Source organism: Eupeodes corollae, chromosome 3 (assembly GCF_945859685.1).
Source record: "Eupeodes corollae chromosome 3, idEupCoro1.1, whole genome shotgun sequence".
NCBI lineage: Eukaryota > Metazoa > Arthropoda > Insecta > Diptera > Syrphidae > Eupeodes > Eupeodes corollae.
The window spans coordinates 31,433,610-31,505,698 of record NC_079149.1 but is presented as its reverse complement, the minus strand read 5'-3'; the positions used below and the strand labels follow the sequence as shown (position 1 = coordinate 31,505,698).

General features: G+C 33.5%; 2 protein-coding genes across 2 annotated transcripts; both read left to right on the top strand.

Moving 5' to 3' along the window:
* The first annotated feature begins 24,212 nt into the window (after positions 1-24,212).
* LOC129952114 (uncharacterized) lies at positions 24,213-30,776 on the top strand. Its single transcript, XM_056064556.1, has 2 exons — positions 24,213-24,453; positions 29,291-30,776. Exon 2 carries the CDS (start codon positions 29,368-29,370, stop codon positions 30,346-30,348), a length of 981 nt encoding a protein of 326 aa, XP_055920531.1. The 5' UTR covers positions 24,213-24,453; positions 29,291-29,367; the 3' UTR covers positions 30,349-30,776.
* On the top strand, positions 25,181-29,317 carry LOC129950401 (uncharacterized). The gene is made up of 3 exons (XM_056062343.1): positions 25,181-26,996; positions 27,065-29,118; positions 29,291-29,317. The coding sequence occupies exons 1-3, from the start codon at positions 25,181-25,183 to the stop codon at positions 29,315-29,317; spliced, it is 3,897 nt and encodes a 1,298-aa protein (XP_055918318.1).
* Positions 30,777-72,089: the final 41,313 nt, after the last annotated feature.

Sequence of the window (72,089 nt, the reverse complement as noted above, 5' to 3'; positions counted from 1 at the left end):
AGTATTGAACGTTTATCATTTAAATTGATCCATGATAACATTATCATTGATTTTTTAACGTCACTTGAACATGGTCGTTAAGGTTCTTGAACTCTAGAAGAACTGACAGTTGCAATTCTCCCTTTGAACAGTTGAACCGTAGGTCTCGCGGTTTTAGGAATGCTTACAAGTACACCCTGAAGCCTAACTTCAATTGTACTGTCAGGCATAGATATCCGTTCCTAAGACGTACAACGCGAATGTGGAATGCAAGACTTTGTCTTTCCCAGTTATTGGAATATTCAGAAATTCAAACCCAATGTGCACCCACACCCCCTCTCAAACACTCACTTTCCAAATACTCACACTGTGTGCTCTTACTATAAAAAAAAGAAGGTGGGCTGCGACCCACACTGATAACTTCCCATCCCGTCTGTCGATTTGTCTTGATTAAAACTTTGTCTATATGTACTAGTATCAATTATTATCAAATTTGCGTACTATTTTTTGTAGATTTTATTTTTTATGAAAAAACGGACTATTGGATTTTTATATAAAAATAACTGAATATCGAAAACAATATTTTCTGTAAAATAAAATAAATTTGAAGCCAACATTTTTCATTTTTGAAAAGATATTTGAGTCGAAAATCAATTTTTACCAACTTTTGTTAAATTTTTTTTAAGGTTTTTAATTCTTTGTACAAAAACTTTCAATTCGATTTTTCGCAAAATTTGTCTTAATGTTGAAAACAATATTTCTTAGAAGTAAAAATTAGTTTTAAGCTATTATCCGAAATTTTTGAAAAGATATTTGAGTCGAAAATCAATTTTTACCAACTTTGAGTAATGTTTTTTTGATTTTTATTTTTTATAAAAAAACTGTCAAATCGATTTTTCTCAAAATTTTATCAGTTGTCAAAAACATTATTCTTCGTTGTACAAAATTGTTTTAGAGATGAAATCATATTTAGTCGTAAAATTTTGGAGGTGAACATTTTTTTTTCAGTTTTTTTGATTTATAAAAAAACCGTAAAATGGATTTAAAAAAAAAAAAAAACTGACATCTTTCTAAATCTTTTTTCTCGACTCTAGGGACCTTGAAACGTCGAGAAATGTCAAAATTTTCAATTTGACAAATCGGACCTATTACAATTACTTCCTATGGGAAGTTAAAAAGTTCATAAATTATTAACAAAATAGTACTTTTATAAAAAAATAACGGCGGTTAATCTATTTGCAAAGATTATATCAATTTTCCATCCAATGCGTTGCCATTCTTCCTTTAACGACTAAAGGGGTTATGAATACCCTTATAATGATTAAATACCGTACGAGCAATTAGGAAAGGGGATAGGAAAAGAAAGGATAAACCGATGCCCATTGGTTCGGAATGTCAGCACATTGAAATGAGTGGGAAATAATGAGACTGGTAAGGCATTCGACATTCGTGTAGCGCAGCTTAAAAAAGAATCTCTATTCTTAACAAAACGTCAGAAATTGGGATCGTGGGTAAACTTATGGACATTCTTAGCACTACGAGTATTACGATTGAATTGTAATTGAAAAAATGCAACTGGCTTTTTCACAAGAGCATTTTAATAAAACATGATAGACATTAGACCTTCCGGCGGTGTTTAAGAGAAGCACAAATCTCGGTAAGGGACCGATCTCTTAACAGTTTTAGAGCTCTATTTTCAATTCTAACCAGAAAACTCAGGTACATAATTGGGGCACCAGCCCAAAAATGAGAATTTTTTTCGAGTTTTGGACGAGTAAAAGCTTTTCTAAATTATAGTTGGATTGGATTAAGGCTCGGTGATTGTGGTGCGTGTGGAAGTGGTTCTTGATTCGTATTTTTGAGATCAATGTTGTTCTACAATTCGAATGGTCATAAAATATGTAGTGTCAGTGTCATCTCACTCATCCAAAATTGCATTTGGACTTACAACATAGCTTCTCCGACACCATGTTGTGCACTTATCGCCAGGTTTTTTTTTGTAGTTCTGTGTTTGATAAGGTCATAAGTCTAAAGAACATGAAATCCAACCCTTAAAGCAACGACAACGTTATCTAAGAAAGAAACTGTTTGACTAGTCTTTGTATTCGATTACGTACTTGAATTGCTTTTTTGGTTCAATTTCAAAATCATAGGCTTACGTCTTCTAATTTTATTTTTGTAACTAAGTTAGCAATCTCTTTACCGTCATGGGATGAACTTTTTTCAAATTATTGTTCCATTTCAGCTGCAAATTGTGTTGATGAATTTCTTTAGATCTGTTTTGAATTTTCAGACAATCTGATTGCATTTACAAATATCGAAGATTCGATGATGAACTGTATGCTTGGCTCACCCTTAAAACGATGCTCAAAATAGTGCCTCGGTATAACCATTTTTTTTCTAAAAAAATTAAACTACAAAAATCGCTTAAACCGCTAAAATATCTCAACAGAAAACAATAATTTCAACTTCAATTTTCAAAGTCCCTTAAATAACCACTAGGCTTGAAAAAAGCATTAACCCTTTAAATCTCTCTTTGCTTAAAGGTTTCGAAAGTTTTGGTTAACTTTGACTAAACTATCTTAATTTACATCATGCGTTGTATTCTATTGTTATTACAACATCGTTATGTTATTACAAAACAGAAACAATATACAAAAAGCATAGCCTACGGTAAAATTTAAATTATAATTATATGTACGTCCATTGTCTACTGTAAGCGTTCTATTGATTAATGGTTATTTATCCCAATGCGGTTGAAAAAGGATAAGGGATCAGCAAAATAAAATGCGTACACAATTGTTACTTTTTGTTACTACTAATTAAGGTAATTTAAAGCCGCAACAAAACACTGAATTGCTAAAGATGCATAGTCCACAATTTATTGAATCCTTTATTTTCAATAAATTATCCTTTACCAATAGCTCCATGGGTGTAATTTAATTATCATGTTTTGTTTTCATAAAAATAAATCCAGAAATTTACTATAAATATTTCCATTTCCATGAAATTAAATTTTCTAAATTCAAATTCACAAAATGGTTCTGACAGTAAGCAAATTGATGTATAGGTAATTCGTAATTGCATTTTGTAAATTAAGCATGCGATATTATATTTATGCTTACATACATACTTATAACTTAATCATTGGACCGATTAGAGAAATATAATACATTTTTCATAGATGGATAATTCATCCAGGTGAGTAAATTTCCGAATATAACATTGAAAATACTGTTTCAATAAACCTAAACTAGACAACAAATAAAATGGATGGAAAATTTACTCGCATGAATATATCAATTTAATGAATGGGTGAAAATATACCTAGTCGTATATTCGAAATCAAAATTAATAAAATTGCTAAATAAGAGGAAAATATATGTTTAATAGTTTGTATAGTTCCATGGAAAACGATAAAGAAACATAAATTGTGCTGTAACAAAACTTCAACCATTTACCAAAATTTAAATGATTAAGTGAATATTTTAAATTTAAAGGTATTTATATCGCAAAATCATGATATATGTTCTTTTTTGTATTTAAAAGTTAAAAGGCGCTAAGAAGTTAAATTTCTGTTTAAAAAACAACACAACAAAAGCTATCAGCTGATTTTTTATTAGTTTATATGACATTTTAACAATAACTTGTACTAAATTGGTTTTCAAACTCAGTAATTAAAGGTTGCTCTTAAATTTCCAAAACTGATTTTAGTCTTCTTGACGAACTTTCCACAAGATTCTGACAGTGAATTTACTGGATGAAACACCATGCCTTTTTAACAGCAATCGTTAAGTCGTCAAAGTTACGAATTTTTGTTAATTTCCCAGAAGAAGATATTTCAATGGGTACGATTCGTCGAATTGAAAATTTTGACATTTCTCGACGTTTCAAGGTCCCCAGAGTCGAAATAAAATATTTTTAGAAAGATGTCTGTACGTTAGTACGTTCGCGAAGTTTTTTCGCCGTCCATACTTCAAGAACCAGTAGAGATATCGGCTTCAAATAAATTTTGTTATACAGATAGAAATACAGAAAGATGCAGAAAGGGCTCTCAAGAAAATTGAGCGGGTGGTTTTGTTTACCATAACAGTTTAAAAAAAAGATGAACATTTTAGATAACCCTAAATATCTAACGAACCAAAATCGCTAGAGACTTGAATTAGATTGTTACTATATAAATTGTAACGTGCTACCAAACAAGTAGATTTTTGGAAAAAAAATCTAATTAACAGTTATTTTTATAGATCAAAAAAACTAAAAAAAAAATTGTCACCTCCAAAATTTTACGAATACAAAATTATTTTATCTCCAAAGCAATTTTGTGCAACGAAAAATAATGTTTTAAAAAATAAAAACATACAAAAAACATTAATCTTACTTGCTTATTTAAGGTGGCGCTACAGTCCTGTGTGAACTAGGGCCTCACCCAACAAACCTCTCTATCTAGCTCAGTCCCTAGCTTGATGTCTCCAGTTTCGCGCTCCAAGTTGGGTGAGGTCACTTTCCACTTGTGCGCGCCACATGATCCGTTGGAATCTTACAGCCCGTACAGCTCGTCGTTCCATCTTCTCATCCACTCCCCTTCGATGCACCGTATAGTAGGACGGGGATAATGAGGGACCCTCGAGAGAGGGCTTTGCTATCAATTGCTTTCTTAGTCCAAATAAACAGTGGTTAGCATGACTAATTCTTCGTTTGATCTCAGCACTGCTGTGCTGAGTTTGTAGCGGAGCCATGGTACACGAACAACCTCAAAGTTACGTGTGTCGATGGTGACGTTATGACGGAGTTGTGAATCCTTTCTTGATGACAGCATGTACTTTGCTTTGCCCTCATTAACCGTTATATGATGATAAGGATGATAAGGGTCTTATATAGCAACACTTTGGTCCCTCGAGAGAGGGCTTTACCACTCAATTGCTTTCTTAGTCCAAAGAAACAGCGGTTAGCAAGAGCTATTCTGCGTTTGATCTCAGCGCTGGTGTTGTTTTCTGCGTTTACAGCGGAGCCTAGGTAGACGAAGTCCTTGACTACCTCAAAGTTACGTCTGTCGATTGTGACGTTTTGACCAAAACGTCGGTGTTGTATGTCCTTTCTAGACGACAGCATGTACTTTGTTTTGCCCTCATTAACCGTTAAACCCATTTTTGCCGCTTCTGCCTCAATACTCACAAAAGCCCCATTGACATCACGCTGAGTTCTTCCGATTATGTCAATGGCATCAGCATATGCCAGTAATTGGACAGACTTTTGAAAGATAGTGCCTCTAGTGTTGACATGTGAGCTCTGCACTATTCTTTCAAGCACGATGTTAAAAAAATCGCATGACAGCGCATCACCTTGTCTAAAGCCTTTTTTGACATCAAAAGGTTCTGTTAAGTTGTTTGCAACCTTAATGGAGCAGCGTGAATTCTCCATGGTCATCCTGCACAAACGGATGAGTTTGGCAGGGATGCCAAAACTAGACATGGCTCTATACAGCTCGTCCCTGTAGATGCTGTCATATGCGACCTTGAAATCGATGAAAAGATGGTGGGTGTCGATTTGGTGTTCTTGAGTTTTTTCCAGGATCTGCCGTAATGTGAATATTTGATCAACTGTCAGTCTGCAGAAGTGGTCCTTCCATATCCTCAGCATTGACTGCGGTTCGACTATGATGTTTCCACTTTCGTCTTTGCAGCCTTCGGTTCTAGGTTCTAGAAAGTCGGCGTTCCTCTTGCCTCGTCCTTTTATGCAGCGCCGCTTTGCGTGCCTCTTGTTTGGCTGCATTTGCCTGCCGACATTCCTCATCAAACCAGGGGTTCCTTGTTGGTGGCTGTTTGAAACCTAGCACATCAGAGGCGGCTTCTCTGATTGCATCTTGGCAATGTTGCCACTGGTTTTCGATACATTGTGTTGGCGGCAGAGAACTTCGAGACAGGTTACTTGTAACTCGGTCCGAAAAGGATTTGGCGATCTCTGTCGATTGTAGCTGTTTGACGTTGTACCTTCTCCCAGCACCTCCCTGTTTTACCTTGGGTCTGGAAATCCAAAGTGCTACCCTGGCTACAACGAGGTAGTGGTCCGAGTCGATGTTAGCTCCTGGAAAAGTGTCTAGCGTCGATCGCAATTATAGCTGACGGTAGATTGATCTGGAGAAGTCTAAGTTCCTTTGTGGATGTTGAGGTGTGGAAAACGCGAACTGGCTACCATGACTTTTCGCCCCGCAACAAAATCTTCTTCCCGATTATTCAACCAAAGATGTTTTCCCTTCCTAGCTTGGCATTAAAATCGCCCAGGATTATTTTAATATCGTAGCTAGGACACTGCTCATATGTTTTGTCTAAGAGCTCGAAGAACATATCTTTGGTGTTGTCGTCTTTCTCTTCTGTGGGGGCGTGCACGCATATCAGGCTAATGTTGCCGAATTTAGCCTTGATGCTTATGGTCATGAGGCGCTCATTGATGCACATATAACTCAAGACTTATTGCCTCAGTGGCTCCAATGACGAAGCCGCATCTAAATAAGCGCTGTCGGTTTTCGTGGTAGCAGTCACCATAGTAAATATCGCAGTTTATCATCCTCTTTTTGCCCGGCCCGTCCCATCATATTTACTAGATGGCGGTGATGTCTGCTTTATAGCAGTCTAGGGCCTCCCCTTATTCTTCGGCCGCACGTGGTTTGTTAAGGAACCTTACATTCCACGTGCATATCCGAAGTTCTTTGTCCTTAATTTGCGTAGGTTGTCAACAGTAAATCCGTCCGTATCAGAGGCTTGTTGGTGCTTCGCAACTATGAAAGCTTTTACGTGGCCATTAAGTCACCCCGACGGCACAACCAACAACCTGGAGGGCCAGATCCTAGGTATAACTCCAAGGATGGGGAGGCGGATAAACCGCTTCTTATAGGCCTGGGCTCCGAATAATTCGTAGAAGCCCTATGAGGTGTTCACTTAGTTGTTCAACCTTACTGGAACTGTAGACGCCACCATCTCGGGAATTCCTCCGCTGTCGTCTGGATAAGGTACTAGGCACCCAATGTTCACCACCAGGAGGTGAGAGTAGGAGTTGATAGACAGAGATTGGGTTCTAGAAAAACCTGTGGACGCTTGTGCCCTCTTGAATGCTCATGTCTACCATTTGAACATCAAAAAAAAACCTAAACAAAATAATTCAAAATTGGTTAAAAATTGTATTTCAACCCAAACATCTTTTCAGATTATGGCTTCCAACTAACTTGAGCTTATAAGAAATATTATTTTAAACATTTGGAAAAATTTGGAAAAAATTCGAATTGACAGTTTTTTTTAACAAAAAATAAAAACGTTAACAAAAAAATTAATAAAAGTTGGTAAAAATTAAATTTCGACTCAAATATTTTTTCAAAAATTAAAAATATTGGTTTCAAACTTATTTGATCTCGCATGAAATATTGTTTTCGATATTCATTACTTTTTTTCTAAAAATCTAGCAGTCCAATTCTTCATAAAAAATAAAATCTTCAAAAAATATTACGCAAATTTGGTAAAATTGATATTTGGTTCTTGATATCTCTCAAATTAATTTCATTCAACTAATTTTTAAAAATTCAAGAAATGCTACTTAAATTGGTACAAATTTGTTTTCGACTAAAAATCTTTTAAACAAAACTAGATTTTTAAACTAAACTTTTTCTTTATATGAAAATATTGTTTGTAATTTTAATTTTTTTAAGTATAATCCAACTAACAATTTTTTAACCCAATTCGAAAACCTACAAGTTTTTAAGCAAGACAAATCAACAGACGGAATTTGAAGTTATCAGTGTGGGTCGCATCCCAGCATCTTTTTTTGTACGTAATACCATTTTAGTTCGTGGATACAAAATTTAGTTCAAGTCGGTTACGTTTTTGGTTGGAGAGATATTAGGGATCAATTAAATTTTTTCAAGTTTCTTTTTATTTTTGCATAATACACTAAAATATCATCAAAAGAATTTAAAAAAAAATTAAATTTAAGTGGTTTTTTGTTGGACTTTAGATTTGCCAAAATATTATATCCTGTTAAGTAAGTTTTCAACCTTTTTGTAGATATCTCCGTCTAGCAAGGATTCTTTCAATCATCGAATTTCCATTTAAAAAAAAAATCAACGTAATTTTTAATATAAAATTATTGATGTGCGTATATTTGACCCAACTGTGTATAATTTTGTTATATCTTTTTAAAGGTACCCTAAAAATATAATTTATATCATTGCTGCTTAGTTAAAATATACACCAAAAACTTTTGTTTAATCCTTTGAAGTTTGTTCAAACAGCTACGAATGTCATACGATACCTTTGTACTAATTGTATACGAAAAATAAAACAATTTTTACCTTTCGTTTTTGAAAAGAATTTCATTAGTGATGGTTCAAAAAAAAGGTATAAACCCCTTTCGAGATATCTCTCTCAAACCATCCCAACATTTTTTGTATTGGTTTTAATTTTCTTCTTCTAACTAATGTTTATTCAACTTTGTCTTTATTTTTTTCTTGAATTTGTTTTCCTTGAATCATTAATTTAATATGAAGGATCAAGTTGAATCCTATGTGTATGCGAGTGTATACTTACATATATCCTTAATGAGACAGAATATACTTTCTCTTTAATGTTTTTTCATCTCTTAGTTAGTATATCTTACCTTACCTTGCCTTAACTTACCTATGTGATGAAAATACGGCTACATCTTGGAAAAAGAAAAAAAAAAAGGATTCAAGAGCTGTTTATTTTTTAATGTGCACTGGATGTGTCTGAATACGTATGATTATATAAAATATATACATTTATATAGAGTTTTATCATATCATTAAAAATTTATCCAGGCACCAATGCATCGCTGGCAAGTAAAAGGATGTTAAATGTAGATATGGTTGAGGGTGTTTTTTTTCCTTGCCATGACACATATCCTGGCTTGGTTTATTTAACTTTGTATTTATATCCAACAACATCCTATATATATTATAATATGTTCATTATGCATAAATTTACAGTACATTTGAGTACCAGTACCTATTCCTGCCTGGGGAGATATTGTACATCAGATGTATTAATTTCATTTAATTCTACTTTGGAATGCATTTATATTTATCCTGCAGATAAACTCTTCTTCTTTAAATCTGTCTTCCTTGAAATCCGTGATATATCAGAAATTAAAGAAAAACATTCAAAAGCCAAAAGAAACCAAGTCATGGAATAAGATTATTTCGAGAATTTTAATCTAGATAATAATATACATCATGATTACAAATTCGATCTGAAAAAAGGGAATAACAACTAAAACATGTATTAAAAAGGATGTATAGAAAGGTAGACTTATCCTTGGTAGTTACTTTATGGACGCATGGATACAGACGCACATAAATATATGGGTTTTAACAAACTACCCTTTGAATAATATATTTTTTGTAGAATAAGACATTTTTAATTGAAAAAAGTCAGTGGATGCCTCAGGAGGTCCTTTAAATAAGTAAAGCTATGTAGTTAAAATTATCAAACAAAAGAAGCAAACAAACGGAATTCTGTAAATTAAAACTAGAGATGATAACATTTTATTAATGTCCTTAGGAACTAGTATATTCGATACTGAAAATGTTATCATGTAAGGTGCTAAAAGAACAGGTGGTCGTATGTAAAAATACCTGGCTTTCAGATAAATGTTGGGCTAAGATCAACGAGAGGTGGCAATTTAAAGTTCATTTGATAGCTAATGCTGGAGCTGAGGAAGAAAACAAGCTTAAATCCTCATACCACATGAAGGTGAAAGAGGTTCAATGTAGCATAATACGTGAAAAGCGTAATTAGACTAACGCTTTAACACAAGAAGCCGCAAATATTTAGTTCCGACAGCAGAACCCCCGATAAGATTGCCAAAGAGCTGGCTATTGTTCAAGCTCAAAACAACACCGGGTGAAAGATATATATAGTTCGTTTGGAGTTCTAGGATGAAGACAAGCTTAGAAGGTGGAAGGAACAACAAAGCGGTGGATTTAGATTTCATTTCCACAGAATTTTTAAAATAGTGAAATAGTGAAAAAGAGACAGATTGCGAACCTCACCAAAAAAGTAAACCGTTTTGCCTTTAGTCGGCAAATTATTAGTGAAGATAGTTGTTAGAATGCGTAAAAGAACGCCTTGAAGCAACATTTGACGCTAAACAAGCAGGATTCCATACTGTATCCTCATGCATTGAGCACATCAAAACCTTCTGGATTGTCATTGATCAGTGATTCACTGATGGTCATCTATTTTAAGACGGCTTTTGACAGCGTTAACAGGCAACTTATCTCTCTTGCTTAGCGCACACTTCAAATACCATTTTTTCACGGTAAATAAGCACATCATCCTAGCATGCTTTCTTTATCGGAGTATAAATCTAGACGGAAATTTAACTTTTAACGAATTTGATGCTCTTCCGACTCCATCCAAAGAATTGTTGCCCATAATTTCAATGTACACAATTCTTCTTGGCTTCGCTTTCCTGGCCATTCAACACCCGAAGAAAGGTATGTTGAAGTCAATTAACTCAGCTTTTTGACGTCCCAACTCGAATTCCTGACGTTGCAGGTCAATCCGCAAATACCCTAGACTTGTTTCTTACTCTGACCCTAATAAATACACTGTGTGTTGCCGCCTCTAGGCACATCAGACCATTTTAACGTTTTTGCAAATTTCTCAACAAAAAAAAAACAGTTTAAGAAAAAATTCCTAAGAGAACATTTCGGCAACTGAGACGGTCTCAATGAATTCTTAAGGAACTTCAACTGGTCACTATGCTTCCTCGATTGTGACGTGGCTTCCAGCGCAGATTGGTAAGAAAATGTAGTTCCTCGTCAAATGAGAATTTTTATTCCGAATAGGTAAAATCTATCAAACCCAAGAAAAATTCGAGCTGTAAAGAGGATAGTAGGATCAAAGATGTACGTTTCCAACTCCAGTGAGAAAACCAGAATAAGTTTAAACAAGATAGAAAGAACTGCAACGATAATTTTCGACGAACCACATTTTTGCATGAAAATAAATTAAGGCAAAAAATACTACACCACGTCATCCTCGGTTCCAACTCTCGGTAAGTGTCATGAGTCCCCCTGTTCTTGAGAGCGTAAAATGATCTTATGGGATGAATCGTCTTTCGCGCACGTGCAGTCAGCAAGATACAAATAGTATCCCCCTATTGTTCTGAAGAGGTGTTCTTCAACGCTGGCAAAACTGCGTAAGCTTTTCCATTTGTCCTATTCTACTGGTCTTTTCCCGAGTGGATTGAAAACAAAATTTGTTCAGCCTGTCCCTCTCCAACTAACGTCTTATAGGACGCCCAAAGTCATGAAAATGGTGAATATTTATCCGCCTAAGAATATCGTGAAGAACGAAAGGTTCTTAATGACCAGCAGAATGGCTTTCGTAGCAATAGGTTCACTGGTGATCTTATGGTTTTTCTCACCAAACATTGGAACAAATCTTTACATCGTTTTGGAGGAAGTAAGATTATTGCACTTGATATTTCAAAGTCATTTGATAGAGTTTGGCACCAAGCTCTCTTATCGAAAATGCGTGCTTTTGGTATTGGCAAATGCTTTCTACGTTAGATAAGAAATAACCTTTCTAACTGTTCAGTACAAGTTTTATTGGATGTTTTCAAGTCTGAAACTCATAAAATAAATGCTGGTGTTCCCCAAGGCTCCGTTTGTTTTCCTACTCTCTTCCTCATATTCACAAATGATCTTATGTCTGCCACTTCTAAGCCATGGAACTGTTTAGCTGATGATAGGAATCTCAGCTTTTCATTAACTTCCCATAGGAAATTATTGTAATGGGTCCAAATGTCAAATTAAAAATGTTGACATTTCTCGACGTTTCAAGGTCCCTAGAGTCGAAATAAAAGATTTTTAGAAAGATGTCTGTGCGTGCGTGTGTACGTCCGTACGTTCGCGACGTTTTTTTCGTCCTCCATAGCTCAAGAACCAGAAGGGATATCAACTTAAAATAAATTTTTTTATGCAGAAATTAAGGCAGAAAGATGCCGAAAGGGCTCCCAAGAAAATTGCGTGGGTGGTTTTTTTACCATAGCAGTTTGAAAAAAAAAGTGAAAATTTTGTTAACCCTAAATATCTTACGAACCAAAAACGCTAGAGACTTGAAATAAATTTTTTATAATATATTTTAAAGTGATACCAAACAGGTAAATTTTTTTTTATAAACCAATAAAACTGAAAAAAAAATGTTTCACCTCCAAAATTTTACGACTGAAATATGACTTCATCTCTAAAACAATTTTGTGCTACGAAGAATAATGTTTTTGACATATGATAAAATTTTGAGAAAAATCTAAATGACAGTTTTTTTTATAAAAACTTTATATAAAAAAAAACATTACTCAAAGTTGGTAAAAATTGAATATCGATTCAAATATCTTTTCAAAAACATGAAATTTAGGCGTCAAGCTTATTTTATCTTATAAGAAATATTGTTTTCAACATTTTGAAAAATGTTGAGAAAAATCGAATTGACAGCTTTTTTTACAAAAAATAAAAACCTAAAAAATAGTGTATAAAAGTTGGTAAAAATTGATTTTCGACTCAAATATATTTTCAAAACTTAGAGATATTGGCTTAAATTTACTTTTAAAATCTTGTTGTCAACATTCATTAAAAAAAATCGAATTGACAGTTTTTTTACAACAAAAGTTGTTAAAAAATGATTTTCGACTCAAATATCTTTTAAAAACTTTGAGATAATAGCTTCTAACTAATTTGTTCTTATAAGAAATATTGTTTTCAATATTAGGACAAATTTTGAGAAAAATCGAATTAACAGTTTTTTTTACAAAAACTAAAAATTATAGGCAATAGAACTATAACCGAAACATTTACATCACTCGAACACCGCCGCAATGTTTCTTGCCTTTCGTTTTGTACAGATATTTTTACAATCAATATTCTGTCGAATTAGCCAGTTGCATTCCCCCCCCCCCCCTTCTTCAAACAATTCAGCCGTAATACTCGCACTTCTAGGAATGCTCATCAGTTAACCCTTGAGCTCAATTTCAGATGTACTGTCACATTCGTGCATAGATTTCTTCACTTAAATCCTTACCTATTTTTCCAACACTTGCACTGTGTTTAAACGTAAATATGTTAAGGGTATTAATAAAACCTTAAGTGCCTGTACAGTATAAAAACAAATAAAAGCTGCATACGTCCCTGAACGATTTCCTGAAAATTGGCAAAGGGAATATTCTCAAAAATCAGAATAATTGTAGTGAACATTTGTTTGGAACTCGTAACAAAACACTTCAAAGCAACACTTGACTCTAAACAGATAGGATTCCAGCATTAATCATATGAACACCTAGCGGATCCCAATCATATAGTTCTGAATATCGATCACCACTTAATTTTTTTTTTCATCCATTTTGAAAGGGCTTTAAAAAGGCTTTTGCAGCTTTAACAGGGAGTTTATATGGTTTACTTGGCAAAGAAAGGGTATCCTGGATAAGCTCAATTATATTATGAGGGTTCCATAGTTCTCCAAGTTGTCAAAAGAATTCAAAGTCCAAAGCAGAGCCAGACACAAAAATTCTGTTTTTATTGGTAATCAATGGTATGCATCGGGCAGCCTTCACAGTAAAAAGAAGATTAAGATGAGCTCTTCTGAAGTACCCAAAACAATTACACTACGAAAACGATGTATGCTTGCTATCTGTAAGGATAATTGATCTCCATCATATGAAAACAAGGGTATAGAGAATCACCCTTCGTGGGGCTGGAAATTAATACGCGAAAGACTTAAGTTTTCATAATTGGAACCTCCCAATAATTGCCTCTAAGCAACTAGTAGAAAGATTGGATAGTTTTCAGTTCCTTGGAAGAAAGGTCTCTACTGAAGGCGGAACCGAACAAAAAATCGCAAGCCCTTTAGGTAGATTAAAGCCTGCGTTTGGAATGTTGTACAATGTTTGGAGGTACAACTCTTTCAGCTTGAACATAAAGCTACGACTATTCCTCTCAAACGTCGAATCTTTATTATTTTACGATTCCCGTTAAAGTGAAAATTTTTGCCGTAGTCGAATATTCCATAAAGAAAGTGGATTGGGCTTCAAGAAGGTAATGACTACATAGAAGTAGGAGTGTAGGCACTTTAGATGGCAGAAGTTTCAAAAAACCTCAAAGAAGCCGAACAGTCGTTGTGGATATTGGAGAAGATCTGGAAAAATCTTAAACACATCGCCCGTAACTACACACGATGGCTTCCAAGACTAGTTAAGGCTCTATGACCACTCAATACTATTCTGTCTACACAGAATTCACTCTGAAAGTAAGTTTTCAAGATTTCCTAACTTTGTTTAAGTGCCAAGTGTGTTATTTCCATTTCGAGCCAAATGCCATAGTCTAAATAACCTATAATTTAAAAGGACTTTAAAAAGAAAGCCCCAAAAGTACACCCTGTATATAGGTTATAAAAATGAAATGTATCAACCTCACAATTGGCTGTCTTTGAAAAACTTTATTTTCCAACAAAAAAAAAACACTTCCTTCAAAAATATAATTCCTCTTTCTAATTTTATTACCACTCTTTGTATCATCTCTTCCCACTATAAAATTTTCAATTTTTCAAGAAACTACAAACAAACAAAAAAAAACAACAAAAAATTAGTTATACAATAAACTACACCCTATAGTATAATTTAATACCAAAGTTTAGAAGGGACAATTGTTTCGCCAAAGAATCTTAAGAAAAGTTGAAAAAAAGAACAACTTTAAGGTAGCTTATTTACAAACTGAACGAAAGACCTGCAAAAAAAAACCACTACCGGGTTTCATAGTAAAATGCTAAAACTTTTTAAATCAAAATAAAAAATGGACTTTTTGTGTATAAAAGTTTAAATTTCCCAGATAATAGAATCTTTTTAACTTAAACAGACACGACACAATATCATGGTGAAGTTTTTCTTATATCCTTTCGTCTCCTTTTCTTTTCTGACCAAAAAAATAATGAAAAATAAAATAAAACAAAACTGTGCTAACTGTGCACTGCATATAGTATAAGAAATTATGCGCGCATAACAAAAGTACAAAATTGTAATTTGATGCAGTCGCCCTTATAGCCCAGAGCCCAGGAGCCAAAAAGGACGAATGACAGCAGCAGCAGTAAAATTTATTGCAATGTCAAAGTTGATGGTGTATAAGACAAAAAAGTAAAATATTATTAAAATCGCTAAAGTACCAGAGAAGCATAACTTTCTTACATACCCTTAGTAACCCCCCAACAAAGACGAATTGTCCAAAAGGGAAGGATAGTATCCCTTTGAAAATATGAAACTTTCAAAGTATGAATTTCCTTTAAAATAACCCCTTTAAGGCATTTTATCCCATCCCATATTATAGAAGATAGAATATTGTTGGTTTAAAGTCTGTTGAAATGATGTTTTAACTATTAACACTCCATCAAAAAATGTGTCCTGCTTAAAAATGTGTCTCAGATAGAAACCTTGATTTGAAATATGTTAAATTATTCTGAACTTCAATTTGACTTTCACTCCTGACGAGAGACTGATTTTGACAAGGGTGCTTAAGGCTAAGAAAACAAGGCTATTTTTTTGGCTTTATCGAATTGGTCTTACGTTATTCTAAATACAACGAGAAGTATTTCGTCAAGGATTAAAAAATTGTTTGACTTATGTTTAGCTGATTAAGAAATTTGTATAGACGAGCAAGAAGATTAATGCCTTCGAATCAATTCAAAGTTAATTGTCTTATAAAAAATGGAGGAACTTTTGATTTAAAAAGGACACACAAAGTGTCCTACCTTTATCTTCACAATACACCTTCTCAGGAGGTCAGAAAAAAAAAACAAAAATTAATTAAAAACTTTAACAACATTCTAGGGACAAGTTGATTTTTATTTTCTCGAGAAATAATCATCATGAAGGTAAAGGGTTATCCATTTTGCGGTTTCAAAAGTATAGGGCTGGAATTCGACACCCGTCAAACTAAGTTGTTAAACCAATTTTGTTTGTAAGTTGAAAGTTTGACATTTAGATCGCTTAAATAACTAATTCTGCCACAGCCACATATCGTGCTTCAAGAGCAGACTACGCAAGCGATTGGTAAAGTTGTGAAGAAATTTTAAGACACAGAATTGGTTCCAGATAGATATTGTAGGGCCTGTTTCGCTCGTTATTTACTTACTTAAGGTGGCACTACAGACCTGTGTGAACTAGGGCCTCATCCAACAAACTTCTCCACCTAGCTCGATCTCTAGCTAGATATCTCCAGTTTCTCCAAGTTGTGTGAGGTCATTTTCCACTTGTGCGAGTTAACCGATTCGCGGTCTTCCTCTACTGCGCTGTCCTGTGAATGTAGATTCAAAAAACTCCGGGCCAGACTTAAAGTCATTAGACTTTTACCCTTCTGCTTAAGTCTACGTCACTGTACAGCCCATGCAGCTCGTCGTTCCATCTTCACCTAACCTCCCCTTAAATGTATACGGGACCGTAGATCACGCGAAGAACTTTCCACTCGAAACGACCCAAAATGCTTTCATTCGCTTTTGTCACAGTTCATGCTTCTGCACCGTATTGAAGGACGGGGATGATGAGGGTTATATATAGTGACGTTTTGGTCCCTCGATACGATAGAGGGCTTTGCTACTTAGTTGCTTTCTACGTCCAAAGAAACAGCATTTCTTCGTTTGATCTCAGCGCTGGTGTTGTTTATAGCGGAGCCTAGTAAAACGAAGTCCTTCACTACCTCAAAGTTACGTCTGTCAATGGTGACGTTTTGACCAAAATGTTGGTGTTATTAGTTCTTTCTTCGTCGCAGTGGACTAACAACAACATTGGCCACTCCGTAATTCTAAGGTACCTAGAATCAATTCCAAAGCACACAGACTACACCATCCCCCAACTACAATTCGACAGAAACTTTCAGATTTCTATACGTACCAGATCTTTTTGGGAGGATAGGACATTCTTGGAGTATGAGTCAATCCATTTCTACACAGATGGCTCAAAACCCAAAGAAGGGGTTGGTGGAGGTGTGTACTCTGAACGACTGAAATTAAGTCTCTCATTCCGCCTTCCCAATCATTGTAGCGTGTTCCAGGCGGAACTTTTAACGATTAAGGAAGTCTTGTCTTGGCTCAAAGAAAACGTGATATCAACAACTGATATCCGTATTTTCTCTGACAGCCAGGCCGCTATCAAATCTCTGGACTCTGTCTCTACAAACTCTATAACAGTCCATAACTGTCGATCATCTCTAATGGAGATGGCGCAACAGTTTAATATTCACCTTAGCTGGGTGCCGGGCCATAGAGACATTCCAGGTAACTGTAAGGCAGATGAACTCGCCAGGAACGGTACAGTACAGCCCATCCTACCACGTTTGGCAAGTACTGGCATACCAATCGCTACTTGTAAACTGTTGCTAATGCAAGACGCTGTGAGAAGGGCAGGCACCAGGTGGAACAACATCTCCACGTGTCAAGCCACAAAAAACATCTGGCCAACACTGGATTTAAAACGTTCAAGGTGCTTGCTCTCTCTAAGCAGATCGCATATAAGCTCGATAATAGGTGTCATAACCGGACGCTGTCTAATAGGAAAGCACGCCACGAGACTAGGCGTATTCTCAAATGACTTTTGCAGAAGCTGTATGGACGAGGAAGAGGAAGAAACGGTTCTTCATCTTCTCTGCACATGCCCTGCTCTAGCTCGAAAACGCAAGAATTACCTAGGAGAATTCTTCTTTGACGATCTAAATCATATCAGTATAATCGGCCTCTAAGAGACTCTAGCTGGTTCCATTGAGCTTAGGAGGAAGCCTCAAGATTCATGTGGTATCACAATGGCCCATTAAATTGGACTAAGTGTGTCCGTTTCCATCTTGGACAGCCACTATAACCTAACCTAATCTAACCTAGTTCTTTCTTGGTGACCACATGTACTTTGTTTTGCGCTCATTAACTGTTAAACACATTTTTACCGCCTTTGCCTCAATTCTCACAGAAGCCCCATTGACATTACGCTGAGTTCTTCTGAATATGTAAATGTCATCACCATTTACAATTTGACAGATTTTTGGAAAATGCTGCCTCTAGTATTGACGTTTGAACTCTTCACTATTCTTTCAAGTACGATGTTAAAAAATCACATGACAACTTTTTTTGTAATCGAAAGGTTAAAAAATAGATGTTAAAAAATCACATGACAGCTTTTTTTGTCATCGAAATTTTCTGATAAGTTGTTTCTAAGCTTTATTGAGCAGTGGCAATTCTCCATCCTGCACAAACGGACGAGTTTGGCAGGGATGCCAAAACCAAACATGACTCTATACAGTTCGTCCCTATAGATGCTGTCATATGCGGCCTTGAAAAGATGGTGCGTGTGGATTTGATGTTCTTAAGTTTTTCTCCAGGATCTGCCGTAATGTGAATATTTGATCAACTGTGGACTTTTCTGGTCTAAAACCACACTGATAAGGACCTATCAGGTTGTTCACGATAGGCTTTAAAAGTTCACATATTACAGCAGAAAAGATTTTGTGAGCGATGTTAAGTTGACTGATGCCTTTATAGTTGGTGCAGTTTAGAAGGTCTCCCTTTTTCAGGATCGGTCAAACAGTACTAAGGTTCCATTCATCGGGCATGCTTTCTTCCGACCATGTCTTACAGATAGGTAAGTGCATGCTCCCAACCAAATTATCTCCAGCTGCTTTGAAGAGCTCGGCATTCAACCCATCTGATCCAGGGGTTTTGTTGACTTCGGCTTAGATATGGCAATCCTATCTTCGTCTAAGTCGGGAAGACGGGATTGTAGGCTTTCCTCGTCTTTGTTAAATTAATCATCCTGCCTAACAGCGGAGATCGATTTGTCGTAGCCGTTATACATTTTGCAGTCCGTGGTCCTCCCATGTCCTCAGCATTGACTGCGGTTCCACTATGATGTTTCCACTTTCGTCTTTGCAGCCTCCGGTTCGAGGTTTATGTACTTAAGAATTTCGTTTCACCTGCTCATAAAACTTTCGAACTTCATTCCTTCTTTTGAACCTCTCAATATCTTCAACCGAACGCTTCTTATGCTCTTTTTTTTTCCTTCTGGGATGTAGGTGGTCCTCTCGTCTTCTAGTGACCAGCCTTCGTTATTCTATGCAGCGCTGCATTGCGTGCCTGTTGTATGGCTGCATTTAACTTTTCGCTCGTACGACTGAAAATATCACTGTTGTCAGTGAATGTGTTGCCGAATACCCGAATGTGCCGAGTCCTCGCATTTGGCTTATTTTGCCTGCTTTTGAAGAAAACGACTTGGAGAATATGTGGTTTTAAGACGGTACAAGCTGCCACACAACTCTAGCGAATATGGCTTTATGGCCAGAGACATTTCTTTGCAGCGTTATTTCTCCTCGTGGCGATATCAACTTTCCACAAGATGATTTTTAACTCATGAGAACCTAAAAACCAACATTCGTCAAGTTATGGCTGAGATACCTTCCAAAAAGTGTCAAAATGTGGTCGAAAATATCCTCAAAAGAATCGATGCTTGCAGCAATTGGCGTGGCGTGGTGGTCATCAAAATAATGCAGTGTTTCACACAGAATGTCAACATTCAAACTTTATAATAAAAATGAAATATTTTATTTACGTTTACTTTTGAAACAGCAAAATGGATAACCATGTATAAAAAGAAATTTAGAAGGTAATCAATTCAAGGACACAAAACCATTTTTTTGTGTTTTGTATTTACATCTTCTTTTTTAATTTGAATTTTTTTTTCTGTATGATTTTGCAATTCTTCTAAGAAAATTAACCTTTTTCTTCAATTTAAGGATAATTTTGTTAATCTAAGTGATTGAACACGTTGACATTATTGTTTGAAGAGGGCTTGAATATTCACGAAATTAAATCGAAACCAACAGGAATCAGAAGTCTAATTTATTTTTCCTTCTTCAACAGTTTTCAATAAAAGAAAAATTAATTCCATTTCTACAAAATTCGCATTGTTTCGAAGGTGTATTTATTTTGTGTTGGTTTACAATTGGGCGCCATTTAAATATCAGATCAATGTTTGAATTCAAATATATGTACATCAGAATGAAATTTTAATTCAAGGAAAAAATTATTATAATTATTTTTGGAACATATTTTCCAAATAAAATCGATAAACATAATAATCAACGAGGATATAATCAGGTTTCAATCCTTTTTTGTTAAATATGTTTTCGGTCAACGTGGGTGGTTTTTATTCCTTTTAAAATAAATTGCCATGTTTCCACTGGATTCAATTCAACGTTATTTCACTTTTGGTATTTAAAAGAATTGAACATATTTTTTTAGTGGGCGTTGCACTTTACCCTTTGATGTTTGTGACTGAAATTTATGAAACATCTCAATTCGATTTAAAATGATGTTTTTTAGAAGTGTACAGATCTCTGTTACCCAAACTTATTTATCCCAGTACTTTAGCTTTTAAAAAAGTTACGAATATAATTTTATATAATTTGAAGTAAAATATCTTACGTCTACTTAAGACTTACGTACGATGAAAAAAGTCACAGTACAACTAAATGAAGTTAATCAACTTAACTATAATTTTACCGAACAAAGGAAAATGTCACAAATAATGACCAAACCACGCACAATTGAGTTCTTTTAACCGTTAAAAATCCGTTTATCATTGATTTTAGTCTTTTTAAATTATAGCCATTGGTCATTGTTTCTACAGATTGAGACTGACTCTTAGTGTGTAACGCGTGGTTAAGTCGGTATGGTCAGGAATAGTCCCTCTTCCGGAATACCAAATGAGCTTTACTACATCCCCCAAAAACATCTTTCTGATTCTTCAAATATAGATAACCATGGCTAGGACTAAGGGATTTGCAGAAGAAAGTCTTAAACCATGACTGCATGATGGTGATTGTGGTTGACATTTTGAAATTTTAAGAGGAAACAACCATTCGGACATGTTCTGCCATTTTTATATGTACGTTGTGTCTCCCACACACACATCCGGTGAATTTTAAGTGCATTTCGACAGTTCGAGACTTCCAGTAGGTATGTATATAGGTAGCTGCTGACATACATGCTCTTGAAATACATTTGTATCTTTTTCTTTTTTATTTTTACAGACAATCGTTTTGACTTTTCGTAAATATCCCTTATAGCCTTGGTTGGTTGTGAGGGTTGAGGTTGAAGTAGAGACATACAAAAAAGGCGGGCGAAAAAGTTAAGAGTTCGTTGAAATAAGAGGAAGTAGAAAAATATCCAGAGATTCTTGTGATGGATGTGTTGAGTGCTTCCACATTTCCAAATACGGACTTATCAATGAGAGGGAGATTTAAAAAAAATTCAGAACTTTTTCAAAATACCAAAAAAAGAAAAATATATGTACATATGAGCAGAAAAGAGGAGATTATTTTCGAATCAGTTGTTGGTTCTTTTTAAGTCTGCATTTCTGCAATGCTTGAAACATTATATCTGATTCAAAATGTTGTTGTTTTTTGCTTTTGTCAGATTCACTTCGAAACATTTTTAAAGAGTTTTTTGAAAGGTTTTCTAATAGAGATGTAGAAAATAGACTTTTTCCTCTTCAATCGAAGATTAGGTTGTCGATTGGAGTTTTTTGAGAATCTAAAGGAGATTCTCTTTTTTTTGTACGAGGAGCTTAAAGAATGTCTGTTGATTTTTCTGATTGCTGATCTATATTAGAAGCAATTTGTTGAAAGTTTCTATTTTGCTTTTCTTTTAGTTTGTGTCCTTTGTTGGACTAGGGTCATATAATCGTAATCTACTATCATCATCATCATGAGAAAAAAATAGAAACCTTAGAACACTTATTTTTAGAGATTGGCTTCAAATGGTCACCTGCATTTGATTGGAGCTCTTTTTTTTAAACAATATGTGTTTTATATGATTTAAAGAAGCATTTTGAATGGAGTACATTTCTTTGGAATTGGTTCATGATATTTTTGACATATAGGTTCTTATTTATCAAAGATTATATTGTGAGGTTAAAATATATTAACACTGAAAACTCTATTAGAAGGTCGATATAAATTGAATCATATTATTTATTGACATAAATCAGCTTTTTGAGAGGCATGTTCCTATTAAAACCCTTCTCGTTAGGTATATGGCTCCACCTGGGTTGGATAGCGACATCTCTGCTCTGATGTCACGACTAGATGCCGCCTACAGTCTATGGAGACGTTACTTACTGGAGCACTTCCACAATTCCATTGTATTGATTGTATTGCAGACTAGGTAATGAAGTTGTCGTAATGGTCAGAACGGCTAAACGCTTTATTATGAAAACAAACTTGGTTCTTTAACCTCTGGCAAGAAATTATGGAAAAACCTGCGTGAAATCGGTATTGGCAAACAATCTAAAAAGACTGTTGGTGACGTCGATTTTGATGCACTCAACGAAAAGTTTAAGTCCATGCCCTTAAACGTTGCTTCACCCGTTCATTTCCTTACTGAGGAGGAACCAACTGCTATCAACAGCTCTCTGAGTTTTATAAGAATACAAGAGGAAGACATTGTGGATGCAATAATATCGATTAAATGGTACTTTAATGTACCAAATGGACCCTAAGTTCTTGAGACTACTGCTTCTATAGATACTGCGCTACAAAACATATTTTACAGCATATTGAATACTTTCGAGTTTCCTTTAGAATGGAAAAATTATAAGATTATTTCCATACGAAAAAACCAAACAGTTACTGCTTCATAATTTCAACCGATTGTCATTCTTCCGTTTCTTTTGAAGGTGTTTGAAAAAACTATTCTGGGATAGTCTGTCAGTCTAGTTTTCGACCTCAGCGCAGCCGCCTTACTTTTTGTAACTGATGAAATAAAAATGACAATAGACAGTGATCATGTTACACTGCTAACACTGTTAGATTATTCAAAGGCTTTTGATACTGGTAACTACTCAATCCTTTGTAGAAAGCTGCCAATAAACTTTGGGTTTTCTTAAGAGTCATGTAAGCTTGTTCTTTCGTATCTCAGCCGAAGGCAACAATGCGTGGTGGCCAATTGATACTCGTCCACATTTCTCAATGTTTTGAGTGAAGTGCCACAGGGATCTATCCTTGGACCAATCCTCTTCTCACTTTACATAAATGAGTTACTACAAGTTGCTAAATATTGTTTAATTCATCTTTATGCTGATGATGTGCAGCTCCTGATAAGTTGACCTTTTGGGGCTAAAAATGATGCCGTAGCTTTAATGAACGTGGATCTGCTCCGCATTTCACAGTGGTCAAAAAAGAACAATCTCCGCCTTAACCTTGTCAAACCAATATCCCACCCCGTCTTTCTCAAAAACTTTGATCTATTGGGCTTAAACCTGTTGAAACTTGACGACGAAACCATTAAATATGTTAGCATTGCTAGAAACCTAGGAGTAGTATTCATCGCACTCTCACTTGGGACCACCTTAATAGTGCCATTGGTAAAGTCTATGGAAGTCTCCGCCTTCTTGAAGTCACTCGAAATTTCATCACGATCAAAACTAAACTGCTACTTGCTAAGGCCCTTACACTACCAATTGTGCTGTATGAGTCTGAAATCTTTTGTAAACAAGACTGTGTGACAAGCCGCAAATTGAATGATGCTTATAACAATATTGTCCGCTATATTTATAATCTACGTCGTTATCATCACATATCCATTTTTGCGGTACGGATTACTGGTTGTAGCTTAGACAGCTTTATAAACTTCCGCTCTCTGAGTTACCTGCATGAAATCATCCAAATACAACACAGCCTGATTAGCTGAATTTCCCTCATTCAACAAGGTCCTTTGATTTAATATTACCCCGATACAATTTTTTAAATACTGAGCCTCAATTTTGTATTCATATTGTACGCCTTTGGAACTCTCTGCCCATCGCTATGAGAAGAATAAGAAGCATAAGTAGATTTAAATTTTTCGTTTTTAAACTATTTGGCATATAAGTATATAATTTTTATTCAAATTCTGAAATTAATGTAAAGGCTTGCAACACTTTAAAAGACTCATGTCCTACCTTGTAAGCGATTTTTGAAATAAATAAAATACAAATACAAATACAATTCCTCTCCCCTTAAACTTATCAAACTTCTTCTAACTTTAAGGTTCAATACTAAGAAATAAAAATAATGCCACCAACACCGATAATTTTCCATTGCTGCTTTTAAAAACTTGCAAATGATACATTTTTATAATAAGTCATTGTTTTGTAATGAAAAACATAAGTCTACACTAATGCCCAACAATGTCCCATTTCACCCTAACTTTACATTCAGCAATTAAAATTCTAAATTTACTCTCGCTCTCAACAAACATTGTAAAATAACGTAACTTTTTTGTATCATTATTCTTGCATTCCTTTTGTTATTTATATTCTTACATGCTAAGTCTAACTTTTAAACAGAAAATTCTTTCTCTTACATTTTGGACACCACAGAGTACACACCTAACTTGGACATTGGTAACAAAACATAAATTGTACAATACATTACATTTAATTACTTATAATATTGAATATTATAAACATTTACATATACCTAAATTTACTAAACTTCTTTTTTTGGCAAAGACTTGTTTCTACAAAATTAAACATTACAATACAGTCCACAAACAAACAAACAAAAAAAAACTATTAATCCAAAACATAATGGTCCTTAAGCTCGCCGGATTAAAATTGATCAGTGTGTGAAAGTTTAATTAATTAAAACCTTGTGCATACAATTTTTCCAATATATATGTATGGTTTTTTATAAAAAAGTGCTCCTCGTAACGGGTCGATGCAATATGATGAACACATGATTTTTTTTTTTGCATGAAAACTTTAATTGCATGAACAATTATTTAATTTATACGGTTATATATGCTTTGTAAAATTTATTGGCTAAATTCTATTTGATATCGCAAATAAAATTCTTAGTCAGAATATAGAACTGTCAAAGACATTGATTTCTTCGAGAATTTTAAGAATTTATATGGCATTTTTTCCATAAACTCTTTGGCATTTTGGTGTTAAACTTATCATAAAAAATTAATTGAAAACTATAAAACTACAATTAGAACGTGTTGTATATTAGAAAGCATTGAATGGTACACATCTATATCTTGCAATAATTGCACAAATAAACAATTTAGTCGTCGGTATAGAAACAAAATCTTTTTTTTTAATTTAAATAAAATTTGTCTGCAAAATGAATATTGTCAAGCAAAAACGCGGTCGTGCAAAGGGTACAATCACTAGGGTTTCAACATTTTCGGAATCAGTCGTCGATTCCACCCCTATTGACATGCTAGAAATTCAATTAAAGAAACTTCAGGAAGCTTGGTCTGAATTCGTTTTGCAGCAAAATAATTTATACGAGTTCTACGACCAGGAAGGTTTCGTCGACCCTGAACCCGAATACGGGGAATATGAAACGAAATATTTCGAAGCGTTTTCTAAACTTTCTGGGTCTATAAGAAAACATCCAGATAAGGATCGTGATGAAGCATCAACAATAAATGCTTCGGTTTTGCAAAAATCAAACTCTCGTCAGTCGGTCGTGTTGCCAAAACTTGTAATTCCAGTTTTTACTGGAGACTATAAGGATTGGCCGGTTTTTAAAGATTTGTTCACGGGAACAATTGATTGCAATGTCTCCCTAACCGGTACGCAAAAATTTCAATATCTGAAATCATTTCTGGGTGGTGAAGCGGCTACTCTTTTGAAGCACATTTCGTTTACCGAAGAAAATTATCTCGAAGCTTGGGATAAGCTTGAAGCGCGTTACGACAAAAAACATTTAATCGTACAATCATTCATTAAAAGTTTCATGGCCTTGCCGTCGTCTAATAATTTGAATTTAGAAACTCTTCGCAAGCTTACAAATGGAGCTGATGAAATAGTTCGTGGTTTGAACGCGTTACAAATGAACTCTAGAGATCCTTGGTTGATCTATATTCTTGTTCAAAAATTAGACAGTGAAACAAAACAAGCGTGGGCAAAAAAGGTAGAATCTCGGGATGACTGTACCATCCAAGAATTTCTTCTGTTTCTACAAAATCAGTGCGTTTGTCTCGAATCGTGTAGTTCATTTTCTGGTCCTATTAAAACATTGAACAAAGTTTCTAACAATATTCGAACACATTTCGTCGAAGCAAAACCTAATTGCCCAAAGTGTAAGGAAGATCATATACTTCCATTTTGTAAGACATTTCTCGCTCTTGATACTACCGCACGTCGCGAATTCGTTAAACAAAACTCGATTTTTTTCAACTGTCTTAGAGTTGGACACGCATCTAACAAATGCAATTCTAAATTTCGGTGCAGGTCGTGCAATGCTAGACATCACACCCTAGTACATGAACCTAGAACTACGTCGACTAATAAAACAACTGAACAACCATCGACACAAAACCCTTCGAACTCCGCTGTTACTCATCATTCTCTCGAATCTACTCGTAATACTCATTCATCTCTCGAATCCAACGCTATTAAATCTACAATTCTCCCTACTGCCGTCGTTAAGGTTCAGGATAAATTTGGCTCGTTTCAAAACATTCGAATTCTACTCGATTCAGGATCCCAAATCTCGTTTATTACGGAGAAAGCTCTCCAACGTTTGGGTCTTCCTAGAAAACCATCTCGTATCCCTATTGTTGGAGTCGCATCAACTTCTGCGGGCAAACCCAATGGTCTCATTTCGTTAAAACTACACTCTCGTTTCAATTCAAATCACATAGATATAGATTGTCATGTAATAAAAAAACTTACGTCTATGCTTCCGCCACTTTCGTTGAATTTAAACACAACACAATTTCTTTCGTTGGATCTTGCAGATCCGAAATTTTATGAACCAGGAACGATTGATATGCTCATCGGAGCAGATAATATTTTCAACATTATTCTCGAAACACCAAGGGCAGAACCGGGTGCTCCTAACTCTTTGTTGACAATTTTTGGATGGGTAATTGCTGGAAGCTATGATCGCACACCATCCAGTGAAGCTTTCAGCTTGATTATGCCAAGTACTTTGATTTGGAACGCTTTTGGCGTCTAGAAGAGATTTTTTATGAACAACCTTTGTCTATTGAAGAACAAAGAGCTGAGGATGATTTTATTCAAACTCATAGTCGCCATACAGATGGTAGATACATGGTTAATTTACCATTCAAACCCAATTGCAAACCCACATCTGAAAGCTCATCTCGAATCGCACTCAACCGACTATATTCAATGGAAAAGAGATTCGTTCGTGATCCTGAACTTCAAAAACAATACTCTTCCTTCTTAAACGAATACATTTCATTGGGTCACATGGAAGAAATACCTGTTAAAGAGATAAACGATTCAGATTCTTACTATCTACCTCACCACGCCGTGTTCAAGGCTGATAGCAGTACAACAAAAGTGAGAGTTGTTTTTGATGGCTCCGCAAAGTCATCACCTGATTCGAGGTCCTTAAATGAATCCCTTTTCGTTGGCCCTGAAGTCCAATGCGACATATTTACAATATGTCTTCGTTCTCGTCGTCACGTATATACAATGTCTGGGGACATCGAAAAGATGTACAGACAAATCTGGATTTCACCAAAACATACAAATTATCAAAGGATTCTATGGCGAGAAAATCCTGAATCTCCGATTAAACACTATAGGCTTTTAACTGTAACCTACGGGACCTCGGCTGCTTCATTCTTAGCGAAACGCGCGCTTAAACAACTAGCTTTGGATTCTGCTGAAACACACCCTCGAGCTTCTTCAGTTATCCTTAATGACTTTTATGTCGATGATTTGGTAACAGGCGCTGATACAATTGAAGATTTAATCGCTCTTCAAAAAGAGCTTGTTGAGGTTTTGTCACTTGCCGGTTTTAACCTTCGTAAGTGGACAACTAATTGCTGGCCACTTCTCATATCCTTCCCCGAAGATCAACGGGAACTATCTCCTATCGATTTTGAAAATTCTCTGACTGTAAAGGTCCTCGGGCTGCGCTGGTGTCCATCTGGGGATTGTTTCTCGTACAAGGTAAATTTGGACCAGTCAACATCATGTACAAAACGTTCTATCCTATCCGAAGCATCGCGCATCTTTGATCCCCTTGGCTTTTTAGCTCCGGTCGTGGTAGCTGTAAAGATATTCTTTCAGGATTTGTGGAGAGCGGGTGTAGGATGGGATGACCAAATCCTACAGGAACTTTCGCATCGCTGGATCACTATACGAGAAGAGCTTCATTTATTGGAATCAATCCGTATTCCGAGACTAATGTGGACAAATAAAGTGAACTACGAGTTCCATGCATTTTGTGATGCTTCCTTGGATGCATATGCAGCTGTAATCTACTGCAGAAGTGAAAATCTAGATGGGACTGTCTCAATTTCATTAATCGCTGCTAAAACGAAAGTTGCTCCAATCAAAGTGCTCTCACTTCCTAGACTTGAGCTTTGTGGAACTCTTTTATTAACCCGCTTAGTTAAAAAAATCAAGATTTCGTTACAGATAAAACATATGCAATTATTTGCTTGGACAGACTCGTCCATTGTCCTACATTGGCTAGCCGCACCGCCCAAAAAATGGTCAGTTTTTGTTGGAAATAGAACATCAGAGATAGTTTCATCTATTCCGGTGAAATCCTGGAATCATGTTAGATCCGCCGACAATCCTGCTGATGTTCCATCAAGAGGAATTCCGCCATCTCAACTCGAGTCGACTGATATCTGGTGGAATGGTCCAGTTTGGCTTAAAATGAACCGCAGTGAATGGCCTAAAACTCAACATGATTTGCAGAACGTATCAAGTGATCAGCTGGAGGAAAGGAATTCTAATAAAGTCCAGGTATTCGTATCCCAAATAAATGAAAACAACATTCTGAGACAAATAATTAATAAATCGTCAGATTGGATAAAATCGTTACGTGTGGTTGCATACATTTTTCGTTATCTTAAAAATCGTCGCCTTGCTCCGGAACTACGTGATCTACATGCTCTTTCAACTTCAGAACTAAACATCGCTAAAACTTGCCTGATAAAAGCCTCTCAATATATTTTATTCGCCGCTGAAATCGAAAGTCTCAACAAAAATAAATACTTGCCTTCGCGATCTAAACTCTCATCAATTGCCCCTTTCCTTGATAGTGAAAATGTTCTTCGCGTAGGCGGTCGTATACAAAACTCTGAACTGTCGTTTAATGAAAAACACCCAATAATTCTCTGCAAATCGCACCCAATAACAAAACTTATAGTGGAATATACCCATAAACATTATTTACATGCAGGTGTATCATTAATGGTGTCTTTGCTAAAACAAAATTATTTCATTCTAGGCAGCCGAAATATTGTCAGAAAGGTAGTAAATGACTGCATTGAATGCTTCAAGCAAAGAAAATCTACTTCCGAACAAATGATGGGGAATCTACCAATCGAAAGGGTTCGTTTTTCAAGGCCATTTAGCAAAGTTGGCTGCGATTATGCTGGACCTATCACTCTTCGTTTGGCTCGTGGAAGGAACCCTAAATTTGTCAAGGGTTACATAGCTCTTTTTGTTTGCTTTGTGACAAAGGGAGTTCACATCGAGCTAGTGGGTGATTTGTCATCCAGTGCATTTATTTTGGCCCTAGACCGCTTTGTATCGCGCCGAGGAAAACCAACAGAAATATGGAGCGACAACGCCACAAATTTCCATGGTGCTAAACGGTTTCTCGGGGAAATGCATGAATTGTTAATGGACCAGCAGCGAAACAATATCATTGCAGATCATCTATCTAAAGACGCCATTGATTGGAAATTCATACCACCTTCTGCACCCCACTTTGGTGGGCTGTGGGAGGCAGGTGTGAAATCCGTGAAGAAGCACATCACACGTGTCATTGGTGAACATATACTTACCTACGAGGAGATGTATACTCTTCTCTCCAAAATCGAATGTTTACTCAACTCACGCCCAATGTGGCAAACCTCCGATTTTGAACCAATTGCACTTACTCCGTCACATTTCATGATTGGAGAACCATATTGTGCAATTCCTCAACCTGATTTAAATTTTTCAAAATTTTCGATAAGTTCTAATTGGCATCTTTTACAGACTCTCATGCAAGGTTTCTGGGAGCAGTGGCATAAGGAATATTTGACATCATTACAAAACAGACCCAAATGGCAAAAGGTTCAACGAGATCTACAGAAAAACGACATGGTGTTGCTCAAGGAACCGAATTTGCCACCTTCGAAATGGATACTTGGACGAGTCATAGAAGTTCACCCTGGTGCAGATGAAAGGATTCGTGTGGTTACCGTTCGTACCAAGAATGGTGATTATGTTCGACCCATCGTTAAGCTAGCGCCTTTGCCGTTTTCTGAAAGACCGGAGTCTTCCAGGGGGGGCTGAATGTTTTGTAATGAAAAACATAAGTCTACACTAATGCCCAACAATGTCCCATTTCACCCTAACTTTACATTCAGCAATTAAAATTCTAAATTTACTCTCGCTCTCAACAAACATTGTAAAATAACGTAACTTTTTTGTATCATTATTCTTGCATTCCTTTTGTTATTTATATTCTTACATGCTAAGTCTAACTTTTAAACAGAAAATTCTTTCTCTTACATTTTGGACACCACAGAGTACACACCTAACTTGGACATTGGTAACAAAACATAAATTGTACAATACATTACATTTAATTACTTATAATATTGAATATTAAAAACATTTACATATACCTAAATTTACTTAACTTCTTTTTTTGGCAAAGACTTGTTTCTACAAAATTAAACATTACAATACAGTCCACAAACAAACAAACAAAAAAAACTATTAATCCAAAACAGTCATATTTTCATTTAAATAAAAAAAATTCAAAAACTATAAAATTAAAGCTGTTTTTCTCTGTCGATTCAAAAAATTTAACAAATTAAGTAATATTTTTGGTATACATTCAATAAATACAATATTTGTTGTATCTGAATATCTTAAGGTCGGAAAATTTTCATTGGCCAATTTGTTGACAGATGTTTTCAAACAGGCTTTGATCACACAGGGAGTTTGAGATAAATCTTATATTAATACAAAATACTCCTTTGGAAGATTTGTTTTTAAACACCAGTATCTGATTGTGGTCCTTCAGAGGGTGTTTTCAGTTAAGTTTTTAACAAAATCGAAAAACAAAAACACAGGAAAAGACTTTTTAAAATGTTGATTCCTTGTTAATTAAGAAAAGCCTTACAAAAAAAATTAAAAAAAAATATTTAGTACTTGAATTTCCGTGGAAAAAATTCCCTGAAAAAAAGCTTTTTGTTGTTATAAAGAGGAATGGCAAATCTGCTTATAGAAGAAACACAGCTCTTGTAGCAAAAACAAAAAACTCTTTGGAAAAAAAACAACATTCAAAACCAATCAATGAATTCAATAACAAATTCAATGTGTCTGATTCTCAGCAACTGCCAAAATTTCCCAAAATTAAATTTGTTTTAAAGCTTCTCCCATAGATCCTGTGTGCCATTTTTAATTTATATATATATATAAACATATAGCCACGTGCAGGTAGGGTACATATGCCACAAGAAGAAATAAAAACTGTTATCGTATAACAAGGTTTTTCATACTAAAAAAAATAAAAAAAAAATAAAACAAAATCATTAAAAAGAAAAACAAGAGTAAATAAATTCAAGGCAGAACCCAGAAACGTGGCAAATGGCCGACATTTTTACGGACACGTAGGTACATCACATCGCTTCGTACCATCGTACAAAATCTGAATACTCCGTCTCCGACTCCAACCAAAGCCCAGGGCGACCTTAAATTCCCAGGAAAAAAATCTGGGTGGTGACTATAGACATGATTCGTTTCTACACCAAATTATCAAAACGTTGCGTTCGTTGGGGGATATTTCCATCGATATTTATATTTAAAATGTATCCGACAGATAAATAAGTGAAAATCCGAAAATAAGCTCTGTTTACCTGATGCCCATTTTCTGGTCTTGTTTATTCACTCATATGCCTTTTTTTTGGGAAAGATATATTTTTGTATTTTATTGAAAATTGAAAAGCCTCTTTTTTCTTCTTACCGAGAAAATGGTCGCTTGTCTACACATAGCCTGAAGTTATATAAAATCAATGAGGGGGCATATTTCCCTTATCAGCTTTGGTTGCTTCTTGGAATTTTACCTTCGGCGAAGCTGTGAGACGAAATTTGTAGTAATTTTTTGTTCTGATAATAAATTTATTATTATTTTAAAAGGAAATCGAAAAAATAAAACGAATAAAATAAACGAATTGAATTTTAATGAATCAATCGGCTCTTGGTTTTATTTGTGTCAATGCAAATTGGAATCGAAGAAAAATACGGAATGAAATCCTGCAAAATTCGACAGCTTCACGTTGTTGGTTGTTAAAATGTCCGAGGTGTTAAGGAGGTGGTTTATGTACCGTCAATGACATTGAAATTGGCTTTAAAATGTCCCTTGAAAAGTGAAAAAATTTGCTCTTCTTTTGTTGATGAATATTTTTACTATAGTAACTTTAACTCATACAGGTTTTTACACTTTGAAAGAAAGTTGAGAAGAAAAGGGATTTATGGTTTGACAATTTTGGGTTAACGGTATTATAAATCAATCCATATTGACCATTTGTCAACATCTTATCTTGGGTGAAATTTTTTAAGGAAAAAATATTGTAAATTTTGAAGTTTTTTGAATTAATTGAAGCCGGTGTCCTGTTGCAGACTAGGCTCTGTTTAACGGGTTATTCATTTTGCACTTACAAAAGAATAGGGTTGGAATTCCACATCTATCTGACTAAGTTGTTAAAGATAAAAGTAGTTTAAAGCCAATATCTCAAAGTTTTAAAAAGATATTTGAGCCGAAAATCATTTTTTACCAACTTTTATTAATTTTTTTGTTTAGGTTTTTATTTTTTTGTAAAAATCTGTTAATTCAATTTTTCTCAAGAATTTTCAGAATTTCTTTTTTTATAACAAGCACACACTCAAGGGGATATTACTACCTGTATTATGCAGGGGCACATGGTGAGCACTAGAAAGAGGAGAGAGGGTTTAAAAGGAGATGTCGATTCAAATTGGTTTTGAATTCATAAATAGAAAGACAGAGTGTGGTTAGGCATTCCACATTCGCGTAGTACGGCTAAAGAACGAAGCTCTGTATTTGACAGTACGGCTGAAGTTGGGCTCGAGGGAATACTGATGAGCATTCCTAGAAGCGCGAGTATTACGGTTGAACTGTTTAAGGGGAGGAGTGCACCTGACTATTACACTAGAGCATAAGCCGTTAAAATAACGATAAAAAAGGATCAGACAAGAGACCTTACGACGTTATTCAGCGAAGTAAATGAACTTATGATGATATTATCATCTATCAATTTAAATGCTCTCCGTTCAATACTACCCAAGAGGCTTAGGTAAGTTGCAGGAGCACGAGCCCAGAGATGGGAGTTACACTCAAGCTTCGGACGTACTCGTATATTAGTCTTGTAGATAACAGCCAGATCAGAAGGGGTGAAATATTTCTTGCATCGTCTAAGCAAACCCAAACACCTTGCGGCATTTTTGGCGACATCGTGTATGTGATAATTCCACAAGAGGTAGATGGTGGCACACATACCGAGAATATCGAGGTGTTCAATCTCATTGACGCAAGTGCCTTCCATGAAAAATGGAAATGTGGATATATCTCGCTTTAACGATACAAGACAGCATTGGGTTTTCGAAGCATTAAATTCCACGCAGTTTTTTAATCCCCATTGTACAATGCTGTTTAAGTCGGAATTACTTAAGCTTAACATATATTGTCGTTGCAGTTAGACATCCGAAGAAGAGGGGTGTAAATCTGAACGAAAAGCTAAGAGAACTATCTTCAGCGAAACAATGTATTGGATTAGAAGTTGCAGACAGGAGATCATTAATAAAAATGAGTGTTGGAGATAGAACAGAGCCCTGGGCCACAACAACATTTATTTTGTGGTTTTCAGACTTGAATCCATCCAATACTATTTACTTGTATTGAACGATCTGAAAGGTAATTACTAATCCAATGAAGCAGGGATTCATGAAAATCGAAATCACGCATTTTCGATTAGAGAGCCTGATGCCAAACTCTCTTAAATGCTTTTGAAATATTAAGTGTAATAATCTTACTTTCTCCAAAGCGATGTAAAGATTTGCTTTGTTCGGTAAGATAAACCATGAGATCACCAGTGGACCTATTGCTTCAAAAGCTGTATTTTCGGTCATTAAGAAGCTTTGGATCTTGAAGATATTTCTTGAGCTGATAAGTAATAAGCGTTTCTAAGGCCTTGACAAAAAAGGGACGTAAGTGTGATCGGTTGGTAATCAGAGGGTGAGGATGTTTCACCTTTTTTGGGAATAGGCTGGACAGATGCAGTTTTCCATCTGCTCGGAACGAGAGTTGAGGAGTAGGACAGATGAAAAAGCTTACGCAGTGGTTTTACCAGCGTTGAAGAACACCTCTTCAGAACAATAGCGGGGATACCATCCGAACCAGCGAATTTATGAATGTTGAGATCTTTAAGAACTCTTGCCACAGTACGAGTACAGGCGGATTCATAACACTCACTGGCAGCGTAAAATTGGCGGTGAACTGCCTCGCACAGAGATTAGCTTTCTCTAAAGCAAAAGGTGTGTCATTGACGACAAGCGTAAGAACCGATGAAGAGGATGAATTCCTCATGTTTTTTACAAATAACCAAAAATTTGTACTGCCTTTGGGACATTGCCGTAATTTTTAGTCATGTAACAATTTCATCCATCGATTATGGGCGATGCAGGCCTTTCTGGCCTGTTTGTCCGGCTTTCCTCAGTACGGTTGGCTTTATAGCAACGGAACTTACCTCTTTGACCCTAATAACCTCTTTATAGCTCGAATCAAAGCATGCGTTTTACTTAAGTCTGATACTTCTAACCCTGTAAGATATAAAAGTTCTCATTCCCAGGAAAATTAAACTTGTGATCATATCACCGCTGGCGTCAACGTCACTATTGATGAAGCATATAGTGACCGGTTAAAGATTCTTAAGTAATTATTGACACCGTCTCAGTTGGCTTTCTCGTTGTGCCACACGGTTCTCTTAGGAGCTTTCTTTAACTGAACAGATTTGACACGAGAAATTTACTGATATAACACAATGGTCAGATGTGTCTAGAGGAGATAGAACACTGACAGTGTACTTATCAATAGTGTTTTCTGCTCGCCCTTCAACGTCTGATATTCGACTGGACTCGTTGACCAGCTGAGTTAGGTGGTGCAACTCAGCGAAGATTTCTGCACACACTCCATCGGGTGTTGTTTGGCCTGAATGTTGAAGCCATGAAGAATTGTGTACATTTAAATCGCCCGTAACAACGATTTCATTCCGAGAATAGGACGAAACAATTCTTTGGATGGAATCAGACAAAGCATCAAATTCAAGAGATGTTGATACTCTGTCTAAATTAGGGCTTCGAAAAAGGAAGCAGTAGTGAATAATTTGCTTATTCACGGAGAATTTAAACCACATATAATTAAAAAAGGAATTTGTGCAAGGGAAGTTGAACATAATATTTGTTATAAGAAAAAATTAGTTGGAAGGCATAATCTTAAGTTTTTAAAAATATATTAGAGTCTAAATTCAATTTTTACCATTTTTGAGTAATGGTTCTTAGGTTTTATTTTATTATGTCAATTTGATTCTTTTCAAAATTTTACCAGATGTTAAAAACGTTATTATTGTCGTAGTATAAAATTGTTTTGGAGATGAAATTATTTTTTATTGGTAAAATTTTCGAGCCGACAAATTTTTTTTTAGTTTTTTTGATTTATAAAAAAAAAAGTTAATTGGATTTTTTCCAAAAATATACTGGTTTGGTATCACGTAACAATAAATTAAATTCAAGTCTCTAGCGTCATTGATTCTTGAGAAATTAAGAGTTAACCAAATTTTCAATATTTTTTAAAATGCTACGGTAAAAAAAAACATCCCTTTCGGCATCTTTTGGCATTATTATCTGTATAACAAAATTTATTTAAAGTCCACATCTCTTCCAGTTCTTGAGCTATGTACGATAAAAAAAAAGGTTGTGAACTTAAGGACGTACGGATGTGTCAACATAAGCACACATGCACGCACAGACATCTTTCTAAAAATCTTTTATATCGACTGTATTGACCTTGAAATTTTCAATTCGACAAATCGGACATATTTAATATGTGTTTTATTTACGTTTACGTTTGAAATCCCAATGTGGATAACCCTATATTAAGAAAAAACTATTATTCTTTAAATTTTGCAAATTAAAAATTGACAGTTTTGATTACAAGAAGAAGAAGTCCTGTCAAAAATAGTACGAAATTGTTTAAAAGCCTTGAATCATCTCGAAAGAAAACAGCTCTATTACACTTTTTTTATAATTTTGGAACTGAAAACTTTCCCAATCACAAAAATATATCATTTTCAATAATAATTTGATACCAATGGGATTTTAAAGTCGTTTGCATGGCATCCTTATTTCTTTTTTAAATTTTGTCCTCAAAAAATTGTACTCGTTTTTTGTAAAATGTTTGAATCTGACCCACTCTTGTATCAACATTTCATGAACTGTAGTACTTTTTACTCTTATTCAATGTTGTGTATTTTAAAACCAAATTTTTGTAATTTTAAAGTTCTTATTTTTGTATGTTGCTTTCTGTATGCATCCATTAGAGGTATGAATTTTATTATTCATTTCAAAGGGTGATTGATGAAGAGCTGTTAAAATAAGTGTTTTTTTTATTTATGTATTTATTTTTATATCATCATTGAATATAAAATGTATTTTATCTGAAAAGGGAATGTAAAAAGTATTGAAAGCAAAACTATTTTAGCTATCTATATACTTGTGTATAGGTGTATCAAGAGATTTGCAATCCATTGCCTAATGGAAGAGATGTAGATGTATAGGATATTGTACAAAGAGGCAAAAATTTAAATTTTTGCACTCTAAAGTTCTGGATGTCCGGTGATGTATTTGAATTGAGCCGATAAAAAACTTTGTATAAATTCATTGATAGATTTACTTTTATTTTGCAATTATATTAAAAGCAATTTAAAGAGAAGCTTAGCCCTAAATATATAGGTCATAGTAGTGTCAAAGTTAAAAGGTATGCAAATTTAGTATAAACAGCTCAATTCAATGAAGGTGTTCAATTTATAGATACTTTTGCATGAAGTTCAGAAGCAATAAAAACTTCAGATTTTCAATAAAATACTTAAAATAAAAATTTTAATATTAAAAGACCATTAACGTCCCTTAACTCATTTACATATTTCAAATATCTTTTATTTATTAGAACTTAATCTTGTATCAGATACATAAAGCTCTGATGCATTTAACTTTTGTATCTTTTTCTTCGATGGATTCAAATTTATTCAATATCAAATTTTTATTTCTTGCAATAATTCCATAGAAACCGAAAAAACATTTCATTTACTTCTTCGGAAAAGTTATTCATATTTCAAATATATGTTGTTATGGAGATTGGAGAGTTCCATTCCAAGAAATTGAATGTTAGCCAAACGAAATGTAAAATGCATATATTTATATGTATATATGTTTTATGAATATGAAATAGATATGCGCAAATGTGTGTGTGGAGAATGAAATAAGTTCCATTTACACATGAGTCAATAAAGAAGTTACTGGGTTCTTTATCAGAAACACATCTTCTGAATCTATCATCACCATTTCCATGGAAAATATGGAAAGCTTAGTAATTTATATTAAGCTCTTGAGAGACCTTTGAGAACCATTTATCTGTGATCTTCTTCATCTGCATAGCATGTAAATATTTAATATATCTATACGTTTAAGGTTGCTTGGCAAAGTATAGAAAGTTCTTCTACAAAATGGTCCTTATGAAGGATTTTTACTTCTGAATAAAAGTCCAAGGACAACATTGTCAGAAGAGTAAAGTAGGTATATTGAACTCAAACGTTTTATTTAACTTAAAATTAAGTTCGATGATAGAGAACATGCAAAACGTAGAGTCCATAATTCTATTTGCATAGATTTATACCATTCTCTTCTTAATTTATATCACATATTTTTTTGGTTTAATTTTAAAATTTGATTTACTTGAACAGAAGTTTCCATAGAAATAGTATATTTTTTTTTTTTTTTTTTTTTTTATATCCGATGGAAATCTTCAAAAGACACTCGGTAAGAATCGGTACCGAGTAGTGTGGGACTCTTACCGCACTAAAACCACCGGTGAATCAGGACCAATCTATGAAAGATCGACAAATGATTTTTATTTCTTAATTTTTAAAATCGCATTGGGGGAAGTTTAAGGTTATAACACTTTCCCGTAGCTTTTAGCCCATCAGCTCATGAGGCTTGGTTCTTCTTAATCTCCGAACATTGTCTCGTACATTTAATACGGTCTCCATTTCAGAGTTAGTATGACTTTGCAGCCGCTTATTGTGTGATACAGCGTGTTTCTTAACCACTTCTGTAACCATTTCAATTTGAAGGTCACGATGTAGATCGCTATTTCTTATATACCAAGGGGCATTTATTATTCCACGAAGGACCTTGCTTTGGAATTTTTGGATGGGTTCAGCATTTGTTTTCTTTGTACAGCCCCATAGTTGGATGCCATATGTCCAAACGGGTTTCAATACTTGCTTATATAACATTAGTTTGTTCTGGATAGATAGGTCAGAGTTCTTTCCTATTAACCAGTACATTTTTCTGTACTTCAAGTTTAGTTCTTCTCTTTTCTTTTTGATGTGTTCTTTCCATTTAAGCTTTGCATCCAAATTCATTCCAAGGTATTTGGCGGTATTGGAGTAAGGTACTTCTGTACTGTTTATAAAAATTGGAACATTGTTTATGTTTTTGTTTGTAAAGTTTATATGCGTAATTATATTAAAATTTGATTTACTTGAACAGAAGTTTCCATAGAAATAGTATATTGAAAATAGTTTAAGGAGGTTCCGCTGCGATATTTTCATGCACAGGCCTTGCAATATTTGTAACTAATTCGGTTTCTTCAAAAGTGTTCACAATTTTGCCGATTTTTCCATCTTGTGTAGTTTACGATTAATCAAACAATAATCTAATCTTGAAGCACAATATGTGACTGTGGCAGAATCACCATTTTCATATTAGGTTTTAACAATTTGTATGCAATAGCTAAGCGATTCATTTTCGTAAATGTCAGAATTTCAATTGAAAAAAAAACAGTCGAATGCTAGCCTTATATTGAGACAAGAACTTCGTGACCCAATCATCTCAGGAAATGAACATGTGAACTGGCCATGGCACCCATTTATAGTACGGAAGTAGCAAAAAGCATATATTATCTATCAAATCAAATGCTATCGGCCTAGATGAAATGGATCCAAGATTCCTTAGGTTCATATTACCTTTGTCCTGCCGTACATTACTCAAGTTTTCAGCCCTATATTTACTACAAGTGAAAACATACTACAATGGAAATGAGATAAAATAATACTTACTCCCAAGTACTCTAAAGAAACTGATTATAGACCTATTGCTATATTACCTTTTCTATCTAAACTGTTTGAAAGAACTTTACAAAAGCAGATTACTGTATACATTGATTAAAGTCTTGCCTTGGATAAAGAAAATATAAGCTTTCTTTAATTTGTATAACACCGCAGTTAAACTTTTTTATTCATATTTAGCAGGTTGTAAGCAGTCGGTTCAACTTAACAACATTCTTTCTTATCTTCTTCCTACTTCACGTGGTGTACCACAGGGATCAATTCTCGATCCGGTTTTATTTTGTATATATGTTAATGATTTGCCATCTCTTGTTTATTATTGTTTTATATACAAATATATGCCGACCACGTTCAGTTATATATTTTCTTGGGCTTATAGAACACGCTATGTGTTGCAATTGTATTTTATTTATTTCAAAAATTACATACAAGCTAGGACACGAGTCTGCGAACCTTTACATTAATTTCAGAATTTGAAAAAATTATATACCTAAGACTTCTATTTAACATCAATTATTTGCCAAATAGTGGAAAACTAAAAATCTCAAAGCGATGGGCAGAGAGTTCCAAAGGCGTACAATATGAATAAAAATTGACGCTCAGTATCTAGAAAATTGTATCAGTATAATATTAAAGCAAAGGACCTTGTTTAATGAGGGAATTTCAGCTAATCAGGTTGTTTTGTTTGGATGATTTCATGCAGAGAGCGAAAGTTTATAAAGCTGTCTAGGCTACAACCGGAAATCCGTACCGCAAAAATGGATATTCGATCATTACGACGTAGATTATAAATATAGCGTCCAATATTGTTATAAGCATCATTCAATTTGCAGCTTTTCACACAGTCTTGTTTACAAAAGATTTCACACCCATACAACACAATTGGTAGTATAAGGGCCTTAGCAAGTAGCAGTTTAGTTTAGATCGGGATGAAATCTCGAATACTTGAAGAAGGCGAAGACTTGAATAGACTTTACCAATGGCATTAAGGTGGTCATCCCAAGTGATCAAAACTGATTGAATACTACTCCTAGGTTTCTGCAGTGCCAACATATTCAATGGTTTCGTCGTCAAGTTTCAACATGTTTATACCCGATAGAAAAAAGTTTTTGAGATAAATGAGGAGGGATATTGATTTGACAGGGTTAAGGCAGACATTGTTTTTTTTACCACTGTGACATGCGGAGCAGATCCTCGTTCATTAAAGCTACAGCATAATTTTTAGCCCCAAAAAGTTGACTTATCAGGAGCTGGATATCATAAGCATAAAAATAAATTAAACAATGTTTGGCAACTTGTGGTAACTCATTTATGTAAAGTGAGAAGAGAATTCGTCCAAGAATAGATGCCTGCGGCACTTCACTCAAAACACAGAGAAATGTGGACAAGTATCCATTAGCCACCACGCATTGTTGCCTTCCGTTGAGATACGAAAGAACAAGCTTACAGGACTTTAAAAAAAATTCAAAGTTAATTAGCAGCTTTCTATAAAAAATTGAGTGGTTAACAGTATCAAAAGCCTTTGAATAATCTAACAGGGTTAGCAGTGTAACATGATCACTGTCCATTGCCATTCTTATTTCATCATTTACAAAAAGTAAGGCGGATATGCAGCTTAGGTCGAAAACCAGGCTGACATTTACTTAACAAGTTGATGATTGTCAGATATTTTTGGATCTGCCCCAGAATAGTTTTTTTCGAACACCTTCGAAACAAATGGAAGAATCGGTTGAAATTATGTAGCAGTTCTTGTTTGCTTTTTGGGTATGGGAATAATCTAAGCCTTCTTCCGATCAAAGGAAGCTCGGAAGTAGTCAAAATGCTGTTAAAAATGTAGGTTATAGCGCAGTATATATGAAAGCAGTAGTCTCAAGAACTTAGGGTCCATTTGGTCTTGGCCAATATCATTAGATTTAATCGATATTATTGCCTCTACAATGTCTTCCTCTTGTATTCTTATAAAATTCAGAGAGCTGTTGATAGCAGTTGGTTCCTCATCAGTAAGGGGATCAACGGGTGAAGCAACGTTTAAGGGCATGGACGTAAACTTTTTGTTGAGTGCATCAAAATCGACGTAACCACCAGGCTTCTTAAATTGTTTGTCAATACCGATTTCACGAAGGTTTTTCCATAATTTTTTGCCAAAAGCTAAAGAACCAAGTTAATTTTCACAATAAAGTCTTTTTGTTATTTTGACCATTATGAAAACTTCATTAAGCAGTCTGCAATACAATTTGTGGAAGTGCACCAGTTTTTAACGTCTTCATTGACTGTAGGCGGCATGGCATCTTGTCGTGATATCAGAGCAGAGATGTAGCTATTCAGCCAAGGTGGAGTTTATGCCTATCGAGAAGAGTGATAATAGGAACATGGCATGCTAAGCACCTTATGGGCGACTCAGTTCCGCACTCTATTCAAACGCATGCCTCTAGCAAACCCTCTAGTCGTACCGCCCTTATTTATATGGTTGTGAAATATTTTCTCACCGTGATTTCGTATGCAAAAGAAAAGTTAATGTCGTATTTAATAATCTTGTCCGTTACATTTTTGACTTACGCAGATATGACAGAATATCTTATTTCTCAAAGTGTGTTCTTTATATTTATGAACCTCGAAAACTTTTTAAAGTTTCGGGCCCCTTTCAACCTCAATACCTAAGTAATGTAATAACTACTGCCTCATCCCTTAGAACTCGAATTCTGATACAACCACACTGTGCATCTTTTGCATTCGAGCATCAGTTTTTCGTGATGCTCGAATTTTTTTTGAAACTCCTTATATCGTCACTTAAGAGAAATACAAAAATGATGCTACAAGACCTAAGAAAAACATTATAAATCATAACTGAATTCTTTAATCTTTTTTCAAATACTGTTGTACCTGCTAAGTTCATTTTATCTTTTTCCTTTCTTTAATTCTTAACTTGTTTTCTTTATAATAATTTATAAATTCTTAAATTATTTATTTTTTTATTTTTGTTAAATGTTTCTACAAAAGTTTTAAAATTTCTATTCTTATTAAGTCTTCAAATATCATCGCAATAATGTTAAAAATTTTAGGTTTCAAATTTTTTTAATTTTAAAATTTTAAAGCTCGTATAAGCATTTCACGAACAAAATAAATTGAAATTTAATCTTTAAATGTTATTTTATTACATGTAAAACCCAATTTATTTGAAGTCGTATCGGTTCTTAAGGGAAATAATGGATTTAGATTCGAGATACCTTGAAACGTCGAGAAATGCCAATATTTTCAATTCGAAAAATTCAATTGATTACAATAACTTCCTATGGAAATTTTAATAAAAAAAAAAAAAACATTTATATTAAATATTTTAAATTGCTGCAGCTATAAGTCTTTTTACTATACAAATTGAAATAATAAGATTTCTTTAATCTGATGGTCCTTTTTAAAAACGAAAATCTTATTATGTAGATATAAAAAGGATGCTATTACAAAAACATACAAATCAAATAAAAGGGCCAAGAGAAAAGGGATAATAGGGCAATTCTGTCGATTTAAAAAAAAAAAAAACAAGAAAGTTATTTAATTGACGTATTTTATAGATAATCCATTTCATATGAGAGTATATCTGTTTCTTGTTTTTTAAGTATGTTTCATTGTTATTTTTAACAACCATCGAAACCGACTTGAATCAAAAACAGAATTTAAAAAAAAAATAGGATGCGACCCACCCTGATAACTTAACATCCCATCCCGTCTGGCGATTTGTCTTGCTTAAGAGGTTTGCAGGTTTTCGTATTGGGTTAAAAAAGTTGTCAATTGAAATATTCTTACAAATTTCAAAATTTCCAACAATATTTTTGTTATAAAGAAATTAGTTTAGTTTGAAAATCTAGTTTTGTTAAATAGATTTTTAGTCGAACACAAATTTTTACCAATTTTAGTAGCATTTCTTAAATTTTTACAAATTGGATGAATGAAATTAATTTGAGAGATATCAAATATTTTAGTTTTAGTATTGTTTTTTTTTTAGATTTTTATTTATAAAAAAAACTGTCAATTCGATTTTTCTCAAAATTTTATCAGATGTCAAAACCATTATTCTTCGTTGCACAAAATTGTTTTAGAGATGAAATCATATTTCAGTCGTAAAATTTTGGAGGTGACAATATTTTTTTTCAGTTTTATTGATTTATAAAAAAACCGTTATATTGATTTTTTTAAAAAATATACCTCTTAGGTATTATGTTACAATATATTATATAAAATTTTATTCCAGTCTCTAGCGTTTTTGGTTCGTAAGATATTTAGAGTTAAAAAAAATTGTCACCTTTTTTTAAATTTGCTATGGTAAAAAAACCACCCACGCAATTTTCTTGAGAGCCTTCATCACCCCAGTCTTACTGTATGATGCAGAACCATGGACTCTTTCCCAGGTGGATGAAGGACCAATTTATATCTTTGAGGGGAAGGTCCTTCGTACGATATATGAACCGGTTTTTATTGACAGCCAAAATAATATCTGGGGGAGACGATGTAATCACGCATTATACGAGAGGTGCAGGGACTTGGCAGTGGCCAAAAAACTACGTATTCAACTATTACGATGGCTTGGGCACGTAGAGTGGATGAACATCAAGCTCCTGAGCTAAGCCTGAGGTAACCAGAAACAGAGGCAGACCTCATCTCCGGTGGAGTGATAAAGTTGAGGCCGAGTTAAAGTTAGTATAAAGTACAATATTGTTAAAAAACAAATAATTCATGCTAATACTTAAGAATTTTTAATTGAAAAGAAATAGATTGAAAAGCTATTTTTTCCAACTTATTTCAATTAAAAACTAAGACTAAAAAATCTCTGAGATTTTAAAAAAAGTACACATCTTTCGAAAAAATGGTTTTTGTTTTGATAAAAGTGTTAAAGACCAATACTATTTCAGTCGCTTTATAGCCTAATAGCTTCTTCAAACATTTATTTTGATAGGAAAACATTCTCAAAATGTGTTTCTCAAAAAAAAAAACTCCAGTTTTTAAATTTGTGCCTAAATTATTTCTCTCATATCAAATATTGGATTTTATTAATGAAGCTATGTTAAATTTTGTAAATTCAACATGAATATTTGTCTATTTTCCTTCTTAGCATTTAAATAATTGGCATTTTCAGAATTTCAAAACTTCTAAATAAATATTAAAATTTATAATTCTTTCAAAAAATGTAAGCTTCTCAAAATTCCTTAATAATCTAAACATATTTGATTTATTATGAAATGTTGTGATGTATTTGTGTGAAAGAATGTGACAAATGAATCAGAGACAATAGGTATTTCAAAACACATATCTTCATAGGTATACCTACATACATATATGTATTATTTCTATTTCTGTGATGATTAATGAAGAATTTCATAAATTATTCCATCAGACAAACAACACTTCAGGGGAGCAAAATTTGTTTTGAAATGATAATAAATTCTATATCTATTATTTGTATATTTATGTTTATATGGAACCAATCTTTATAATGAATGTTTAAAATATATAGAGATGTACAATTGTATATATGTATGTAAATAAGAAGTGTTGATTGGTTTAAACAACAACAGCACTTCAACTACATCTATATTTGAGGTGTTAATCATTTGGAATGTCATTTCAAAACGAAAACATCACTATTTGATGAAAGAGATGATTAATTATGTTTTAGGATAATGCCTCCCGAATAAGAATTGTTTTTTGGTTTTGCATCCTTGTCTCATAAATAACATCGATGTCTTGTTTAAAATTTTAAAATAAGAGTAAAAGTAAAACACTTTTAAAAATTTGAGTTATTGGGGAAAATTAGTGATTGCTATAAACGGACTTATTGCTAATAATGTAGCAGCGGCCGTCGTATTATTCATATTGGCTTTCATTGTTAATATCATAAATTTCCTTTTACCATGAAATAAAATTTCATTGATATCTTTTAAGAAATGCTAGTATATTTTAAAAATCAAAATGAAACCACTTACCGGAGAACCTATTGTCTTGTATATAAATGGAAAAATAGCTCTTTAAAATTGTGTATATTATCCAAAGTAGTACCAAGCATGATGGTAAGTGCATAAGACTGTATCTGAGAACCGCGATGTCATGCGATTCAACGACAATTCCTTGGCAAATGCCATAATCGTCGAGCAAACGGGACCAAGTCCCTTGTTAGTGACGAAGGTCGAGCTTCAGCACATCTTCAACTCAATAAAAACAAAAATTCAGCAGGTGTCGATGGTATATCCAACGTTGTACTAAGACATGTACCATCATCTCCCGAAAAAGGGAAAGGACAACTCCAAACCGTCAAATCTTCGGTCGATAAGTCTTCTTCCGAACATCAGCAAAATTTTCGAAAAGATCATTAATAGCGCTCTCACTAAGTGGGCTGCGGACAACAAAATAACTCCGGATAAACAGTTCGGTTTCAAGGCGGGTCATGACACTAAACTCGTTTCTGATATCCAATGGAATAAATCAAAACAACAATGCACAGGTGCTGTTCTGGTTGATTTGGAAAAGGCTTTTGACAACGTATGGTTAGATGGTCTTTACCTAAAACTAAGCAGGCTTGGCATTAGCAAGCCATTGTTGTATATACTTTATTATATGCTTAGCGGTAGAAAGGTTTGTTGTCAAAAGTGGCAATGTAACTTCTACCACAACATTCACAATTAAAAATGGTGTTCAACAGGGAGCGGTGAATTCGCCGATTCTCTTCAGCATTTACACCAGCGATCTGATAAGTAGTCTAACAAAGGCAATTTCGTACGCCGACGATTTAATAATGTTGAGGTTATTAGAATTCTCTTGCAGCGTTATTTCGAGAAGATTCTTCGATATTGCGACGACTGGAAACCTAAAATAAATGTCCATAAGTAATAGACAATTCTGTTCCGGACTCCGTTGGCTAGGGCCACGTGGGATACGTGCAAGAATTGGCGCAAGATGGTCATCGTTGATCTTCACGGACAGCCATTGGCGGGAAAGAGTGTAGTGAAGTACCTCTTTATCTGGTTAGATCAGTATTTATATTTCGATAGACATATAAATGCTGCTCTGACAAGGGCCAGTGGAGCCTTCACTCTGACGAAACGGCTGTTTTACAGCAGTCGGCTTGACCGCAGAGTGAAGGTAGTTTGCTGGAGAAGTTTCGGGTTTCGATCAACAGTGTTTACGATGTTGTACCGGCTTAAATCGAACAGCCGAATCTTCTTAGAGCATTACTATTCAAACGAGGTCTTATACAACGGGGCGCGAATCAACAGAATTGACAATTTCTTATAAAGCTCGTTCGAGGTCACATTGCAAGAGTTATGTTTTCGACCAATAAGTTAATTTATAAGGCGTTCTATCCGAAAGACGAGTATTTTGAGAGTGCACGCTTGAGTGACTTCATTCGACCAGAGGCATTCCTCTTTTTGGATAGATGCGGTCTGATACAGGATAGATTGGCAGTTCCGCTAATCTACCACGTGAGACGACGAACCATGGATAGACGACTTCTGTACAATCGGGACATCCTGGCGGAGCAGAGCTCCTTCGATTCAGTAGCGCCGTGTCTGAACGGGACTAAACTGAAAGGGTGAAACGGGAGAACCAGTTTTGGTGGCTTCAATCGGCACTTGAAAGTGTTTAGTCGGGATGAGGTTCTAAGCCTTGGCCGGCTTACATACTTGTTTTATAGTTTTAGGGTTTAGTTTTAAGTACAATAGGCATGGTGGCATAAAAGAAAAAAAAGTAAAAGAAAATGAAATACAAAAAATGTTAGATTTGATGCTGTGGTTGTTCTAGTTTTAAGTAGTTTATTGGTAGAATAGGTTAGGTACCTTAAGTTAGTTTTGAGTTTTATTTTAAGGACCTAATTTCAGGTAGTTCTTAAGTAAAAATGTAAAAAGGTATTGAAATTAGTTTTTTTTTATAATTATCTAATAAACAAAAATGAATAAAATGAATTACAGTAAAATAGATCTTAGGCCGAAAGGCATTAGAATTAAGTATTATTGTTAAACTTAGAGTAGCCGTATGGAACCTGCAAGTAAGTTCTAAGTTATGGTTAATTAGGCTAGTTTTATGCATTTTCGTCTAGATTAAAGATGGTTTTAAGTAAGAACAAATTAATAAAAATGAATTTAGAAACAAAAAAGTGTGTTGGACTGTCATGCGAGAGGTCTTGGGTTCGATCCTTGCCGTGCCACCTAAAGTTGTTTTTCACAGGTTCTGCCTCTTGGAATTGACAAATTCTGTAAAGTAATTCTTGTCATGAAAAAGTGCTTTCTCCACCTAGCCGTTCAGATTCGGCATATAAACTGTAGGTTTTCTCCATCCCTGCAATTACTCGCACACAGGAATGTGTGAAGGGATCACACTAGCGATCATTTCATTATACATTTAATTCAGGTCATTGACCTTAATCCACACTACGCTTCACAACCTATATTTTAATGCACTTGCATTCATTTCCTATTTTTCATAATGCACTCGCATTTCATTCATGGTCATGAGTATCAATCTCATGCACTAAATTATTAAGTAATTATTTCAATGCCACTAACGATGACTGGACGCGACGCTTCAGATTACTTTGGTCAAGTGTACCTACTCACTAAGGTTCAATGCACTGCATACTGTAAAGTGCATAGGGCTGGATGTATTTGGATACATTTGTGCATTGTATTAGAAGGGTACGTATTGGTGCATATTGGTATCGACTATTAATTTGATGACATAGCAAGTATGCTGCCTGGTTCCGTTGTTCGTCTATTTCACACAGAATTCGGACTATAAAATATTTCTATGTTTAAGTAATAATATGTATTTGATATAGGCTTAAGATGTTAAGTAGATTATTTTGTATAAATAGCTTAAGTTTGATTGAATAAATTCAATTTCAGTTTGAAAGTAGACAAGAACACTTTGGCACTTCAGCATTGTTATTACTTTAAACTTGGAACAGATAGGCTTTCAAGCCAACATCCATATTCGGCTTGGGGAAGCCAACCAATATCCCCAATAGCTTAGTAGGTGAGGTAGGACCCACAATACATAGGCCCACTTTACAAATAGTTGAGAGTTGTAAGTCAGGCCCTGGTTCTCTACGGACTGTTGCCTAATTTATTTATTTATTTATTATCACTTCTTCGGTTGATGAAACTATATCCCAAAAAGAAAAAAAGAGATGCATTTAAATAACTTCCAATAAATATCTTAGAACTTATTAAAATATAAACATTCATAGAAATAATTGGCAAAATTACCTTCAGCCCTTTTCTCGATCAATGGTTTCCCGTTTTAATAAACGCATTACTGAACAGAAACAAATCCATCGAAAAAAAACTGAGCGTTATGGAAAAAAATTCAAAGCCAGTCTTATACATAATAAAATTAAGAAAAAAAATGTAAAATACCATTTTTGAAGGATTTTTCTACAACTTTTGTTACAGGTTTTGAAATAGTAAATTTATTTTGTACAAGTTTTTATAAAATTACTTAGTTTCTCAGCATTTGGGGGACTTTGTAACTAATGAACTTGTCAGTAGAACAATTGAAAGATTCGATACTACAGACGGAGTAACCCCTGTTAATGCATTTGTAGAAGAAGGAAATTTAAAAAATGTAATCAAGATATTGCAAACTCGAAAAAAAGGAGAAAATAGTTATCTAAAACAACTGTCTTACGTTGGAATTAAGTATTAAACATTTATAATTAATTCTCTCCTTAAATTGCAACACTTCCCTCAGTAAAGGAAAAAATCAATGGTTGTGCTTAAGGCTGGAAAAGTTCGAGATAATTCTGAAAGTAAAGTTTTTGAAAAAATACTGAAACAACATATTTTTAAAGTTATTTCAGATAAATACATTTTCCCCGATATACAATTTGGCTTCCGTAGATCTCACCGTAGATTGGCCACGTTTCCGTGGTGGCAAAGCTAATGTGTTGATGTTGAACTGATTTCTGATAGAATTTGTGAGGTTACAAACAATTTTAATATCAGCTGAGAATTTTTTCAAAACCCAACTTTTTCCATAATCTGTGATATATTTTAAGCAAGACTATTGTGTTGTTTTTTTCTTTTCTTTTTTGGTTTATGTTAATGGTTTTTATTTTTTTGTTATTTTATTTGTTCGTTTAATAATTTATTTTTAATTTACTTTTTAAACAATATACGTAATTGTTAATTTATTTATTTATTTATTAACTTCCCATAGGCAGTTATTGTGATGGGTCCGATTTGTCAAATTGAAAATTTTGACATTTCTCGACGTTTGAAGGTCCCTAGAGTCGAAATAAGAGATTTTTAGAAAGATGCCTATGCGTGCGTGTGTACGTACGTTCGCACGTCCGTACGTCCGTACGTTAGTGACATTTTTTTGTCGTCCATAGCTCAAGAACCAAAAGAGATATCGACATCAAATAAATTTTGCTATACAGATTATAAGGCAGAAAGATGCAGAAAGGCTCTCAAGAACATTGCTTTTGTGGTTTTTTTACCATAGCAGTTTGAAAAAAGGTCAAAATTTTGGTTAACCCTAAATATCTTACGAACCAAAAACGCTAGGGACTTGAATTAAATTTTATATAATACATTGTAACGTGATATTAAAGAAGTATATTTTTTGAAAAAATCCAGTTAACGGTTTTTTTATAAATCAAAAAAAACTGAAAAAAAATTGTCACCTACAAAATTTTACCACTAAAATATGATTTCATCTCCAAAACAATTTTGGGCAACAAAGAATAATGTTTTTGACATCTAATAAAATTTTGAGAAAAATCGAATTGACAGTTTTTTTTTATAAAAAAATATAAATCTAAAAAAAAACATTACTCAAACTTGGTACAAATTGAATATCGATTCAAATATCTTTTCAAAAACTTGAAATTTAGGCTTTAAACTTATTTTATCTTATAAGAAATATCGTTTTTAACATTTTGCAAAATTTTAAGAAAAATTGAATTGACAATTAAAAAATTTTAAGAAAAATCGAATTGACAGTTTTTTAACAAAAAATAAAAACCTAAAAAAAATTAATAAAAGTTGGTAAAAATTGATTTTCGACTCAAATATCTTTTCAAAACTTTGAGATATTGGCTTTTATTTACTTTTATCTTTCAAAAAATATTGTTGTCAACATTCAGTAAATTATTGAAAAAAAATCGAATTGACAGTTTTGTAACAAAAAATGAAACTAAAAAAAAACAATACTTAAGCTTGGTAAAAATTTACTTTCGACTCAAATAGCTTTTCAAAAATAAAAAATATTGGCTTCAAACTTATTTTATTTCACAAAAAATATTGTTTTTGATATTCAATAATTTTTATATAAAAATCCAACAGTCCGTTTTTTCATAAAAAATAAAATCTACAAAAAAAAGTACTCAAATTTGGTAAAAATTGATACGAGTACATATAGACAAACTTTTAAGCAAGACAAATCGACAGACGGAATGGGAAGTTATCAGTGTGGTTCGTATCCCAGCCTCTTTTTATTAGTTAATTTTGCCGGGCTGCTTCATAATTGTGATTTAAATAACTTAAAGATCTTAGTTGTTAATAAGTATGCTGCTGTACGAAAAATTTGGTTTAAAATTTTGACAATAGCGTTTGCTCCGTGGCTTTGTACGATAAGTTAAGTGTCTAATTCCTTCTTATCAGATTCGCTTGTGATAACATCAGCTTTTTTGGAATCTTCTTATGTTTATTTTTTTTACCATTTTTACACGATACTAATACTTTCTCTATTGAACATCTTAAAACTTTAAAATAGTCACTCTGCTCTTTCTTTCTTTAAGAAGTCAAATTAAGATACCAAGAAAATAACTGTGGTATACTTGAATATAAACTTTTAATATATTCTCAAGATTGATTTTGCGTAGCCATAAGTCCCAAAAACGAATCGAATTCATAGCGAAGCAGTTGATCTTCGATTTATATACATTTTTAAATGTGAAATTTAGGAACCATCAAGAGGTTTCTTTTTAAATCATGAGTTATATTGACACTTACTGCATGAATTTAGACGACCTTGGGTTCATGCTATTGCATAGGTAATCGATTCTTTGCCCATCTAATTCATAACGCATTCTATCAGAATGTCAATGAACCGCCTTGGAGCTGTGATTTGATGCATTTAAACTTTTTCTATGGGGAACGACTTTATGCCAATATAATTCTAGGAATTCGTGTGCTACAGACCAAAACCATTAACAAAGCATGTCTTGGAAAATAGAAGTAACAAAATGGGCTACTGCGACGACAGCCGAGTATAATTATTAATATGGGAATGTTTGAGCCCATCCTTTTTAAAACATACAGACATGTATATTCATAAAACCTTCTGAATATCCATTGAAGCTATCATCATTTAAATTAAAGGTCACCAAGTGTAAGCTTTTATGACACAGATCCGCCCTACCATAATCCATTACTCCTTATACTACAGAAAAGAGCAAAGTTCACCTCTGTGTCTCTGTATATATGTACATAAATACATATATATGTATAATTAAAATGTGTTTTGGGTTGTGTCTGCAGCCAATTTATTATAACAATGCATTTGAATGGGTGTTGGCAGATTTAGGGACTAATGTCGGCGAGGCGTTTCATGTGGACAAATATCCTTAAATTTAAACTAAACACATTTGAATGAGTTTTTGCTAAATTTATTTTTATACAAATTTCGTTTGTTTGAAGAAGAAATTTATTCAATAATGAGCCCCTTTTTATAAATATACTGCCAACCACAAAGATGAGGCCCCACATTTTGGAATCAATTTTCGGATTTTAAAACTGGTGGTAGTTTTGTGCCCGTATACGTTTACTACCACTAAAAAGGTACGTATTTCGATACTACAAGTTTATAAAATCAAAGACTAAATTGTAAACAAGAGTTAAAGTTCTTCAAGATCAAAAAATAAACTACTTGAAAAGGGTATACAAAAGTGCGTCACTAGGATGAGGCCATAATTATGTAAAATTTCAGAAAAATTAAATACAAAATTAATGAACATTTAATTATAACGTTTTTTTACATTGGTAATGACTACGTCCGCTATTTTCGGATATAACCGCTATTAGACGGTTTGGAGCAGAGACATTCAACTTTTTTAATAATCACAGGAAATTTGGACGTAGGAGTAACGAAAACCTACGATCAAAGATTCGTTGTCTTCAAATTGACTGCCACTTTCATACGAGGAAGCCATGGCCAAACGCTTTCAAGTGCGATAAATATGGGGGCCAAACTACCTCTAAGTGTAAATAGAGGCATTGAGGCTTATTACGATTGGCTTTTTTTTAAACGCCAGTGTCGATTGTCGTGGCGACTCGTTTTTTCCTTGGTATTCTGTAACCCATATGGGCGCGAAAATTAAGTCTGGAATCTAAGAGCGACTGGTAAAACAGGTATGCATATGCAGTACATTTTATTGTATGTGTTTTAAATTTGTTTTCAAAAAATTGTATTCATTTGAGTTTGGATTTTTTATTTTTGTGAAATCTGAAAAATTAAAATCAACCTTTTTCAAATTTAAGTTTTGACACAATGCTTCGTTGCCATATTTCAACACATTCGATGCAGGTATTTCTTGTATTTTTATTTCTATGATTTTGAATTATTATCTGTATAACAAAATTTATTTGAAGTCAATATCCTACTTGGCTCTTGAGCTATGGACGACGAAAAGTCCCAGAATTTACGGACTTACGGTAGCACGGACGTACGTACACTCACGCGCACAGACGTCTCTATACAAATTTGCTATTCACGTGGATCGTATATTCGATTCACCCGTTCGATTCCCATTCACACTGCCCTTGCATTCTGCTATCCATCGAGTGAACTACATTATACCAAACCAATTTGACATTCACGTAAACAGCTGTTCATGTGACAATCTTGAGAATGTTGGATAAATTGTTTTGATTCACAAAACAATTAAGTTTCATTTATCCGCCTAAACAGAACCAATTATTTCACAATCGTAGGTTTACCAAAAACTTTCGTTTAAATAAAAGAGCATTTCGATATGTATTGGATATTGTTGAATCGAAAATTTTACCGTCACAGCGAAATGACACATTCACATTTAGCAAAGTGCTAAAGGACATATTGGACGTACTACAAGCCCACTTATGTCCCAAATGGATTAGCCTACAAATGAAGAAAAAATAGATAATTTTGGTTTTACCCAAAATGTGGTGTGCCTGGAATTTTTATGTGCGTTGACGGTACCCACATTCTTTTAAAGAACCGTTATCAAAACCCACATCTTTTTACAATAGAAAAGGCATCCAGAGCCTGAATAAAATGCTGGTACTTGTAATGAAATATGATTTAATTTGTATACAAATTCCCTTCAGATATGCATTTATGCAATCGTAAGCAATGTATTACCTACGTTGATGCAGGCTATCCCGGAAGTAGTCACAATTTCTTAGTACAATTCGGTAGCAAGTTCTTATTTAAAAAAAAAAAAAAACATTTTTGATAATGGAGATAGAAATATAAGACTTTTAGGTAAATTTTGTCTAGTTGAAAATGTGTTTGCATCAGACTTTTGAAGAACCTCTTGTCAAGAAAGAGAGCTTCTCACATTAGCCTTGCATTCACTTTTTACTTACATTTCAGTTGATGGAGGATATGGTTTATTTCCATTGTTGCTTACTCCTTTTCGAAATGTGGAAGCAGGTTTCCTACAATCGAAATTTAATACCCAACACTGCAAAGGAAGAAATATTATAGAGGGAACCATTGGTGTATTGAAAAGTAGATTTCGTTGCTTGGATTTATCCAGAGTTTTACAGTATTCTCAAATAATTAACGTCTGCTGTGGTCTACACAATGCATGTACAAATTTTCAAGTATCTTTGGATGAAGAGTTACTTTACGATAAAAAAGAAACCCAAGATGATATGACCAATGATACAGAAGGAAGTGTTGTCGTACAGCCTATGCAGTACTATTCTGAAGCAGTTAGCTTAAGAAACGAAATAATGACGTCTCTTTTATGTGAAGTAGGAACGCCTGCCAAAAAAAGAAAGCTATAGGTGGAACCATTATTTAATTTATGTAAATATGAAATAAATATTTATATTATGTTTAATAAAAATAATTAATGTGTTTCGATGAAAAATATTTTCCTAAAATTGACGATGTCATCACAAAAAAAAATTAACCAGCATTTCTCTAGAATTCTGTATCCACTACTTTGTGGCGAGAACCTAGTGACCAGTTCTGTTTCTGTGAAAAACTGAATCGAATAAATGGTTCAATGAAATAAACTCTGACAAAAGTTTTTTTTTCAATAATATTTTTATTCCAAAAACGTAAAAGTAACACATTTAATATAAAGAGTTAAATAAAAACAATCTCATGTTATTGTCATTTATTTCAAAAATAAATCAGAAAATACATACATAACGTGTAAAGAAACTCCAGTATAGGAACTAAAATAAAGCGAATTTAAACTAAAAACAAAACTTTAAGTTAATTATTTTATGTTGTAGCTCTAAGCAACAGCTCCTCCTTTATTTTAAGCTTATCACAGCTATTTTTTGCATTTTTTGATTATGTTCATTGTTCTGAACTTTTATTTCGTCAAGAACTTTGATATTCGTCTTGTGTTATATTGAATATTTTTTGAATTGTCTTCGGAAGATTGCAATGCCTTTCGAATTGCCTTGCTCAAGTTATCCTGAATCGCAATTTGAGACTTTATAAGCTAATATTGTGCAATGGACATTTCGTACGGTGTCATTTGTATTTTTGTTGTTTTCGACACGTTTTCCAAATCTTCAATATCTGTGGATTACATTTGAAAAGAAGTAATATTTATATAGACGTAATAAACGTTTGGTCTTACCAAGATCATTATCTTGAAGTGGAATATCTTCAGCATTTTGTTGACGCCTCGACGTTTCTGTTGTTTCTGTCCTGTTTGTTGTTTCTGGACATCCAAATACCTGGACATTAGGGGTGCCCTCTACCGCCTCCTTTAGACCAACCAATTCAATAACATCCTCTTCTTCTTCTGAAAATTTGTGGATTTTGTTTGGTCCATCCCCAGTGGCCAGTTGTTCTTTTTAACTTCCCATAGGAAGTTATCTCAAGTAGCACAAAATTCAAAAATGCACCAAAATATTTGGGGTATATTTTACACTTTCGTGATATACATTTTGAATATAAAAAATACACCACTTTTTGGTGCAATATTTTAACATTTAATTTCGATTCAGTGTAAATTATACGGCGTCACCGTTTAAAATTTGCACCAGCTGTGCAAAAAGTATACCGAATTGTGGTATTTAAATTGTGCTAGTGGTATACAAATTGTTCTGGTAACTAGAATAAATAATACTCCAGAAGTGTATATTATGTTCTAAAAATAAGCTCTTATACCTTAATGGTATTCAATTTACTCCACTTTTGGTGGAAAATCTTTCCCAAGAGCGTGAAAAATAAACGATGATTTGATGGATTAAATATACCATTAGTGTAAAAAATCCAAAACTCAGAATTCATTTTGAAACAAAATATACACCAAAGTTTATTTCTTTTATCGGAAACTAGTTTCATGAATTAAAATTTACACCATGATTTATTTCCTGATGGTAAATGTATATAAAAGAATTCCGATCTTTCTAATGATTCTAATATGGGCGCAATAAAATCAGTAATTAATATGAATTTGAGTGTCTCATTTCAAAACGAAGTACATTCTGTCGACTGATTTTCGGACCTACCCCATCTAAAAATTGAGCTCCTTAATAATTTAACTTAATTAAAGCTTTCTAAATGGATTCGTGAAAATTAATTTTTCAAAAATCATGGTTTTTTGGTTGTTCTTATTTTTTTTTTAAATACGTGCTGTTGAAAATGAGTCGGAAATACCAAAAAAGGGGAATTATTCACTCGAAATATGTAATAAAACAATTAATCATAGTCTTCATTTTGAAGATGGTGGCCAGTGGAATCTCATGTTTACCTAAATATTTTTTGAAAAATATGGCGGCCGTGTAAAAAATACACTGATTATTGAATCTAGAGAATAAAATGCACTTATTTAGAAAAACAAGAAAAAAATACACCACTTGAGACAATTATATGCCATCTTCTATTTTCGGTACATTTATTTTGCTGAAAACTGTGCAAAATATTCACTGGTGAGTATCAATTTGAGAAAATGGTATAAAATAGCACCAAGTCAAAGGAGAAATGAAAAAAATGTACCATTGTTTAAAATATATACAGGAATATTTTTCGCTATGTTTAATATATTCTAAATGGTGTAGGAAATGTCTAAAATTAATTCAAAACAAAAACAAAATTGGTTCATAAGAAGTAAAAATATTTATTAATATTTAAGGACATATGAAGTAGAAAAATATTTATTTATATTAAGGTACATGTGTAACTGCATTAGTAATTTTTAAGTTTTAATTTTAAGCTTTAGGTCGCTACAGTCTAAGTTAAATAATATTTTCATATTTATTTTTCACACCATTTAGTTAGTGTATTTAAATTCCACGGGGTTTAAATCTTCCACCAAAATATAATTGCCCATTTCAGATAGTGTATTTTATCTACTAAATATAGTGTAAAAAATATACAACTTTGGTTTGTTTCAAAATCGAATAACTTTATGCACCATTAATGGTGTATTATAAAAACATCTAAGAATCAGTTTATTTTGTACACCGAATTTAAAAAAAATGATGAAATTTTGCACAGAAAAGTCAATGGTGTATTTTGATTACCGGCACATTTTGAAAAATACACCAAAATATTAAATGTTTTTTCAATTTTCTCAGTTTTGCACCAAAATTATTGAACTTACACCAAAATATGCACCAGTGTGCTACTTGAGATTGTAATGGGTCCGATTTGTCAAATTGAAAATTTTGACTTTTCTCGACGTTTCAAGGTCCCTAGAGTCGAAATAAAAGATTTTTAGAAAGATGTCTGTGCGTGCGTGTGTACGTACGTTTGTACGTCCGTACGTCCGTACGTTCGCGACGTTTTTTTCGTTGTCCATAGCTCAAGAACCAGAAGAGATATCGACTTCAAATAAATTTTGTTATACAGATAATAAGGCAGAAAGATGCAGAAAGGGCTCTCAAGAAAATTGCGTGGGTGGTTTTTTTTACCATAGCAGTTTGAAAAAGAGGTGAAAATTTTGGTTAACCCTAAATATCTTACGAACCAAAAACGCTAGAGACTTGAAATAAATTTTATATAATAAATTGTAACGTGATACAAAACAGGTATATATTTTGAAAAAAATCAATATAACGGTTTTTTTTATAATTAAAAAAAACTAAAAAAAAAAAATTGTAACCTCCAAAATTTTACGACTCAAATATGATTTCATCTCTAAAACAGTTTTGTGCAACGACGAATAATGTTTTTGACATCTGATAAAATTTTGAGAAAAATCTAATTGACAGTTTTTTTTACAAAAAATAAAAACCTAAAAAAAATTGTATAAAAGTTGGTAAAAATTGATTTTCGACTCAAATATCTTTTCAAAACTTTGAGATATTGGCTTTAATTTACTTTTATCTTTCAAAACATCTTGTTGTCAACATTCAGTTAAAGTTTGAAAAAAAATCGATTTGACAGTTTTTGTACAAAAAATTAAAAACCGAAAAAAAAATTAACAAAAGTTCGTAAAAAATGATTTTCGACTCAAATATCTTTTAAAAGCTTTGAGATAATAGGTTTTGACTAATTTTTTCTTATAAGAAATATTGTTTTCAACATTAGGACAAATTTTGAGAAAAATCTAATTAACAGTTTTTTTTACAAAAAATAAAAACCTAGAAAAAAAATTTATAAAAGTTGGTAAAAATTGATTTTCAACTCAAATATCTTTTCAAAACTTTGAGATATTGGCTTTAATTTACTTTTATCTTTCAAAACATCTTGTTGTCAACATTCAGTTAAAGTTTGAAAAAAATCGATTTGACAGTTTTTGTACAAAAAATTAAAAACCGAAAAAAAATTAACAAAAGTTCTTAAAAAATGATTTTCGACTCAAATATCTTTTAAAAGCTTTGAGATAATAAGTTTTAACTAATTTTTTCTTATAAGAAATATTGTTTTCAACATTAGGACAAATTTTGAGAAAAATCTAATTGACAGTTTTTTTTACAAAAAATAAAAACCTAGAAAAAAATTTATAAAAGTTGGTAAAAATTGATTTTCAACTCAAATATCTTTTCAAAACTTTGAGATATTGGCTTTAATTTACTTTTATCTTTCAAAACATCTTGTTGTCAACATTCAGTTAAAGTTTGAAAAAAATCGATTTGACACTTTTTGTACAAAAAATTAAAAACCGAAAAAAAAATTAACAAAAGTTGGTAAAAATTGATTTTCGACTCAAATATCTCTTCAAAAATTTTAAATATTGGCTTCAAACTAATTTTATCTTATAAGAAATATTGTTTTCAACATTTGGTAAAATTTTTAAAAAATTCGAATAGACAGTTTTTTTACAAAAAATAAAACTCTAAAAAAAACAATACCTACTAAAACTTGGTAAAAATTTACTTTCGGCGCAAATAGCTTTTCAAAAATTAAAAATATTGGCTTCAAACTTATTTTATTTCAGAGAAAATATTGTTTTCAATATTCAGTAATTTTTATATAAAAATCCAACAGTCCGTATTTTTCATAAAAAATAAAATCTACAAAAAATAGTGCGCAAATTTGGTAAAAATACATATAGACAAACTTTTAAGCAAGACAAATCGACAGACGGGATGGGAAGTTATCAGTGTGGGTCGCATCCCAGCCTCTTTTTTATTGTGGGATAGTTTTTTTTTAATAGGATTCTTAGTCGCTCCAAACCTGGAAAACGTATTGTTCAAAAAAATTATTTTTATATGACTTGTCCTAAAATCTACCTTTTTCCACTCAGCCACTTCTTTTATTAATGGTTCAAGGAGGTTGAGTCTGTCTCTTAGGCTATTCAAAAACTCTCGGAGGTCTTCGGGTTGACATTCAGCGTTATTTTTTGCAATATCTGGATTTCATTACAGAAATTATTGTAGCAAGTTGTATAATAATATTCTAATAAATTAGTTTTTACTAACATTTTGCTACCAATTGCATTATTACCGACGTTACCGACATTCAAAGATTCACTTCGAATGAATAGCAGAATAATAATAAGTGAAAATTCAAGCAAACTTTCAAACTAGCAGAAAAGGCCTGTTTGTTTGAATTTTTTTTAAATACAAAAAGAAACGGAAAAATGTATAGTGTAGCAAGTTATTTTTCCTGGATTAGTAATGAAGACAAAGAGGAAGAAAAAAAATAAAACATATATATTTGATCTAAAGCAAATACTTTTGATTTGCCCGATTCAAAGTATGTAATTAATTAAAACAAATAAATAAAGTACATACTATTGGACAATGATGTTATCGTAATCTTTAGCGGATTCAAAATGTATTTTCGTCTGGACAAAGAGGCCTTCAAGTATCTTTTTTGTTTGATCAAAGACAGTTTTACTCAGCACCGTTCTGTGTTAATTCCAACAATTTTGAAACTAGCTGATACCCTTCGATTTTTCACCGGAGGAAGCTACCAAAAACTGGTTGGAAACGACTTCAATTTAGGATTAGCGCAGCCTACTCTCAACAAAATTCTTAAGGAAATGTTAAACATTCTCTCAGAACAAGATTGCCCCGTTTGGAGAATGGATCTCACAGATGAAGAACAATCGGAAGCAAAAATAAATTTTTTTCAACAAGTTGAAATTCCAGGTGTTATTGGGTGCGTCGATTGAACACATGTTAAAATTCTCGTGCCTAAGAAAATAGAGCAACACATATATTACAACAGGAAAGGATTTTTTAGTCCTAACGTTATGCTAGTTAGCAAGAATTAAATGCCAACGCTGACCAAGCAACCGTGCAAATACACACACTTGACGTGTTAAAAACTACACCATTGCAAAAAGGGAACGAATTCACTTAAATTTGGTGAGCATTTTTCTTACTTTTTCAAGAAGAGTTTCCTGGCTCTATAGGAGGTAATCACATTTGGCTCCAGACTTTTTTTCTTTGATATCAGGTTAGACATAAAGTTTTTCCTATTTTTAAAGCTCTATGCCATTCATGACAATGAAACAAATGTAATCCATCATAAATTTAGGTTAAAAATGTGTCTATTAACCCTATCAGATATAAATGAAAGCCTATGAGCAACATTAAAGTATGCTTTTGACTGAAAACTCAACTTTTCTACAAGTTTAATTTGTGTAGTGAAAACTAGAAAATCAAGTTTTCTTGCAATTTCCATCAGACTTAAGCACACATATACATTTTATTTACACCTTTTAAGCTATACTCTTAGTTGCTTTTAAAGTATCAAAAGACCTATTAAAATCCATTAAGCTTGCAAATGTCAATTTGTCTCTAGGTGATTCTAAATGTTATTATAGTATCGTTATAGTCATATACAAAAGTCGTATAAATACACACTTTTAGTACACATATACCTATAAACTATAGATAAAAGAGGAGTAGCTTTATACTTTCTAATGCCTTAAAAATTCTAGAATCCCATGACTCCAGCTTACATTGAATATACTGTATATGTTTGTATGTAGGTAGTTTGAAAAGTGTGGCTTGTGGGCATCGCCTATACCTTATATAGGATTTGTGGTTGACAAGTTAATGATGTTATCTTTCAAAGGGAGGTTTCAAAAAAGAGATAGAGGCAGTATTCTCAAATCGTATAAATCCATGTCAGAGAGCCACCTTCTAAAAGTCTAAATCTATATACCTGCCTACCTTAACACGAAAGAGTATATCTTTACGATTTTGTCTTACATTCTTCCCACTTTTCACTTTACATCAGACAATTTGATACATTTATACTGTATCTCTGATTTTGGAAGGATACTTTTGCAGGTACATATGTTTGGCAGGATGTAATTTCGAAAATACAGGAGGCTGTTTTCGGGGATAGAAACATGTCACTGATGTTCTTCTCTATGTCTATTTGTAATGTAGTTCTCTACATAGAAACTCTTAACATCACAAATTGCATAGAAAGCCTACTTCATTTATCTATATATATATATGTAAATTGTAGATCAACTGCTTCGTGATGAATTTGCTTGGTTTTAGGACTAATGGCTGCGCTCAATCAACTTGGAATTTAGATTCCAAATTAAAGTTCACCACAGTTTATTTTTTCGTATCTTGTTTTGATTTCTTAACAATAAAAGAAGCTGATTTTGTATTGAACTTTTAACATGTTAAATAGAACAAGAATTGGTGTTGTTTAAAAAAATTAATGTTGGGAGATGCCGCCTAAAATATGATATTATCATAAGGTGCAATCCTTATCGACACTACAAGGAAGAAACGGGTCAACCTAGGTGTCTTATTACTGAAGATGATTTTTGATGAAAACCGATAAGGCTTTAAGCCTAACTCTGTTTAGAAATAAGGGAAATGTTTTTTACAAAATGTGAAGTTCCAAACATCTAAGAGAAATAAAAAAATGGGATTTTGTCAACATTTTGGGCTACAGTAATAATATTTGTAGTCTGCACTACTTTTCCTTTTGGTTAGGTTAGATAAGGTAAGGTTAGGTTATAGTGGCTTTCCATAATGAGGCTTCCTCCTTCGCTCAATGAAACCATTTTGAGTCCCTTACGAAACTTTAGTTTTCCTTTAGTTTGACGAAATTTTCACCATTAGTTTAAACGAGTTTTAACAACTTCAATTTTAAGGTCCATAATAAGTAATGTTTCAGTTTAAAATGTCAAAAGTTAATTCTTAAAATAACATCTGCCAAAAAGCCTAGTTATTTCAACTGAAACTTCTTTTAAGAAAATCTTTAAGTCTTAGGAAAAATTTACAGCTTATAAGGTAATATGCTCCCTTATTGTATATTTATCTTTTTTGAAAACTATCAAGAGACTAAGAAGCACTCAGCATTATGTAACTTAGATACACAGAAAAAGATAATTATCGTTCTTATCAACATAAAAAACAAGTCGCAAATTAAACAAAAAAAAATAAAAACTTCCAGTAATTGAGTTTAAAAATTGAGTTTAAATTTCGGAGTAAAGCCACTTTTAAGTTATCTTTAGACACTTTTAAGCTTCGGTGTAAAATTAACTTTCCACCTGCAATAGTACATCTTTCCATTGTACAAAATAGTGACAGTTAACCACAATTCTCAGGCTTACCTAAGAAGAAATTAGATGCTATGGGATTAAAATAGAAAAAAGAAACATGCAATTAACTTAAACTGTGATGTTTTAAACTTTTCAGAATACTTCTTAGATTTGCTATTTCTGTTGAAGTCGGTATTTTCCGTCAGTTGCACAATATCACAGTTTACTAAGTTTTCAAGCGAGGGATTCATGTTGAAAATTATTATTTTCTTTTCAAGGAAATAGAAGATTTAATATATACTAAGAGAATGGTCCCTATAGTGCAATTTTTAATCTTTATAGTGATTGAATTATTTTTGTTCCAAGATAAAAATCAATAACCTAAAAAAAGAGACAAAATGTAATGAATAACTTTTAAACACAACATAATATGTGAACTCAACTAACTATTTGCGAGACAAACTAAACATCTACGTTCGTAAAAGATTCAAAAATCGATTTGCGAATTCTATTACAATGTTCTTTGACTAATTCACTACACAAATAACAGTAGAAAGATGTAGAAAGTATCAAAAGCCAACTTTTTATAAGTAGATGGTTATAAATAAACTATTTCCAAAAGACCACGAAGACACAGCAGGGATATTACATCAGCTATACTCAAGTGACGTGGTCTTAGAATATTCCCACTTATACATCTTCCTGTTTGTCCTTTTGTCGTTAAAATAAAATCCGTAAGGAACTCAAGTTCTATAAATGTTAAATTCTACAATGTGTGGGAAGAAAAATATATGTGTAAGGTTTTAAGCTATGCCAAATGTTATTCTTTGAGTCCATGGATATTATTTTCTAATTTCGTTTAAAAATAAATTGTATTTACAAGGGACATTAAGTTTCTATTTTAAATTTAGCAAACATCAGTCACCGAAGTTTTACGTTAAATAGTTTGCTGTGAAATATAAGGTGCTACTTTTAGAGGTATTGAACTGTCTATGGGAATATCTTACAAATAGGCTGTCATACTAATTCAGCTCAATTGATTTTTTAAGTATGTATATTTTGAGAAATCATCACCACACAAATACTTAAACGTTGGCAAGTTAACAGGTCATGGAAATTTATATCCAAAATCTAGTCGCAGAACTTGTAGCGCACGGTGAAGCTGATTTCAAGCTTATCGGTTTTTTAAGCAAATAGAACTATTGCTAGAACTATTGTTATTGGAGTAAAACCTTTGATACTTAGATTTATCTCGAAAAATCACTATTTGATTTTTGTGGTTTACCACACGTATGATTAATACCTTTACAAATCATAGGTTTCTTGACAAAGAGCCAGTATTTAGCAAGTTGATAAACTAAATTTCTCACTACTGCTGTCGATTTCCGCCGAATTTTCTATGGCACAATTCAAAAAGTATGAGTTGTCTGAGTTGTCTAATTTTCGATGACTTTTCCGCATAGATCAGGCTGAATTTGAGCAATGGCCTGTGTTATTTTCACCTTTAAGTCATCTGTCGATTGTGGTTTATTTGCATAGACATGAGACTTCAATAAATCCCACAGGAAAAAGTCTAGGGGTCAAATCGCATGACCCTGGTTTGCAATTCACATCAATTCTGCGAGAGATGACCTTACCTTGAAATCGTTCATGCGAAATTTCAATCGTGGCGTTTGCTGTGTGGCAAGTAGCACCATCCTGCTGGAACCACATGTCGTTTAGGTCCAAATGGTTCAATTTGGGCCTTAACAAATTGGTCATCATCATTATGTAGCCATCGCTGTTGACCGCGACCACCTCATTAACGTCGTTTTCAAAAAAGTAAGGACCAATTACGCCGAGAACCCAAAATCCACACAAAACGGTAACTTTTAGGATGCATTACCACTTGTTAACCTTGTGTGGGTTAGTATCGTCCCATATATGGCAATTTTTCTTGTCAACACAGCCATTCATCAAAAAATGTGCTTTGTCACTAAAGATGATTTTTCGGCTAAAGTTGGGGTCCTCTTCCAAACGATTCTAATCCAAGTCACCGAACAAACGGCGTTCTCTATGGTCATAAACTTTGAGCTCCTGGGTCAGTTAGATTTTGTATGGGTGTAGGCCCAAGTCTCGACGCAAAATTTCCCAAGTTGAAGTCTGCGAAATGTTAAGTTCTTGTGCACTGCTAGGAATAGACTGCTTGGTGTTCTGCTGTACCCTTTTACAGACCGCGGCAATGTTCTAGGCTGATCTTTAGTTCCGAGAACGTACGGTTGTTGTCCGATTGTTTACTGAATCGGTCGTATCAAGTTTGGCCACCAAAAGTTGAAGAGTCGACTGTGCAGGGCCACCACATCCACCGTAAAATGGGAGCAATGCTAACGAACACTCATTTTTATAATAAAGTTTTATCATTTGAAGGTGATGTTCAATCGTGAAACTTGCCATGATGATTTCGCAGAAGCAATTGAATAATAAATAAATGATTTGACCACTGTCACTAAAACAAAATGGCCGCAACGGGCTGCCAAAATCTACCTGCCCGAATTGAAAAGCCCCTTATCTCATTTTCTTGCTCTGTCAATCCGAATGAAAACATACTCAAAAATCTTAAAACTGGGTGAATTGAATGGTTTAGAATTTGAACAGTTCTGGAAAACAGCTTCAAAAGTGGTTTTTCAAAGAAATTGTTGGCTTTTTGCACAAAAGACGTAGGACTGGTACATTTATAGAAATATATAGTTTAAGCCCGTTAAAAATGTCCTGAAAAATTCGAGTGATAAAATGAGCCTTCGCGAACCAAAACAATTAAAATGTTTGCTCTTACCAATAAAGCTATAATACACTGACAAAATATACAATAAGCACGTTTCAGACGCCTTTGACAAATGTTGGTTTTTAAGTGCTCAAAAGTTAAAGTTCTACCTGCGATCTTTTCCCACAAAAAAAGTCCAACGCAGTCAAGTAGCATGCACGAATCCATATTCGTTTGAGCTGTATGCCATGTGGCACAGTCTTGAAAACTACATTTTCACCAAGTCGTATTCTTCAATAGAAGGAAAACAAAATTGGAGTCTCAAATGACGGTAACGCTTCGAATTTCAGTGAAAGTCGTTCCATCGTAAGAAGAAGTAAGGTCCAATCACAACTCTAGTAAGAACCAAAACAGTTACTTTTTGTGGATGTAATGGCATCTCTCCAATAACTTGAGGATTCTTAGAACCCCAAATACGTCAATTTTATTTATTAACATACCCACCGAGCAGTGTGTTTCATCGCAGAAGAAAATTTTGTTCTAAAAATCGCCGTCTACCGCCTGTTATTCAAGCACCCATTTGACGTATCTACGACGAGATATTGAGTATGCTCAGCTGGCTTCAGTTGTTGTGTGCCAAAATGTGCCGTAAGACAGTCCTAATTCCTGAGAACGAAGAGGAATCGACACATTCTGGTGAACACATTTTCAGCGATACGAGCAAAACGATGAACAGGTCTTACAATGTCTGTAACCAACGTAAACCATAATCTCGTCTTAAAGCATGATATGTGGTTGTGACAGAATTACCATGACAGATGTCAAATTCCAGCTTTATACTTTTAAAATCTTTAAATGGGAAGTAGGTTACAAGCAATAAATAATCTACAGTTTAAACCAATTAACAAAGTAATTTAAAATTGAAATGAAAGAATATGCTAACGGTCCGCCAAACTAATCGGAATAATAACTAGTTCTGGTAAGTTATTATTCTTGCACTTTTGAAAGAAACTTGTATTCGTCTCACCCTTTGTATTTTAAATTGTAATTTTTTGTAACAATTTAAATATTTACATACATATATCACAACCGAATTATTATATTCATATTCTGAAGTTATAGCTTCAGTTTTTGACATTTAAATTTGTAATTATAATCTGTAAGAAAATAGAAAAACGATCAATGGCATTGGAGCTTCCCAAACTTCCACCTCGAATATTACCTTAAGGACAAAAAAATACCAAATCAATTTTACTCCACGACGACGGTACGATGTCATTTCATTTCCGTGTCCTGCTCAGCTGGTGCCACAAAAATGTTTTACAATCCAATCCAAACCAATTTTAGTTTTATTTTATTTTTCTCTTCTTGTCCTCTTGGAAAATGAACACCAACAAAAAAAACCTTGTCTCGTCTCATCATTCTATGTCCTCTGATCCTAATCCTCGACCATGAGACATGTATATAAAAAAAATAACCCAAAGGCATTCCATTCGATTCCAACCATTTTCCCACAAACACCCACCCTCGGCATACAATAATCCTTGATCATGAGCATTAGTAAAACTCCATCACAAATCCTCTCTAGTGTAACCATGAGTACCTTACACAAAGAGTCCTTGCATTCTTCAGACTATACGAGAGACTCGCCAAACCCCGGTTTCGGATGAGGACATAAAATCGAAATTGTGCAAAGTTTTCCTTTTAACCGATTATAGATTTTCCATCAGAGTCGTATATTAATTTGTAGTACGTTGGGTTGGTCATGGTCTACCAACCAACTATACACAAGTTTCCATTTATGTGGGTGGCATTCTGGGGTTAAAAGTTTGGACAGTTCTTTTTTCTTCTTCTTCTTCGTTTTTCTAGGTTTTTTTTTTTTTTTACATAATTTGATACGTTTTAGTTGGAATGGTTGTACGAGTATATGTATAGAACAGAGACCTATGACGATAGATTTTAAGGGTGGACTCTAGGGATGGGATTTGTGGAACGCTTTTATCCAACCGAATAGATTCAAGTGGTTACTTGTTGACATGGGATTAACTTTACACAGAAAACTATGATGTAGAGGTATCCATGGATGCACTTTGGATGAGTAAGTTTTTCTATGGAAAATTGAGGAAAATGAATTTTATAAAACCCAAATAAAAAGAAAAAGTGAAAACATAAAATGCTAGGTGTCATGTTTGAGAACAAATTTTGCTCATATATAGTAGTATAAGTTATGGCTTGTAAGTGCTTATTATATACTTTGCAGCTTTTCTTATGTGAAACTTTGTCATATAAGAACACTACTAACCTGGGTAATAAAGCAAGTGTAATGAAAGTGCAGATGCAGAGGTATGCATTTTAAGTTTGATTTTGTGTACTTTAGACAAGTCGTTGTGGAGAAAGTTGAGATGTATGAGAAACTTGATAGTAAGTTTTGAGTTTAGAAACATAAATAGTAGTTTTACGTTATGATATTTTATGATATGACACCAAAAATTAAAGCGACGACGGCTTTTTTGAGATTTTATTTTAACTTTTTAAAATTCTAGTGACTTCATGTTGGGCGCCATTTTGAGTACTTTGAATCATTTTTATTTGAGTTTCAATTCAAAGACAGTTTAACACTGATACAAATAACATGTGTACATATACATCACTTGTGCTGGAATTCAGTTAGAGTCTAAAATCGACGAAGAAATACAATGGGTCACCAAGGCGTATACTTACTTTTTTTCAATAATTGAATTTTAAGTCCTTTTAAAGCACTTACTTTGAATATAAAAACCTATATTGAACGCATACTTTGTTTTAAATTATTGTCAAGAACTATTCATAAGTCAGGCAAGACAATTTTTTATCCCTTGTTCCTCCATCCCAAACTATAAAGCTACACACCTACGTTACAGGTGTTTAAGAAGTATTTATTGAATATCTTGATTTATTTTTATACCTTTTCGTTTCATATAACTTTCGAAAGGTTTCCACTTCAAATTTAGCATAAAACACTTAAAAAGTTCACTTAAGGGTTGTTTAATGTTTCTGTTTACGGTTATGGAGACAAGTTGTTGAAGTTCAACTATATTCAAACATCCATCGTCGTCGTCGTCGTTTTGTTGGTCGCCTCATCCGGCCCAACAACAGAAACATGCTGTGTTGTTATTGTGATTGTTGTTTTTCTATTTTCTTACTATGCTTCTAATTAGCAACGGCCATTGGACACTATAGTGCTGACAAACTTCTCGTTAAAACTTTCCTGTTGAGTTGTTTTTGAGAGGCGTATTATATTGCACCCAGGCAAGTTTTTCAACGCTAATATAGGTTGGTAGGTATGTTCTTTTTTTGTTGTTGTTTAATTTGGTATTGTTGTTAGTTGAAAGTTAGTTGGAGGTTTTTTTTCAAAATGGTTCACAGCTTCATAATTATTATGACTGTAACTTTATGGGAAAGGGATGTTGTAGAAATTAAATTTTAAATAGTTGCATATATATTCGTACAATTGTGGCTTATGGATAGCTAAAGTGCTGGACTAAGGTAATATTTGTGTGAATATAATTTTAAGAGTTGTACCCAAAATAATATATAACATTTACATGGTTTCTGGCATTGTTTCGATGTCAAGTATAATTAGCATATAATTAAAGAAGTTGTACCAATTGCGGCACAAATTGAACAGGAAACAGGGACCCTGGAAACCTTAACTTTTATTTCTTTGAATAATAAGTTGATATTTTAAAATAAGGAAGAATTTGTACATAATTATTACACTTATTACAATAAGTTTTCACGGGAAGTTAATACAAAAATACAGAATTTCAAGAAAAGTTACTGTTTTCTGAACTTCGAACGTACTGTCAAATAAAGAGATTCCTTTTTTGCGGTGCATCAAGAATGTGTAGTTTTTAATTATATTATTTTTTTTATTTATTATTCAAAACTTTAAGACCAATGTGCACTGCAATCTCGTAAATCATCCCTCATTTTCCTAGCACTCTCCTGGGAATGAGAGATTGTATCCAGAACAGGGCTTAAATCATTAGACCTAAATAAAACGCATGGTTTGATGCGAGCTGTAAAGAGGTTATTGGGGCCAAAGACACACCCTACTGAGGAAAGCCGGAAAAATTCAAACAAGCTGGGAAGTCCTGCAACGCTTATAATCGACAGACCAAATTTTTACATGACCAAAAATTACGTCAAAAATACTGCAATGTCCCAAAGGCAGTAAATATTTTTGGTCATTTGTAAAAAGCATGAGGAATTTTTCCTCGCTTCCTACTCTCGTTGTCAATGACACTCCTTTTGTTAGCTCTTTAGTGAAAGGTCATCTCTTTACTAGGCAGTTCGCTACCAATGAGTGTTATGACTCCAACTGTACATGAGCCAATAAGTGATTCTATGGGACCAATTTGTTTGTCGCATTCGTACTGTGGCAAGAGATCCTTAGAGATCTTAACACAGAAAAATCCGCTGGTCCAGATGGTATCCCAGCTATTGTTCCGAAGAGGTGTTCTTCAACGCTGAAAAAACCACTGCGTAAGCTTTTTCATTTGTCCTATTCCTCAGGTCTCGTTCCGAAAAGCCGAATCTTCTTTGCCATCTAATAACTGCCCGATTGCACTTACATGCCTTCTTTCCGAGGTCATGGAAACCATGATTATTTATCAGCTCAAGAAATATCTCAAAAATCGAAAGCTTCTTAATGACCGACAATACTGCTTTGGAGCAACAGGTCCACTGGTGATCTATGGTTCATCTTACCAAACAGTTCAACAAATCTTTACATTGATTTGGAGAATGTTAGATTATTACACTTGATATTTTAAAAGCATTTTGAGTTTGAAAGTCTAAAAACCACAGACTAAATGCTGGTGTGCCCCAGTGCTCTGTTCTTACTCCAACACTCTTTCTCATTTTTATTAATGATCTCCTGTCTGCAAATTCTAATCCAATACATTGTTTCGCAGACGATAGTACTCTCAGCTTTTCATATTCGTTTTTAGACTCACTCGTAGTAATGGTGTCTTACTCTTTTTTATCCTTATTGTAAAGGTTTATGCTCTAGTGAAATAGCCAGCTGCATTCCTTCCCTTAAACAGTTCAACCGTAATACTCACGCATCTAAGAAATCTCATGAAATACAGAGATTTGTTTCTTAGCCGTACTAAGCGAATGTGGAGTGCTTTACCACACTCTGCTTTTACCAATCAATGCAATTATCAGGAATTCGCACCAACATCTAATTTCAAACCTTTTCTCCTGTGTCTCTGCATAATAATGGTAGTAATATCCTCCTGAGTATGCGCTTATTATAAAAAAAAAACTCACAAGGTGCTCAAAAAAGGCTATTATGTGTATACAAATTATATACAAAATGAACATACATTTTTTTTCGTAGAAAACGTACATAGTCGTTGTATGTCAATATCGGAAACACCTAAAGGTCAGTCAATCAATTACACACATATCATTACTTTGAATTATTCAGATGAAAAATATGGATATTATATGAAAAATTTATTTAAATAAGCAATTTATTTTATTCCTAGAACAAATCTACATATAATTTTGTATTACTTTGGTTGATTTTATTTGTTTCCAAAAAACATTAAATTCTGATGAAATGGATATTCATATTTCACAATACTCAGAATTATTTACAGAACATCATTTTTTGATGGAGTGTGTCATGAACATCTACATTTTTCTTCTTTATATTTTTGAAAACGGTATTGCAATAATTTGTACATAGAAAATAACCAAAGCTACAAAATAAATAAATGATATTAAATACTAAAGAAGTGTTTTTGAACATTCCTTTGGCTAACGTCAATCTGTGGGTCAATGTGTCTTTTTGTCTGGAACGCCCATGTGTCTGTTCTAAGTTTTTCTTTAGAATTAGGGGTTGCCCAAATTTGACTTTAAATTTGTATCTTAGACGAGAATTACAAGTTCAAAAAACTTTGAACAACCTAGTTGAATACACAAACAATTGTTTTTGTTGAGTATGCTTACAAGTATTTTGCATTTCTGGGATGAGTTGTCCTAGGATGAGTTGTGTCTTGGGATGAAACTAGCTTACCGACAAAAAATGGTGTGTATTCGATAATTTCATTCAGAGACACAAACCATTTCCCTTAACATAATATTTTCCCAGTATTTCATATTTTTATTATAATAAAAAGTTAAGTTTTTTAACGAATTATAAATTAATTCAGTAATTTTTCTTATAAAAAAACAAAATCTACAAAAAATAGTACGCAAATTTGGTAAAAATTGATTTTCATTTCTTGATATCTCCTGAATAATAGAAGATATTGACTTCAAATTAATTTCATTCATCCAATTTGATATAAAAGAAATAAAAACGTTTAAGAAATGCTACTAAAATTTTGGTAAAAATTAGTTTTTGTCTAAAAATCTCGTTAAAAACACTACATTTTGAAATAAAATCTCGTAAACAACACTAAATTTTGAAATATCTCATTATATGCAAAACATTGTTGGTAGTTTTAAATTTTTGTCAAAATAATCAAACTGACAACTTTTTTAACAAAACACGAAAACCTACAAACTTTCAACCAAAACAAATCAACAGAGAGCAAAACAAATCCCAGCCCATTTTTTACATTTAAACATTATATCTTCAATCTATGTAGATTATTATTTTCTGAAAATATTTTGATATTCTTTTCATGTTCATCATGATACTAAATGAACATGTTACACAATTTGA

What these genes read in the sequence shown, in the direction of transcription:
- LOC129950401 (XM_056062343.1), top strand. Translation starts at nt 25,181, where the DNA reads ATGAATATTGTCAAGCAAAAACGCGGTCGTGCAAAGGGTACAATCACT. An exon ending in TTTCAGCTTGATTATGCCAA is followed by an intron (nt 26,997 to 27,064) that starts GTACTTTGATTT and finishes TGTCTATTGAAG; the next exon opens with AACAAAGAGCTGAGGATGAT. An exon ending in ATAGTGAAAATGTTCTTCGC is followed by an intron (nt 29,119 to 29,290) that starts GTAGGCGGTCGT and finishes ATTTCATTCTAG; the next exon opens with GCAGCCGAAATATTGTCAGA.
- LOC129952114 (XM_056064556.1), top strand. Translation starts at nt 29,368, where the DNA reads ATGATGGGGAATCTACCAATCGAAAGGGTTCGTTTTTCAAGGCCATTT.